The 70,477-nt window shown below is 33.7% G+C and overlaps 8 protein-coding genes across 16 annotated transcripts; 2 read left to right on the top strand and 6 right to left on the bottom strand.

The window, feature by feature from the left end:
* The first annotated feature begins 13,877 nt into the window (after positions 1 to 13,877).
* On the top strand, positions 13,878 to 19,558 carry LOC145032572 (spectrin beta chain, brain). 2 transcript variants are annotated; one of them, XM_078981423.1, is made up of 16 exons: positions 13,878 to 14,052; positions 14,370 to 14,881; positions 14,970 to 15,201; positions 15,300 to 15,574; positions 15,639 to 15,821; positions 15,901 to 16,686; positions 16,781 to 16,869; positions 16,942 to 17,004; positions 17,091 to 17,179; positions 17,273 to 17,338; positions 17,434 to 17,970; positions 18,054 to 18,128; positions 18,201 to 18,265; positions 18,358 to 18,415; positions 18,512 to 18,767; positions 18,837 to 19,558. In XM_078981423.1, exons 2-16 carry the CDS (start codon positions 14,427 to 14,429, stop codon positions 19,262 to 19,264), a joined length of 3,657 nt encoding a protein of 1,218 aa, XP_078837549.1. In that variant the 5' UTR covers positions 13,878 to 14,052; positions 14,370 to 14,426; the 3' UTR covers positions 19,265 to 19,558. The 2 variants fall into 2 exon arrangements, with proteins under 2 accessions (XP_078837549.1, XP_078837548.1); XM_078981422.1 differs by having other exon boundaries at positions 13,879 to 14,052; positions 16,936 to 17,004.
* Positions 19,559 to 21,130: 1,572 nt separating this feature from the next.
* Positions 21,131 to 26,411, bottom strand: LOC145032573 (uncharacterized). Of its 8 annotated transcripts, none has more exons than XM_078981432.1 (12): positions 26,191 to 26,411; positions 24,310 to 25,789; positions 23,723 to 23,786; positions 23,296 to 23,624; positions 23,139 to 23,217; positions 22,929 to 23,044; positions 22,751 to 22,838; positions 22,580 to 22,633; positions 22,305 to 22,358; positions 21,958 to 22,045; positions 21,606 to 21,680; positions 21,131 to 21,529 (listed from the first exon to the last, which is right to left on the bottom strand). In XM_078981432.1, the coding sequence occupies exons 2-3, from the start codon at positions 25,666 to 25,668 to the stop codon at positions 23,775 to 23,777; spliced, it is 1,371 nt and encodes a 456-aa protein (XP_078837558.1). In that variant the 5' UTR covers positions 25,669 to 25,789; positions 26,191 to 26,411; the 3' UTR covers positions 21,131 to 21,529; positions 21,606 to 21,680; positions 21,958 to 22,045; positions 22,305 to 22,358; positions 22,580 to 22,633; positions 22,751 to 22,838; positions 22,929 to 23,044; positions 23,139 to 23,217; positions 23,296 to 23,624; positions 23,723 to 23,774. The 8 variants fall into 8 exon arrangements, with proteins under 8 accessions (XP_078837558.1, XP_078837556.1, XP_078837557.1 ...); XM_078981430.1 differs by having other exon boundaries at positions 23,296 to 23,635; XM_078981431.1 differs by lacking the exon at positions 22,305 to 22,358 and having other exon boundaries at positions 23,296 to 23,635.
* A 5,847-nt stretch (positions 26,412 to 32,258) lies between these two features.
* LOC145032574 (uncharacterized) lies at positions 32,259 to 33,857 on the bottom strand. Its single transcript, XM_078981433.1, has 5 exons — positions 33,725 to 33,857; positions 33,500 to 33,632; positions 33,141 to 33,385; positions 32,806 to 32,977; positions 32,259 to 32,593 (listed from the first exon to the last, which is right to left on the bottom strand). The coding sequence occupies exons 1-5, from the start codon at positions 33,850 to 33,852 to the stop codon at positions 32,408 to 32,410; spliced, it is 864 nt and encodes a 287-aa protein (XP_078837559.1). The 5' UTR covers positions 33,853 to 33,857; the 3' UTR covers positions 32,259 to 32,407.
* Positions 33,858 to 33,962: 105 nt separating this feature from the next.
* On the top strand, positions 33,963 to 35,526 carry LOC145032575 (uncharacterized). Its single transcript, XM_078981434.1, has 5 exons — positions 33,963 to 34,080; positions 34,462 to 34,688; positions 34,778 to 34,850; positions 34,930 to 35,098; positions 35,165 to 35,526. Exons 2-5 carry the CDS (start codon positions 34,523 to 34,525, stop codon positions 35,270 to 35,272), a joined length of 516 nt encoding a protein of 171 aa, XP_078837560.1. The 5' UTR covers positions 33,963 to 34,080; positions 34,462 to 34,522; the 3' UTR covers positions 35,273 to 35,526.
* A 1,331-nt stretch (positions 35,527 to 36,857) lies between these two features.
* Positions 36,858 to 39,164, bottom strand: LOC145032576 (gamma-tocopherol methyltransferase, chloroplastic-like). Its single transcript, XM_078981436.1, has 6 exons — positions 38,720 to 39,164; positions 37,873 to 38,042; positions 37,637 to 37,741; positions 37,359 to 37,562; positions 37,174 to 37,276; positions 36,858 to 37,074 (listed from the first exon to the last, which is right to left on the bottom strand). The coding sequence occupies exons 1-6, from the start codon at positions 39,057 to 39,059 to the stop codon at positions 36,971 to 36,973; spliced, it is 1,026 nt and encodes a 341-aa protein (XP_078837562.1). The 5' UTR covers positions 39,060 to 39,164; the 3' UTR covers positions 36,858 to 36,970.
* A 5,745-nt stretch (positions 39,165 to 44,909) lies between these two features.
* LOC145032577 (small ribosomal subunit protein eS25) lies at positions 44,910 to 46,179 on the bottom strand. Its single transcript, XM_078981437.1, has 4 exons — positions 46,042 to 46,179; positions 45,875 to 45,949; positions 45,343 to 45,477; positions 44,910 to 45,155 (listed from the first exon to the last, which is right to left on the bottom strand). Exons 1-4 carry the CDS (start codon positions 46,042 to 46,044, stop codon positions 45,042 to 45,044), a joined length of 327 nt encoding a protein of 108 aa, XP_078837563.1. The 5' UTR covers positions 46,045 to 46,179; the 3' UTR covers positions 44,910 to 45,041.
* Positions 46,180 to 48,068: 1,889 nt separating this feature from the next.
* Positions 48,069 to 50,292, bottom strand: LOC145032578 (Polynucleotidyl transferase, ribonuclease H-like superfamily protein). The gene is made up of 8 exons (XM_078981438.1): positions 50,072 to 50,292; positions 49,907 to 49,978; positions 49,335 to 49,458; positions 49,164 to 49,251; positions 48,951 to 49,088; positions 48,775 to 48,862; positions 48,564 to 48,684; positions 48,069 to 48,417 (listed from the first exon to the last, which is right to left on the bottom strand). The coding sequence occupies exons 1-8, from the start codon at positions 50,154 to 50,156 to the stop codon at positions 48,240 to 48,242; spliced, it is 894 nt and encodes a 297-aa protein (XP_078837564.1). The 5' UTR covers positions 50,157 to 50,292; the 3' UTR covers positions 48,069 to 48,239.
* Positions 50,293 to 60,342: 10,050 nt separating this feature from the next.
* On the bottom strand, positions 60,343 to 62,855 carry LOC145032579 (hemerythrin HHE cation-binding domain protein). The gene is made up of 4 exons (XM_078981439.1): positions 61,790 to 62,855; positions 61,091 to 61,245; positions 60,767 to 61,017; positions 60,343 to 60,665 (listed from the first exon to the last, which is right to left on the bottom strand). The coding sequence occupies exons 1-4, from the start codon at positions 62,484 to 62,486 to the stop codon at positions 60,599 to 60,601; spliced, it is 1,170 nt and encodes a 389-aa protein (XP_078837565.1). The 5' UTR covers positions 62,487 to 62,855; the 3' UTR covers positions 60,343 to 60,598.
* Between the last annotated feature and the right edge of the window lie 7,622 nt (positions 62,856 to 70,477).

Consider the following 70,477-nt stretch of genomic DNA (forward strand, 5'->3'; position numbering starts at 1 on the left):
GAAAACGTCAACTTTGTGATTTTGCGAATTGTTTTGTATGTTAAGCATTTGAAGCTCAATAATTAGAGAAGGTTTTTAGTTGTTCATGTATCATTCTCTTTGTTTTTCTTGAAGTTTTAATATACATACATACATACATACATACATACATACATACATATATATATATATATATATATATATATATATATATATATATATATAGGGAAAGGATCAAATGAGAACAACTAAAAGGTTGAGAACGCGAGAACAGGTATATTCAATTGTGATTTCATGTATTCATTTGTGGAGAAATGATAATTTTTTACGCACAATCAACATGAATATACTTTTTCTCTTCAATTGAAATTAAAGTCGTAAAAATTTATCATTTCTCCACAAATGAATAAATGGAATTACAAATGAATATACTTTGTTCTCGCGTTCTCAACCTTTTTGGTGTTCTCATTTGATCCTACTCCTCTATATATATATATATATATATATATATATATATATATATATATATATATATATATATATATATATATATATATATATATAATGTGGATTTCTACAATAAAAATCTCAATATTTTGGGAAAATTAAAAAAAAAAAACTTTTTTTTAATTAAAAAGCCCAATAAATCGAATAAACCCTAACAATTTACTCATTCATTTGGTAACCCTCATTTAACCGGTTACAAATACTTATGTGGCATCTTAATCGTGATTGTAAGTTAACTTCATATGTTTAGGGTTCTCCTTTAAAGAAAATCCATTTATTCTCATTTCCTTTACTCTCGACAATATGTGGATTCATCCAAAGCAAAGCCTCTGTTCCTCCAAATATTTTTTTGATGGATGAAGTATTTAATTCGGACACCATCGACGTTTAACTTGGTGATTTTTTCAGAAGAAATCCAGTTTCAAGATGCATAAATGAGTTTCTTAACGTTTTATATGAAGAGAGTGATGATGAACCACTGGGAGGTGAATGAGAGCATGCATGAGTGGAGTCCGACGATTATGGAGTAGATAATAAGAAAGACACTGAAGAATATAGTGATGAAAATCAAATCGAATATTCTATCCATGATCCGAAGGTCAAATGGAATGTTATGAAACTAATTCTCGAAGAAAGGTGTGAGTCCATAAATCAACTCAAATTATGTTTTAACAAATTATTTCGTCCATAAGGTTATAAAGATTCGTTTCAAAAGTGTGATAGTGTTAGACTAGTGGTTGTATGTTCAAGTGATCCAAAAACATGTCATATTATGGTTCGTGCTTCATGGATGACTACTAAGAAATCATTTCATGTGAAAAAGATTAATGACATGCATACATGTGTAAGGAGTTTTAATAGATCAATACTTATAAATCCAACTTGGTTAGCAATGCAACTTGTGAAAAATTAAAAAAAAAAAAAAAAAAAAAAAACTAGTAAGGAAACCAAAGTTAAAATGCAAGGAAATGCAGACAATAATTCAAAGTAAATTTGATTGTAAGGTCTCATGGTCAAAGTGTTATAGATCAAGGTGTAGGGCACTATCCTTAATTCATGGCAAATTGAGTGACCATTATGCAAGAGTGTAGGATTATAAACATTAATTAATGAGGTTCAATCCAGGTAGCCCAGTTAGAATTTATGTTAAATTAAACCCTGATCAAACTTCAACTTTTCATAGAATGTAAGTGTGTTTTAAATCAATCAAATAGGGGTGTAAGATAGGATGTCATAAGGTTATAGAGTTGGATGGTTGTTTTTTTAAAGGGACAATGAAAGGGTGAGCTACTAACTGCAATTGGCAAAGATGCAAATAATCAAATTTACGTTATAGCATGGGTCGTTGTTGAGGTTGAAATTAGTTAGTGAATATCTTTCAATGGATAATAACATGGAATTATGTGTCATTAGTGATCAACACAAGGTAATGACAGGTTCCTTTATTTACATAGCATCTATTATACTTACTATTAATAGTTACTAATATACTTATTCATGTACTAGGTTCTTATTGAATGAACAAAGGAAATTACACCCCACGTAGAGCACAAATAATGTGTTATGCATATTTATGCTAATTTTAGGGAAGTGTATAGTGGGAAGGAATTCATAAACATGTTTTGGGTATCTACAAAATCCACAACATAAGGGGATTTCAGATAAGCATGGAAAGTATAGAGGCTTTAAGTGAAGGTGCTTATGATCATCTTATGGCTAGAGACCATCATTCATGGTGCATGGTATATTTTGGTAGTGGTTTTGCATGTGAGGTTGTAGATAATGGGTTTGTAAATTGTTTAAATATAGTCATTGTGGATGTTAGAAAGAAGCCTCTCTTGGCTATGCTTGAAGAAATAAGACTCTACATGAGGGAATTTTTCTACAACTTAAAAGAGAAAGCACATAAATGGGATGGTGATGTGCGTGAAGCATCACTGCTGAAGATGGAGACATTTGATGAAGATATAAGGTATAAATTGCATTTCATATATAAATACAGGTTTTTAATTGAGTATTTATACTAATCCAACATTAATCAAGCAAACACTAATCAATCAAGTAAGAATGTAGTAGAAGAAACATAATCAATCCAAGCATGCAGACGTTTTATAACTCGAATAAACGTCTGATACACCTTGGGAACTGTGAACTATAGAGAATCATTGATTCTCCAACAACCTGACACAATTTTGACACGCCCTATATATAGGGGTAGGTTGGTCGTAAACAGGTTTACGGCCGTATACATAATATAGACTGTAAACATGACAAAATTAGCTAAAAACGACCAAGAACCTAACAAGACTTATACAAATGATTACCTAGCCCAAACCACAAAATAATGACCTTTCATAATAAAACTTCTTGAAAAAATCCAAAGGTTGTCTCTGAACCAAAACCCCCCAAAAAATAGGCATACCCAAGTTGAATATTGATTTGACTAACTGGACAGTATCTATAAGAGGTGATATAGGATGAAACAAATGGGGGTTTGTGGATCTGGTGGAAGAGGCAATAGAGGTGGTGGCAGGGGATCCGACTGTAACGTTCGTGTTTCTCGTGTAACGGTCAGAATGCAAGTATTTGCCTTTTTACCCTTGGAATAAAATTATTTTTCATGGAGTTTCCCTAGGTACGTTGGGCTTATATGTGCGTACTCTTAGTGTATTAGGGAGGAATGGACGCGGTCATGCACCACGTACGCGGGGCGTACCAAAGAGTACACAAGGCGTACATGGATTACGACCAAAAACCTAATTTTAGGGCAAGGACCCTATTTAAAACACTCTTATGCTATTTAGACCTTGCCCTAAACAGCATCTATTGCTCTTATCGTCCAAAAACCTTAATTTTGCAAAAGAGTGTGATCCTTGAGCTTAAAAGTGTTTTTGGTGGCCATTTTAATGGGTTTGCGAAAAGGAGAAGGTGGTGGCCAAGTCTTAAACATTGATGAGATTTTAGATCCGGCAACTATTTCATCTTGGGGAGCTGTTGGAGGTAAAAAATTTAGACCTTGAGTATTCCTTTCTCTATAATGAGTTAGGGTAGTTATGAGTTCATTTATGGTCCATGGATCCTCTTTTGTGAGTTTGAGTAACTACAGGGGTTAAGGATGATAGATCTAGGTCCATTTGTCTGGTTAAAAGCATAAAAATGCTAACTTGATGGTTGTTATGGCACCATACACGAGTTTAATGTATTAAAGAGAGTCTTAATGGATAAAATAAATTGTTGGGTTCCCATATGGTATACAAAGGCATAAAGCTGCCAACTTTATACCCTGGGACCTCTAATATGACCTAGATCTGAAGTTGGACGAAATGGCTACATGAATTAAGCACTTAATGGTCGTTGTGCAAAAACTAGCTTGTACGTTGGGTGTACTGATTTATATGTCGTGCGTACATCCAAAGGAACCAGTACGCTAAGCATATTTATGAGGTACGTTGGGCGTACGCTCCACAGTGGAGTTTGGGCTTTGTTAGGCTTTTGACCTATTTGAGCCCTATTCATCCTTGGGCCTTGACCCATTACGAGTTATTGGGCCTTTGTACTTGTTTTGGACCATAGGTGGAATAGTTGGTCCTATTGGGCCTTGTGGCCCATTATTGTTTTGGACCTTGTATGTTAGGCCTATTTAGGAAGAAAAACTTTTGGGCCATATTGGAGGAGTTTGGACATAGGATAATGGGTCCTTAACTAGGTTGATGGGTTATGAGCATAACAACAACCTATGTATTCATGCAACCCTAATTGCTTTGGATATAATTTTTTCACTAATTGAACATGCAAAAGAAATTCCAAAACAATAACCCTAGATCTAGCATATATAATTCAAACTTCATATATAAAAGGGTTAAGAAGATAACATTGCTTGTTATATAGTAATAACAAGAATTCCTTGATTGATATTAACTCTCGAAAGTTTAGTGCCCCAGATGTTGCACCTTTAATGGCTCACAAAAACTTGTAGCAAAAGGATGAGAGGAGAGAGGAGGGAATATGCAAAAAATCAGCAAGGGTTTCTATGCTCTAAGCATCGGCAAAAAACCCTTGGTGATGGGGTCTTTAAATAGCTAAGGTTGCTTGGGTTTTCCGGTGGATACCCTAATTTCCTGCTTTGGCCTTAAGCAGTCTATGGACCTCCTATTCTATAATTCTTGGACGAATTCTATAGGGACTCCCTATAGATTTCATCCACTCCATCCAAAAGGAGTCTAGCAACCCAATTTTGCTACTATCAATGATTTATAAAACAGTCCATGTTATTTTAATCAGTTCCTTTTAATCCCAAAATTAATTCCAAATTAATTTATGATTAAATACTAATTAAATAATATGATTTCTAATTGATATATTATTCTCATAATATATTAATGAATTAGTTATTAACCTCTCTCTCCATAAGTCATCATATCAAGTTACTAAAGTGAAGGCAACCAAAAAGGACCATGTTACTATAAAATCAAGTTCATACCAATTATAGTTATGGGCTTAGACACCTAATCTAGATATCTCCCACCTGGATAAGTCTAATAACTATAATTGCAAGTACTTTCAGAAAGTGATGATAAGTCCTCTATAGTGGTCACGAGTCATGTGATATCGAACAAAATATATCTTAGTTCTATATGCATCATATCCTGACTGTTCTAGTGTTATATTAAGCGATTTACAATGAAATTCTACCAATATAAGCCAACAATCGCAATTTAAATTTATGAAATTTATAGTAACACTTCAAATGAATTTGTACAAGGTGACTCATGCATAGCCCCTATAATCACATAGTGTATACAAATTATATATAACCAAGACTAAATAAACCTTTGAATAAGTGATCCTACTCCAAGTCCACAACCAAACAATGAACATGAAGTAAAGCAAAATCACAAATTCTAAGTCTATTAAATCTTAATTATACATATAACACTAACATATACACTTAGCAAGTATAGATCTACCAGTAAGGGGTCCTTTATTTTCACATGATTGATTATGTTAAGAAGGCATTTATCAACTATTGGTTAATATAACCATCGAGGCACTAAATGTTATTGTTATAGTGTTACAGTGTTATAAAATACTCCTATAGTATTTTATATTTCATGTTTGGTTATAGAGTTCCTCTTGTATGTGGTAGTTGGTAAGTTTTAGACTTGCTGCAACACCACGATCATTCCCAAACACATGTTAGTCGTATGTGACATCCCCATTTTCACGGCCAGAAAAGACCGATTTGTTTATGCTTTGTTTTTAAAACCAGAGTAATCGTTTAAAGAAAACGGTTGCGGAATTTGTTCCCAAAACAAGATACGATAAAAACTCATCAAAACATTTCTCAAAGAGAATGTATTTTCATTAAATAATAAAACCACGGAATGTCATGTTTCGATACAGACACATAAGCATAAACATAACATACATTCATTTACTCTAATGATTTACATATCCTTTAATCTCTCAGTGCAAAGCAGCTTCGTATCAATACCTGTGATACAATTAAACTGAGTGGGTCAGGCTTGGGAGTCTGGTGAGCATATAGGGTTTTCAACCCATAATAATATAATTATTATATTCAATTATCAAACAATCAACCCAATTACCCATCCCCGTTATCTCCATTTATTTCTTAAGTACCTTCCCTAAGGAATTATCCTAAGGGTCATCTCCTACATCGTATTTACCTCTCATCTCCTTACATCACATTTCCTTGTATGTTTGTTCCTAAGGACTTTTTCCTAAGGATCATCGCATGAATACGTAGTCACAACATCGCCTGAACTAGTAAATCATAATAAGCGTTAGACTATCATCGCATGAATACGTAGTCACAACATCGCCTGGACTCGTAATTCATCACCTACAGGTTATGAGCCCGCTGGTGTTTCCACTGGGTCATCTAGAATAGTCCGTGGTCGCCATCTATACTCTGGTAGATGACTACATCACCAAATTGCAACATCGTCGGTCAAGGTTATGGTATCTCCTCTCATCTCACATCACCTATTTATCATCACCTATCTATCATCACCTTTCTATCATCACCTATTTCTCATCACCTAATTATCATCACCTATTTCATCTAATTCATCTACTGATGTTCTACCCAACATATTTGTAGATATAAAATACATATACATATTAACTCATTTAACACCTATATAAAACATCCATTCCACACTCATCTCAAATAAACAAAATATATAAACACATAGCACGTATTTACTTTATATATATATATATATATATATATATATATATATATATGTTAGAAGAAAGTGATCACATACTCACCCATAACATATACTTAATACATTCAAACAATACTTGTATTAAAATCGTGTTATGAAAGGGACTATACACTCACTTGATCAGAAGATGATCGGACAACAGTATGGCTCTTCAAGTAGATATTCTTTGGTAAAACCGGGATCACTTCACACACCGGGTTTCTCACGGGCAGAGCTTCGGCTCGGAAACTCTTTTCTTCTCGGGATCTTCGGGCTTCGGGACTTGCTTCGGGTCTCGAGGTTGATACCGGGGCTTCGGGGGTACTTCTTTGCACGTAAATCAATGTAATATGGGAGAGGTATGAGCAACCAAACTCGGCTGGCCCTTCAAATCTTGCCACGTCGTGGAACCTTTTGCCACGTCGTGGGCTCGATCATCACTGCATGCGTCATCCCAAGTTGCATCTGGGGGACTCCCGGAGGTGTCAGGAGACGTGCCACGTCGTGGCACTGCTTGCCACGTCGTGGTCTCTGACAGTTTTGGGGTTTCGCGCCCCGAACTTCAGAAATTCATAACTTTCGCATACGAACTCCGTTTTCGACGTTCTTTATATTGACGCGAAGGTGAGATTATGCTCTACAACTCTCGTTTACACTCCATTGGATATTTTTGACTTTATACTTAATATATTATAATTATATTACTTAGATATTATTTTTAGTAGGCCGGGATAGAAAAACTCCGTTATAAACTCGTAACTCCTCCATATGAACTCCGTTTTCGTCTGTCTTTTTATCGTTGGACTACTATCGATGAGATATTCAATTCTCATTTAGATTGGTTTGGATAAATATCGCTCTAACGTAAATTCACTATTTAAGTCACGTTGTGTCGTGCCGGTTCTGTCGCGAAACTTCGACAGGTCATAACTTCTTCGTTATAACTCAGATTTTGGTGTTCTTTATATGCACGGAAACCTTGTGAAATATACTACAACTTGGTTAATATTAATCCTTCTAAATAATCTTCCATCAAAAATTCATTTTTGATGTTTATTGTCTCTAAATTGACTAGCCCGGATCTACGGGCATTACATCGTATCTCAAAGAAATATAGTTGATCAGGCTATATGTATCCCATATATGATCACATCACTATCCAGACTTAACCGTAGTATACAACTTATCTAAATACTTTTATATAGTTCTTACTATGATAATTTTTCTAGTATGTATGCATGCTCGTATACTTTTACTAAAATACTTGTATTTTAAAAGCATACTTTTAGTCAGAGCGTATCAGCCCCCTTGTATTTATAGTTGTATATCTTATATGGTTTGATATACTTAGTTCACTATAAACAATGCTCTGATATCAATCTGTCACACCCCCAAACCGGAACGACGGAAACGTTCGGGGGTGGATGACGTCATGTACAATACCACAACAATTGAATAATATCAATCAAAGTAACAACAATCGTTTTATTGATAATATAGAGTTTACATTGTGTTCGTACCATTGTTTGTCGGACATCAAAAGTATATAGCAAAAACTATAGGACATGTCGCTATGATGCTCCGTCTTCTCAAAAACTTGTATGAATACCTGTCTACTGGTTCCCTAAGAATACACGTGATTTTGAAAGTGTATCAACATTTGAATTTGTGAGTTCATAAGCATTTTTGTTTTAGAAGTGTGTCTTTGTTCTTTGAAAATATTAGTGTATTTCCTCCAGAAAATCCAATATTTTCTTTTGTATCTGAAATGTGGTCTTAGGCCTTAAGACCAAAATGTATGTGTGTTATTGTACTCTGAACTGGTATATTGTAGTCTTATTATTAAATAAAATCATATAAATGAATGTTTCCCAGAAAAATGTATGTTATATTGTATTAAGTAAATAGTGTATTGTATTGTATTTGTATGAATATCCTTTGTATGTATGTGCCTGGAATCCACCAACTGTACTGTAAAGTAGTGTAATGTAGTTCTATTATTAAAATAAAACTATTGAAGTTATGTTTGTCCCGTAAACCAAAATGTTTAGTTAATATTTATTGTGAGTGATATTATAACCATGCTAAAATGACTAGTGGCCTGCACGATATTCTTCAGGCGTCAGAATGTTATGACATTTGTCACCGCATACCTTTCGGTCTAACTGTAGCTAACAATTTAGGTGCGGGATTGTCAGTCCCGTATAGATCTATACATAAATGCACACTCTCCTTCCATGAGACTCTGATTATAATTCAGGACTTTAATGTGTACTCTAGAAGGTACGATGAATTAGTGGCTCACAATCTTGTATTAACCTGTTTACGTATAGTGTGTAAATATTCTCTTTTTCTTGTAAATGTATGTGTTCCCCTTTTTGTAATGTACTCCTAGCGTAAAATAATTATACTTAAATAATTATTTTTGTATTCCATCTTTGAACTTAGTAAAATAGTGTAAGTGTTCCATAAACTATATATATTATAGTTTATCATGTATGTTATTGTATAGTTTCTTGAACTTGTAGAGTAGTATGTGTTAGATTAGTGTCTAAGTCCATAACCATATTTTGTAAGTACTTGGCCCGGTTGTGCATGGTCATTTTGGGTTGCCTTCACCAAAGCAACTTGACTGGATAAATAATAGAGAAAAAGGTTATTATGATTTATTAATATATTATAGGAATAATATATTAATAAGAGAAATCATTTTTGTTTAATTAATATTGGTCAATAATTAATTAAGAATTAATTTTGTGATTAAATGTAATTAATTAAACTGTAGGGACTGAATTGTAATTATGTGATAGTTGCAAATTAGGGCAATGGATGCCCTATGGGAGAGGTGGACGAATTTAAGGGGGATATGGCCCTTGAAATTGTCCAAGGATAAGGGTTATTAAGGCTTGTCTTTTGGTTACTCGGTGGCCAAGCAACTAGATAAGGATAAGGACTGAAACCCTAATCTCTACCCTATACAAAGACCCCTAAGCCTAAAGAAATCAGCCACTGATTCCTAGAGCCAATTTCTAACCTCTCTCTTCTCTCTCTTGCCTCTCAAATTGCTTGTGGTGTTTGTGAGTCATTAGAGGTACTACACTTGTGGTACTTGCTTTCAAGACTAAAAGATTGAAAATTAGTGTTGTTATTGCATTATAACAACAAAAGGTATGTGATCTACTCTTCTATACAAATTTCGAAATATATACCTGCTAGCTAGGGTTCTTATTGTGTTAATAAAGTTCTATATCTAATAGAGAAAACATAGATCCAATTCCAGGGTTGCATGCACACATATGATTGTTTGTACAAAACCCATCATTGGTATCAACGCCTTTGGTTGAATTGTTTTCAATTATTATTATACAATTGTATGAATTTGATACTTCTGGTAAAGATAACATTTTTAACCCATTTTTATCAAATATATCATTTTTGGGTTGATTTTTGTGAAAATACACATTTTTCTGGTTTTTGACTTTTCTGACCCGATTATTGGAAATTTGTAGAAAAATCATCGTAAGTCAAAATTTGGATCCGTAAACTCTAGAAGTTTGGAAATTTTGTTTACTTTGTTCATAATTTTTAATGACCTCAAACAAGTGTGAAATTGCTCACCTTTACAGGCTAGTCTTAAATTATTTCAAATATGATAAACAGTTTTGTAAAATTCGCCAAAAATTATAGAAAATTCGTATGAAAACGTGAGGGTAGTCATTTTAAAGGTAATAACCTGAACTTTTTGCATGTAAAGCAGTTTTGAAAAATATTACCATTAAGGGGTTCAAAACAGTCCAAGATTAGACTAAAACTTTTCTACTAAAGGCTGATTTTTGAGTTTAAGTCATCTATGTTTGTTCACAACACTTGTTTTTGCTATTTTAAGTGTATAAATCCCAAATCTACAAGTTTACATGTTTTATATGTGATAACACATACTTTTATCAAGGTTTTTATGAAGAGCCAAGTAATAAACTTCATGTTCAAGTAAAGATCTAAAAGTTAAACACACAAACATGCACATATACATAGATCTAACACAAAAACACTTGTATCCTCCCCAAAAAACATTATAAAACCGAAAACAAGGGGGTATGAACTCACATTTGGGGTTTTTGAGAGGTAGATGAAGAAAAAGAAGAATCTTTAAACCTAGCTTGAGTTCTTTGAGAGAATCTTGAAATGGTGGTGGATCTAAGAGTTTTAACACAAAACAAAGGATGTAAACAAGAGTTTTAGCTTGAATGATGTGATAATCTTTGAGATTAACAAGAGTATTTACCAAGTTTATGAGCTTTTGGAGAAGATTCTTGGAGAACACACTAGCAAACTCACGAATTTTGGAGGGAAGGAATGAGAGATTCTTGAGAGTAAAGTGAGTTTGAGAGGAAAAATGAAATGGAGAAGTGTGTATGTGTGTGTGGAGGCAATCCGAGAATATATTGGGCTCAATAAGGATTTTCGACCCAAGAAGATTGGATAGTTTTCAATGGTCCAATAAGGCCCAATAAAAGTCTTATGGACCAATACGGTATTAGATAAAGATTTTTGGCCCATTTGTGGCCCAGAAGTGGTTTCCAGTCGAGAATTTATGTTTAAGGCCCAAAAATGATTGGCCTTGGCTTTATGGGTCGAGTTTCGGGCTTATATGAGGTTGTTTCGAGTTAAATATCAACGTATGGAAGTAGAATCCGAATAGCATTGAAGTTTGAATTTGATTAAATGAAAAGTTACAAGATTGCACAAGGTAATTTTTTTCGTACAAGGATCAACATCTTAACCCAAATTTGCTACCTGTGACAGATACATCACACATAAATACATTAAAATTATAAGATTGTTCATTATATAAAATATACTAGATAATCAACATCATCTTAAAATTAAAAAAAAAAAAAATACAAACATATTAAAACAAACTATAATACTGAAAATCTAAAAAACCATCAACTTAAAATTATTTTTTTTATTTAAATCTTTTGAAAATCTATAACTTTTAAGAAAACTATAACACAAATAAATATTATCATTTCAAAATTAATATGTTTATTGGTCAATTTTTGAAAAAAAAAATAATGATTTTGGATATATTTATCTTCCTAAAAGTTAAATTTATTAGGAATGTTTTACCCTTACACATTGTTTCCAAATCCTACTTAAGGAGGGATATGGAGGGAAGGTGAAGGGTGTTGAAGGAAAATCATGTTCGTGGGTTTAATTGATAGAAGGAAAGTGAGAGGAATGAAATGGTTTTGGAGCCATATTTCCCTTCTAAGTTTTCCTCCCAAACTGGACGGATTCTGAAAGAAAACACATAAATTAAATTTTTTTCTTTCATTTGTTTCGAACTCGGGAACAAGGAATAATTTTTTTTCTCCCCCCCCCCCCCCCCCCCCCCCCCATTTCTTTCTGTTAATACTTTTTTCCGTTTCCTTTATGGAACTTAAAAAACTTAGGAATAAACTCACCATAGGATGTATTGGGAAAGAAAATGGAGGCTAAAATCATGAGAAACCCTAATAAATAAACGGGAAAGAGGAGAGGAAATAAAGAACACGGTGAGCATATGGCTATAACTATGGATCAAAGCAAAACCTTAAAATTGATTGTCAAAAAGACCACTACCACTCCTAACCATTTTAATATAATATCTTATAAAAATATAAACTAACATATGTATATCTTAAATAATATATTTTATAAACTTCTTTATATAAAAAAGATGTAAAATTTAATAAATCGAAAGGGTATTTCACAAAAAATACTATGAAATATAGACTTTGTATGAAAAATGATATAGTTTGAAAATAACCATCATTTTACCTTATAAAAATGTGTAAGTTTGGAGATGAATGCATTTTTTTAGTTTTAGCACTCGATACCATTTGAACTAGGAGATATGCTCGTGCTTCATTACGGGACAAAAGTTTATTTATTTATTTATTTATTTTCTATTATTATATGTATTATCACACTGACAAATAAATTCAGTTTTACATTTGTGAGTATATGGGAAATATGGAAACTATGTTGCTATTTTTTTGCATACAAACCCTCATTAAAAGAGGTATGAGATGTGTGGTCAAGGTTGTAAATGGCGGAGGACGCGACGTCGGTTCCGATTTCTATACACCCCGAGTGATGACAATGAAATAACATTTGATTTTAGAAATAGCGTAGGTAGAGAAGTAGTAAAGCTTGTGTGGTTCATTAGGTGTAGTTGCCAATAATGAATATATTACTCTGCAAAGGTAAGGTTTTACAAATGAATTGGAAGCAAGCACCATTCTTTCGGTAACATCTACATCTCTAGCCACGTCTCTACATAAAGTTAACATTAATATCCTAAAAAACAAAAACAAAAAAACAACAGAATTGAATGTATGAATTGTACATAAAGTTAACATTAATACCCTAAAAAACAAAAACAAAAAACAATGAAATTGAATGTGTGAATACAAAAGGTGGCAGTAAACAAACTTTGTTCATCTTTTATTACATTCCACTTTACAATTAAGGGTTTTTTCAAGGGTAACCAATACCATGGCAGGTTAGTAAATAATCTGATAAGGACATATGTAATAATGTAATCTTCAAATCTAAAGCTATAGTTGAATGTTTTGTGAGATACATATGATACATCACACAAAAATACATTAAAATTATAAGATTCTTCATTATATAAAATATATAAGATAATCAACACTGTATTAAAATTAACAAAAAATTTCACATATGTTGTTTAGACATCAACGGATTAAAACAAACTATAATACTGAAAATTTAAAAAACATCAACTTAATTTTTTTTACTAAAGTAGTAAAATCTTTTAAAAATCCATAACTTTGAGCAAGCTATAGTACAAATAAGTATTATCATTTCAAAATTAATAAGTTTATTGGTCAATTTTTGAAAAAAGATTAATAATTTTGGATGTATTTATCTTTTTTTTTTTCCTCAAAGTTAAATTTATTAGAAATGTTTTACCCTTAAAAAAGTCGTTTTCATTAAGAAAATTTCCCAATAGAACTGTTTTTCATGTAGTATGACGTAATGGCGACTTGGCGTGGCCGTAAAATCGTGAAATTTGAGCCCAATTTAATCGTGTCCGAAGCCCGTTACGCGGCAATGTAAAACCAGAAAAACCGAAGCCCAGCCCTCTACGATCAGCCGACTTCTGAACGCAAAAAGAACGCGGAGAGAAACCAACACTGGGAAAAGCGACACTGCGAGACATACGGAGACGACGACGACGACGACAACGACCACGACCACCAGCAGCCACCGGATTTTCACAAATTCTCCTTCAATGGAATTTTACTAATCAAAGGTATCATTTCCCCTATCCAATTATTCATTTATTTTCTCAATTTGGCTCAAACTTTTCCGAGTAAGAACTAGGGTACAGAACCACCCAATTTCTCGAATTACCAAATGTAGCTCATTTTTGTGGGGTTTTACACCTGTAGCTGTAGGTAGTATATTCTTGGATTATGTACGGAGAATTTGAACTTTTTATCAAGGTGCTCCGAGTAGAGCGCTGACTTTTTTGGTTGGAATTCGTGATGATTACCTTATGCTTGTTAATTTAGCTCGCCTTGCACTTAATCAAGATTCTCATTCGAATGTCATTGGTAATTCATTCAGAATAAATTATTTCAAGGTATCCTACATATGAGTGGGGTACCTGGAGTGTTTTGAGTCATGGCTGGAAACGCAAGATTTGAATCGCCCTCAGCTAGTTCTTCCGAGCCAGGGTTTTCTGGAACTTATTCAAATGGGAAGAGGACTACTCATTCGGTGTCAGGTGGGCCCAATTTGGATAGGTCCGGAAGCTTCAGAGAGGGTGCTGAAAGTCGGCTGTTTAATTCAGGGATTTCTGTCTCACGAGGTGGAAATAATGCAATGATAGCATCAGGACATTTCCCCCCTTTGTCTCAGTGTTTGTCTCTTGACCCAATCCCAATGGGTGATAGGAAGATTGATAGGTCAGTTGAATTAAGAAGAGTCATGGGACTTTTCATTGGAAGCACAAATGAAGATAATAGTTCTTCTGGAGCTTCTGGTCCTTGTAACTTAAAGCCTTCACCTCCAGTGGCTGTTGCAGATGATCTGAAGCGTTTCAGATCGAGTGTTGCAGACACGTGTATCACAGCTAGGTACTACTTTTTGTTATTTTCATGGATTTTCATTTTTCTGCAAGTATATTGTTGGTTAATAATATTGTACGATGCAACTTTTTAACAGGGGAAGGGCTAGCAAATTGGACGAACACTTGCATAAGTTGGATAAATATTGTGATGTTGTAATCTCTAAGAAACCACAAAGGAATGAGTTAGTGAATAATGATCAAGCAGGTGGTTTAAACACAAAGATTGGAACTCAAATTTACAGAAACCCAACAGAACTTGTAAATCAAGATCGCCCCAAGAATGTTCTTTTGAACAAGCGTGTCCGCACTTCAGTTGCAGAAACTAGGGTTTGCTTTCAATATTATTTATTTATTTTTTCAACTTGTTGATTTCTTTATTTGTTGTTATACGTAGACTCAAAAGCTAATTTTCAAATGCATTCCAGGAATTCCGAAGTAATGGTCTTAGAAGACAGCCTGTAGCAATGGCTAAAGAAAGAGATTTACTCAAGGACAACAATGGAGAATCTGATGTTTTAGAAGAGAAGATTCAGAGGTTGCCTGCAGGAAGTGAAGGGTGGGATAAAAAGATGAAAAGAAAACGTTCAGTTGGGGCTGCTTTTACAAGACCTATGGATAGCAATGGAGAGCCTAAAAGAAGTCTTCAAAACAAGGTTGCCAGTGACCCTGGGTTGCAATCAAATGATGTGCACCCTTACAGGTACTTCATCAAAAAACAACAAATTGGGTTTCAATTTGCATAATTAATACTTGTTAAAAAGCAGATTAGGAGCTTCTAATGGTAGTGGAAACACCCACAAGGTGGATAACAAGTTAGAAGGATCATCTAATAGTTCTCGTGCTCGCCTTTCCCCTAGAAATGAACAGGAGGGGCCCACTGTTCCCAGAGATCTTACTCTTACTGGTGGTCCAAATAAGGAAAGAATTCTCACAAAAGGAAGCAATAAGTATGTGTCCACTTGTATAACTTAATGAAATAATCATGCATTTTATTTGTTTTTTTTACTTATGTATTGTGTTTTGCAGGTTAAATACACGTGATGACAGTTATACTCCGTGTGCTAGTCCAATGACAAAAGGGAAAGCTTCAAGGACTCCACGTAATGGTGCCAGCTCATCACCAAGTACTCCACGTGTATCAGGAACATCAGAAACCTGGGATAACGTGACAGGTGGAAGTAAAATCCCTTCAAGTGGTGGAGGACCCGGGCCCACCAGGAAACGTGCTATGCCAGCTGGATCATCTCCCTCAATGACTCAGTGGGGTAGTCAGAGGCCACAGAAAATGTCAAGAACAAGGAGAGCGAATCTGGTGTCTCCTGTTTCAAATCAAGAAGAAAAACAGCAGTTATCATCTGACAGCTGTTCGCATTCTGATATTAGTGTTAGATTGGCATCTGATGGGACAAATGGTACTCTTGTTTCAAAACAGTTTAAACCTAAACCAGAGATTGTTCAATCTCCACAACGTATGTCTGAAAGTGAAGAATCTGTTGGTGGTGAAAGCAGATTGAAGGAGAAAGAAAAGGGAAACGGTGATACAGATGCAAATGCAAATGCAAATCCAATTGTAAATGTAAATGTAAATGTGAATGAAGGTCAGAATGTTGTGCCTTCATTACCAGTTGGAGTGAAGGTCAAATCTGTAATTAATGAAGAAAGTAGTGAGGGGGGTGTGAGGAGACAAGGGAGAAGTGGAAGAGGTCCTTTGATTGCTAGGGCTAGCTCTTCAGTGAATGGGGAGAAAATGGATAATTCACCCATGATTAAGCCAGTTCAAAGAAATAGGCCTGGTTATGAGAAGAATGGAAGGTATTCAGATTTTAAATTTTATTTATAGTTTTTTTATATAATTGTTATTTTTCTGGTTTACTCATGGAATGAAGAATGATGCATTTTTTGCCAGTAATAAAGGACGCCCTTTGAAAAAGCTCTCAGATCGTAAGGGCTTTTCACGTCTTGGCCATTTGCAAAACAGTGGTAAAGATTTCACAGGTATAGATACTGCTAATTGCTATCTTTTGTATTTTTTTTTTTAAATATTAAATTTTTTATATAAAGTTTCAGGAAAATCTGATGATGATCGTGAAGAACTGTTGGCAGCTGCAAATCATGCTCGCAATGCTAGCTGTAAGATGTTATATTTGTTATCTATTTTTGTTAGATTTAGAAATATTTTTATATATATAACTTTTTTTTTATTATTGATTGTGTAGATTTAGCGTGTTCAAACCCTTTCTGGAAAAAAATGGAACCAATATTTGCTCCTGTTAGCTCAAAAGACAGATTCTATTTATCCATGCAGGTGAGAACTGCTTTTTTTTTTTTTAAACAATTTGTCGAAAAAATTTATGGATTTTTAACTTTTAAATCACTTGTTGTGATGCTTTTGAATCAGCTAAAATCTGAGCAGGATGTTCAGGGAAACTTTCCTCAGTTTCATGGCCGTGAAAATAATATTGTGGTAAGTTTTTAATCCTGGAATCTTGATTCATTTACTTCCTTTTTCTCAAAATAAATATGTTAATAAATGCAACATGTTGTTTTTTGGTGTCCTAGGTGAACTTTCCAAATGAGGAAAGAAACGGGCATGTGAAACACCAGGGGAGCGAATCTTTTTCTGGGAGACTAGATTCAGAAAAAACATCTAAAGAATTCATTCCATTGTTTCAAAGAGTATTATCAGCACTCATTATAGAAGAGAACATTGATGAACTTGAAGAAGAAGAAAATATAACAACAGTTCAAGATAGTTTTTGTGATTCAGCATATGAAATGGATGATTATGAACCTAGAAAGAGGGCAAGAAGGGAATTTGAATGTGACACAGTGTTTGGTGTCCATGCTCAAAGCCCTCATTCTGTGAAGGTGTCTTTTTCTATAAGTGGTTGCTCCAACTCCTTTAGAAGCCCTAGCATCAATGATTCCCCATGTGAAGACGTGCATTCAGAAGTTGAGCTTTTAGCTGGGATTTCAAAGGACTTACAGATGGAAAGTTTTAACATTTCTTCATTTGATAATAAGTATGAACAAATGCGTGTAGATGACAGACTTCTTTTAGAGCTTCAGAGCATTGGTCTATACCCTGAGTTAGTGGTAGGCTCACTGTCCCTTGATTCACATTTTGTAAAAAAAAATGTCCTTTTTGAAAAAAAAAAATAATTCTTTTTTCTTGACAGCCTAACTTGGATGACAAAGAAGATGAAGCAATCAAACATGAAATTGACCAGCTGAAGATAAGACTTAGACAACAGGTTAATTTCGCGTTACATTTGACCTAATATGATTTCAAGTGTTTGATGTGGTTTTATTTATTTATTATATAGAATGGTAAAAAGAAGGCATGCTTGGAGAAAGTATGTAAAGGCGTTGGAGGCAGCTTTGTAGGGAGGTAAGAAGTTTATTTATTTTAATATCTTAAAGTCAAATTAGGTCAGAATTCAAAAATTTTAAAACATCATCTTGTTGTTAATTGTTATGCAGAGATCTTGAGCAGGTTGCAATTGATAGATTGGTGGAGCTTGCTCACAGGAAACTTCTGGTAACTTGTTACTATTTCAAAAAAAAAAAAAATAGTTTCTTAATCCTACTTTTTATAAATATTTAACCAAGTTTTGTTGCATATATAAAAAAACAGGCTACTAGAGGAGCTTCAAGAGGTGGGATTCCGAAAGTCCCAAAGCAAGTTGCATTGGCATTTGGAAGGAGGACACTTGCCAGATGTCGTAAATTTGCGAAATCAGGTATAAGCTGCTTCAACGTGCCTACATTGCGAGATGTCCTTTTTGCCCCTCAGGACCATGAGTTGGAGCCTACAGTTTCTGTAGCCAATAACACCACCACCAATTATATCGGATTCCAAAACCCTCATCAAGATTCAAGGCTGTCATCTGGTACAAAATCCCTACTAATCCTTTCATAGTATTACCCATTAAATGTTAATTAATTATGATTATGATCAGATGAGGCATTTGCTATAAACGGGCCGATATCAAACAGAGGGAAGAAGAAGGAACTTTTACTGGATGATGTTGGCACGGTTATGGGAGGGAAGAGATGCGATCAACGGAAGACAAAACCTAAGCCGAAACAAAAGGCGGCTGGAGTCCCAATGTCTGGGAATGGATTTGGAAGGACATTACATCCGGTACAGCCGTCGTCGGTGGTAAATGTTGAGAGAAGAGACATTCGGATGGTGTCACAAGAAAGCAAGGAGATGATGCCACTTCATGAGTTGGATCCGTTGGATGAGTTAGGTGTGGGGCCGGAGCTTGGTGGGGCCCAGGATTTGAGTTCTTTGTTGAACTTTGATGAAGAGGAATTACAAGATCAGTATACAGCAGGGCTTGATATACCAATGGATGATCTTGCAGAATTGAATATGTTTTGATACATCTTTCATGAAGGGGAGGAGTTTGATGATATATGTATATTGTTGTGGATTATTTCAGGAGTCTTGTCTTATATTATACAGGAAAGGTAAGAGTAAGAAGAAGAAGAAGATGTCATGTATCAACCACCCATCATTTGTAATTATGGTCTCTTTTTTTTTTTAATTATTAATTTATGTTTGGGTTTAATGCTTGTTTTAGGAAAAGAACGGAATATGTTGTAGTTGTTGTGGTTGCCTTGTAAAGACAAGGGTATTTATATTCTGAACTGGAAGAGTTGCTGGTTATATGTAGTGGAATGAATGAATGTGTTGATTAGTTGATAAATGATAAATGCTTTGTTTTTCTTTCAAACACCCAAAACAAACACATTCATCACAAATATTAACTTTACATAAACTTTACTCCTTTTTACCAATATAGGCAATGTACATTAGTTTTTACACATAGCAAATAGCAACGTACTTACATTTCATTACCAACATGTTGGGTATTATCAACAAGCAACCAAATGGGTTACTATTATTGTCAATGAAATAAAAGTAGATTGCTAATAAACGTAAGATAAGAATATACATTGCAATAACCAGTAAAAATTAAAATACATACATATCAAGACTATTGAAGTTGTACCTTAATTTGTCAAAGTTAATAGATATTGAGACTACAATATTGTACTTTGGATATGCCATGTTATGTATCGGTAAGGTATACTAATGCTATCATCCAATAACCATGTACACTTCTATAACTACCTACAAGCCAACCAAGCTGCTCTTGTTCCATATCTTTCCAAACTACATACAAATTAATAACACCATTCAACCAATGTTAAGATTGGAAGATTTGATATTTTCAACAACATTTTAAATTGAAAAGAAACAAGATCATTATGGACTATCTATGGCTTAAAGGGACAAGATCATATAGCGAGTAACATGTGTATTAGGATGCTCTCCCTAATTCGAAATATATTAGACTACTCGGAGTGGGCAACGCACCACTCCCGTTATTACGCCTCATAACACGTGATAACACCAGTGAACACCGCCCCACCCTCCCGTTATTACATGTTAAGGGCTTTCGCGTTATTTCCCGTTACCACCATCACATATGATAACAGCGTTTTTTTGTTTTTTTGCCTTGTAACTCGTGTGGGCGTTGCCCACACCCACCCCTCTTAATGAAGTTGTTGTGACGCTGCGATTTGCAATGCTAGATTTTAAATTGTTGAATTTTAGAGGTCTGATTTCAAGCTTGATTGTAGAATAAAAACTAAAGAGGTGAGATCGGATAAGTGTAAAATCCTACAATATTAGTCGGGATCCTAAGATCCCATATCTTGCTCGAGAATCAGATATTGTGTGATTAGGTTCGATTTTTGCTTATAGGATCTTCAGAGATGTTAGGATTAAGTTTGAGAAGTATGATTCAGATTTCGAACACATAGTCATCAAAAATATGTTAACAATAATGAGTTTAGTTCGAACTATAACATGTTAACAAAGAAACTATTTACAAAATATATTTCTATAAACATTTGCGTTACTCTGTCGAACCATAGATGACAATTTTTGAGCAATAATTAATTGTTTCATCAAACATACTATACCTTCTTTTGTGAAAGTGAGACTATATGCAATTATGCATTAATGATTAATCATTGATTTTGTTCCATTAAAATAAACAGTATTTACGATGTATTTTTTTACCGTGTAATAATGAAATTAGATGTATTTAACAATGATTTATCATTTTATGTAACATGTAACAATGATGGGGAGAGTGGCGTTACAAAGGAATTATGAAGCTTTTTGGAACTCCAGCCCACAGCCAACATAAGCAATAAGAAATACTAAACACAATGTCTAAAAAACAAAATTTAATGTGTGTGTGTGTATATATATATATTTCCATTTTTATATTTTTCCTAATATTCCATGAACAATGAGCTCATAATATTCCACTACTCATAATTAATTCTCCCACATTTTTTTTTTTGTAAATTGACCGGTAGTTTTAACATTTCAAAATTATACTACCAACAATTAAATATAATTCCAAGATTTATTTTTCAAGGGCTAATGTTGTTGAGTTGAGGCTCCTCCTTTTGAACAAGTAGGTGAATCGTCACAGTTTTACAACTCAAAATTGAAGGCTCAAGCACACCTATCAGGGCTTTCAGGCAATGATGTCATTGTACCACTCCCAAAGCTCATGGTACAACCCTTGCTCACAACCACCATACATTTAAGATCCTTCTCCTGCAAAAACCCATCTTATCATTAAATTCATCATCTTTTTTGCAAAATCTAACTCAATGTACAAACAATGTACAACCTTCTCTGCATGCTCAAAGATTGCAGAAAACCACCGCTGTTATATCAGATGTTTGAAATTCCACGAAGTCAATCCCTACATTGTGAAATTACCAATTTACCCTCTTTACATTATGCAACTCAGTCTTGGAGCCCAACTAATGAAAGAAAATGGAGTTACTAATTCCATCCTCCATTTCAATGAATTACACAACCAATTCCATTCTTTGGACTGTTTTTGGTTCAAAAACAAATATTGGAATTTCAATATATTGCTTTAATTTTGGGTTGACCTATGTTGAAAAAAGTAGAAATATCTCTTGATTTCAAGAGGAAAACAAACTCAATTAATTCACAAAAACTAAAAAACTGACCTGAAAATCCAAAATCTGGGGTGTTTCAGTCTGTTCCATTTGATAAACATCTAACAGCAAGCAAGTGCATTGTTCAAGGATTGTGCTTCTGTTTTATTAAACAAGATTATATAAAAATTAAATTGGGATATTAAATATTTATTAAGAAATATAACTTACAGGTAATTAATTCATAGACAACAAGAAAGCTGTCCAAGCAGTTTACAAAAAAAGATACACACATAATGGTCCGAAATTAATTCTGAAAAAGTGGTACTTCTTTTGTGGAAAAAATAAATAAATCTAAGCAAGAAGAATTTAAACCTAAATTAACCAAAAAAAACTCTTGAAACAAAGGTCAAACAAACCTTTGAAATTCAATCAACAGCCTCTTGTCTTGCAACCAAATACAGGTTTTGATTCTTCAGTTTATTCAAATAATCAAACAATACCCACAACATTGTTCAGTTTCTTCCACAATCAACAATGCCAAACACTCGGCATTTTGCAAAGGAAAATCAAGAGCAAAGTGCTCTATTTCATGTTTCTTAATCAAACTTTGATTCTGTTCTTCATTTGGATTAAAGTTCTGACCAAAACAAGAGTAGATAAATTGTTTGTTAGAATAAAGTTTAAAACTTACAATCCGTCATTGCACGCCACAAAACATAATCACATAGCAAGCTCCCTCTGTTTCCTATAAGAATTGATAACAATAAAAGAAAAAAAAAAATCAGATCTAATCAGAGTTTCATTTTGTTGCATAAAGTGGGAAATAGCAAAACTTAATTTGCATTTAACCCCAAATACTGACCTTATCGCAATTGAGTCTCTAGTAAAGAAGCTAATATGCAGATGCAGATGCACAAAACTCCATTAGTGGATTCATAATGACTTGGCCTCTGGCTCAACCAAAACAAAAAAGGAACAGTTTAGATAAATACAAAATCAAACTTATTTGACCATGTAAACTATAGATGGGTTATACTCACAATATTCCTAGAAACATCACTTCAAATTCACCAACTCTCATGTGTCTACTCTGTATTATATTATCCAGCATTTCCCCTTTTAAGCATCCACCAATTTCAGTCATATCCATAAATATCTGCAACAAAGCAGTCTTTAACTTTAGATTTAAACTACAAATTCATCATAAACAACGTGATATACAAAAGGATCAAAACAACTGAAAGTTTCACCTCTGATGTTCTCTAGAATGTTCAATTAACTCTTGGCTATATCAAGCCCATGAAATAAAGCTAGTGAATATCAACAAGCCTGTAACAATGGTAAAGCAAAAGATTAATATCATACACAATGCTATTAAAAATTCAGAAACAAAAACTAAGCAATTACCTGGTAAAAGACGATGGGATAAGAATCAGGTTTTTGTGAGATAATATCAAAACAAGGGCTACCAGAATTCTTGCTATCTCTGTAACTCATAAACCCAATACATTCCAAAAACCAAGAATTTATTCAAAACAATTTGCCAGTTGAAAGAATCTTGTGTTGTTGCTCTACCAACATTGCCAGTTGTCACCAACAAAGGTGTAGAATTCTTTCCATATTTGTATATCTTAAGAGACTAGATTCTGATAAACTGTGTCATTGGCATCAACAGCATGTTATGTTACACAACAAAGCTTCAGATTTCAGAGAACTCAACACCATCTTCATAACATCTGTAAACAAACTGAAACCACAAACTTAGTATTAAACTCTTCACACATGTAGAAAAACTGTGTGCACTAATAATAATAATACCAACACCAAAACTCACCTTCCTATGATGCACTTTCAAAGACCAAACTTTGTTGCTGCTGAAGGAAATATTAAACAACAAACTGCCAAAAAAAAAAAAAAAAACTATAAAAGAATACTTGTATGAGCTTTTCTAGATGCAAAATCACTAATAAAATTATCAAGATCCATATTGTCTAACGTATCTCTCTCCAGATATAACATGGCCAAACCATCCAACTTTTCTTCAGAGATTGATGAACTCCAATAGTTTTTTAATAATTTCAATTTTAATTTTTTTTCCCTACAGTGATGGGTAAAGTCAGCATGATTTGGTATGCAATGGCAACATTTGGATAGCAATCTATAGCATTCACATGTTCCAATATTTCAACTGCTGACATCATTTTATTTGGCAAAGTCATCTGCAACACTTGTAATTCAGTAAGGAGTTCATCTATAGCCACATCACACGCTTTCTTATGGGAAAAAGTAGTTGCAAAACTAACACAACACTTTTTAAGTTGAGTATAGAAATCCAAAGATACTTTTGAATGTTTTTAATTGATCGAATCTATCATTCAACAAAGCAATTGCAATATCCACAAGATACATAAAGTACTCAACTTTAAAAGACTCTTCAGTTGTTGATTGTGTTTCATCTTCATTATCAAACGTAGCTTCTACATCCATATCACATGCAATTGCTTTAGCCATATTCATACTAGAGACAAATCCTGTATTTTTATATTTCTCAAAGTATATCATCACACTTTTTATTAGATTAATGATAGCATCTATGCACATAGTTTCGGATTGCAACTTTTTACTCACCATATTAATAGCAAATAATATATCATACCAAATAATCAAACTAAGTAAAAATTCAAAACTCTCTATATCACTAACCAAACTTTCTGCTTCACTCTTTGATTTTGCATCATCACATGATTTGCTTAATTCTATCAAAGCCAACCTTACTTGAGGAGCATAAAACCTAATAGCTTTGACACTCTTTCTTCTACTCTCACAACGAGTTTTGGATAACGATTTCATAGTTAAACTTGGAAGATTATCAAGTAATGTTTTACATCTTTTAGGAGAACTTGAAAATAATTCAAACATACGTTGCAAAACTCCAAAAAATGAAACGGCTTTATCACAAGAATGAGCTAAATCACTAATAGTAAGGTTAAGACTACGAGAAGCACAAGCCATAGAAAATGCTCTAGGATTAACTTCATGAAATTGTTTTTGAACTCCTTGATGTTTTTCTTTAATATTCGAGTCTATATCATAACCCCTTAAATCATCAACATTAAGATCAAGCAATTTAAACACATCTAACAATTCATTAAAAAGTCCAACACCAGATGTATCTCCCACCTTTAAAAATTCTATAAAGTATTCAACAATATTTACTTTTTCAGTAGACATGTTCACACATCGAACAACTAGAGCCATTTGTTCTGGATGAATTACATTTGCAGTACAATCAAGTATAATAGAAAAATATTTTGCTTTCTTGATAATCTTAGTTATAGAAGTTTTCACCATGTGGGCTAAAAGAGAAATTACTTCATCCTGAATTTTATGACCAATATAGTGATGATGAGTTTCATCATTTCCTATACGCCCAACATGATATTTCATTACAACATCAAAATCTGTCATCATTTCAATTAGCCCCAAAAAATTACCATTACTATCTTCATAAAGATTCTCGTTAGATCCTGTTAAAGATAAATTGTATTTACACAAATATTTCACTGCAGAAATTATTCTTATTATAACCTGTCTCCAACGCTCTTTTTCGTGTATAATTTTTTGTTGTAAATCTTTATCATTCTCATTTAAAACGCTAGAATAACCAGCTATTTTCATAGATTTATCCACAGATTCTTCTTGAGATTGTTTTTGTTGCTCAGTTTTTTGTCTTTTTTTGCCTTTTTGGCTATCACATATGTCTTTATTAGGAAACATCATAAGAACAGTGATAATACAACAAACTAGATAAGGAACAAAAGCACCTGTCAGAGATCTTATTCCTTTTTCTGTTTTTCCCTTGAACTTTGCAAGAATAACAGTCGTTTCTTTTCAGTATTTCCTACACAGAAAAATAGAAATCATATATTACACATACCTCTAACCTCCTACAGACATACTATATAGATTGGAATACATAAACACCAAACCATAATAGAAAGTAGAAAATACAATGGCTAGATGTCTGGAGCCCTGGACATAAAATCAAAGGCAAAGGCGAATGTGACTATCTGACTATCTAGATACCAAGTGACAAACATTGAACCATTCGAGAAAGTACACTAAAAGAAACTAAACTCGTCTGAAAGCTACTGATAAATTGATACTAACAATAAAACAATAATATACAACGTTAATGTGGCCTAAGTCCTAATTCATAACAAAAGAAGATAAAAATTTCGGATAAACCAATGTATTAATGATTAATGAAGTTTATTGCCTAATTTAATCATTTAATGGTACCTTCAATAGTTCAATGGGATAAACTCGAAGAAGCAACGTAAGCAGTAAAGCAGATTGCGATGAGAGAGAGAGAGAAAGAGAGAGGGCCTGCCGCCTGCGATTGGTAATTTGCGCTGGTATCTCTCAACTGAGAAAGGGGAGCGATTGATGAACAAAACGTACAACACTCAACAGCAGTGGAAGTGGAATCGTGTTCTTGCGATTTGCGAATCTTTTGTAACTTGGCGATAACGGTCGAAATTGGGAGAGACTATAACATAACGTGGGTTATTGAGAAATTGGGCCTGGCCGTTGAATACTTGAATCGTCTCAGCGTATCTTCGTTATGGGCTTTGACGTTTTTTCATGTTTGAAGCTTAGACTTTAGAGCAAGTAGATATGCGATATTTGGAATTAGTTTTTTCTATTATCAATTTAGCATGACGAGTTTATATCCTATTATTATAAAATTAATTAAAATTTTATAATTATTAAACAATTATTTTAAAGAAATAAGTTTAAAAAATTATTAATTAAGAGATATACAAAAATTTTAAAATTAGTTATAACTTCAAGTTTAACATATAATTACAAAAAATAAATATTTCTATAAAAATTTTAAAATCTATTCGATTCCATCCAATCAAATAAGGGGCTTTGGCTTACATGTTGTTTTTGGAATGGATAGAATTTGTCGAAAATTTTGAAATCTAAAGGAATTTGAATGGCATGATTTTGGTTGGCACTCCATTCTTTGTTGTTTCTATTTGGTTTCTAAAATTGTCAAAGGAATTACAAACCTGCACAAGAACCAACCCATTTATTGTCGTTATTGTAATTTCTTTCTTGTTTTGAAGAAATTGCAAAACCGTCGCCTATATAAGTTGCCAAAAATCTCTTTGTATAGTAACAAAAATGGTAATACATAGCCCCAAGTAAAGAATTCTAAATGTTGTAAAATACAAAAAAAAAAGGAAGGGACTATCGTATCTAGAAATGATGGTGTTGCGTTTTTTATACTTTTGAATTCGTGTTTTGATCAATGTTTTAAAACTAGTTTTTCAATTGAACCGATATAATGATCGGTTTCGGTTCAACCAGTTCGACCGCCGATTCAACCAACAAGTTTTCTATATATGGTTATGGCATGTGTCAGCCTTCTAGTTGTTTACACTATGAATATGTCCAATTTTGATTTGGAAATAGGTTGCTTTTTAATGGGCTAAATGAAATCCAATTATATAAGTCCAAGAGATTGGTGCATATGGTTTTTTATCTGTTCTGTCACACCAGTTCAACCTATTTACACTCATATTATCTTTTTCATCTTCCTATAAGCATATAAATCTTATTTGAATGTGTGGGAAAGGAACCCTAAAGTATGCAGATGTTAATGATAAACTCTTATCTGAGGAGAAAAGTCTAAAAGGTAGAAATTATATTATGTCAGAATGTAAAAAATTTATATTCAAAATGAGAAGAATAAGAAATACCAAACAAATTCAACATGATGGGACAGTTTGAACATGTCAACAGAAATTGTCCATGTGTAGCAGAGTCGACAAAAGACTTTAATACAACTAACAATGCGTCAATCATTATTAACAATTGACAGTGATAAATTTCTTTGAGATTTGACATTTCCATGTAGTATGCCCATACTACCATGGAAAGGGGTGTATTATTTTTGTTAACGCATTCATGAATTTACATATTGGTATTAGATTGGTGTAAATGCACGATGCATGTTGAAAGTTGATGTCCATATATAATGAACTTTCATGTAAGCCAAAAAGGGAAGTTATACCAAAAAAAAAAATTGAGTAAGGTTTCATATTTGTCGTGATGAAGTTCTTAGGATGGTTTATACTAAGTGTTGATATTCCTTTATGGTGGAGTACGATAATTTTGCATCTTTATAATTATGATTGGCAGTCGAAAACAATATTTCTTTTTGGTGTAGCAACAATATATTTCATTTATCAAATGTGAGATTGTTGAATTTTTGGCTAAAATGAAGAAGGATTTTTCATCCTATATTTGTAGAAGGTAGTTGGATGGAGTGGTCGTAAAGCCTATAAAGGAAATACAAGGCTTTGCTTTCAAATTGTCTCAATCAAAAACAATTTTAATTATTTGATTTTTTTTCTTTTCTTATTTTAAAGTGTAACAAAGTGTTAGTCAAAACTTTGGAGAATGTGAGGATAATTTAGAGGTAGACTTGAATGATTAATCTATATGATTGTGATAATTTATCACATAGCAAATTTTTCTCTCTAAAAACTTGTGGTTTTTTATACTATACTTATATATGTCACAAAGAACCCTATACTAACCAAAAGCATTATGTCCCTCGTGCTCAACCACTTCCTCCACCTTTGTTGGGCGGTTGTGTGCATCCAACCTTGTTGGAGGCGATAATATTTTGTATGGTTACATACTTGTGCTAAAGAAATTGTCATGCATGCATTTAGTATAATGGGCATTAAATCATTGAATATGTACTTCTCAAGCCCCACCAAGAATCTTCTATAAAATATTAAGATGTCATTTGGTTCGAATAATGTTTTAAAAGGAATTAGAATCTAGCAAATAAATACAGACTCAAAGTAATTTGAATTTGAAGGAATATAAACTCATAACATGTTTTGAGTGATAAAAATAAAATAGAAACAAAGCACTGGAAACGACCCCATGCAAACCAAATGATAAGAGAAACAAGGCACTCGAAACTACCCCATGCAAGCCAAATGATAAGAGAAACAAGGCACTGGAAATGACCCCATGCAAGCCATAAGTTGGCCCATGACCAAACCATGAAAGCCAAAAGGATCAAGGGAACAAGCCTAACACTGACATGTGTAGTCCATCTCGTTGGTGCAAGACAAAGGATTATTTTCAAAATCTATAAGGCACAAGGACCTGGTTATTGAGAAGCTAAGTCCCTCATATTTGCAAACCAAAGGATTAAGAGGACAATGCCCCATCCGGCATATCGATGACCTCAAGCAAGATAAACGATCAAGGAAACAAGACCCCAGGTCATGAACGATCCACACAAACTAAACGTATTGATTTCTTTGATATTTGGTATCATTTTTAAAATGATAGTCTTTTGAAATTTTATTAGTTTCTTTGATATTTGGTATCATTTTTAAATTAACAAATTAATTAAACATATTGGGTTGAAAATTTAAAATTACTATCATAATTAAACTAATAAATAATCTAAATTCTTTTACGAATAAAGCAACTTGCAATGGTTCATAATAAAAATTTATCTTGAACCACATGAGAAAAAGATTACAAACATAAGATATACACAAATAACTTGAGTTTAACAGAAGTGGTGATAAATGGTTGTGGATATGTGACTCTATATGGGTTTTTTTGGTTAGCTCCATGAGGCAAATTATTTATGATGCAAGTTCAATCTCAGGTTCGGTGTGCCGATGGGTTAATTGGATTCCATTGAAAATTAACAGCTTTGTTTGGAGATTATTTCAAGATAGGATTCCTACATCTCAAAATCTGATTAAAAGAGACATTAATATTTCTTCGAATCTTTGTCGTTTCTACTGTTCTTTGGAGGAGAGCACATACCATATAATCTTTTCATGCAATTTTGTTGTGAAGATTTGGAGTTGGTTGATTAGATGGTCTTCTATTATAGAGGTGCAACCTGCTTCCTCTTCACATTTGAGAGATTGGATTATCTCGATGGCTGGTGACAAAAACAGAAAAATATGGGAATGCATCTCATTTACACCACTCTCTGAATAATTTGGAAGACATGTAATGCCTTGATGCTTAGAAACGAAAGGCGAGCGGTCATGGTGGTTGTGGATGATATTAGTATTAGCGCTTTCAATTGGATTAAATCTAGATCCAAGTTTTGTAATTTAGATTGGTTTGCTTGGTGTATGTCTCCAACTTTGAACTCCTTTGTTTCCTGACTTGAGCTTATCGCTTAAGTTCTTTTTTGTGCTACTATATGCTGCTTTGGCGTTCAAAAAAAATAAAATTAACAAAATATCATCAAAGGTTAGTAGATTTTTTTTAAACATTAATTAACCAATAAAATCATTATTATAACGAACTTTAAAATTTATATAAGTTTCAAATCAATATGGTAAAAAAATTATGATTATTTTATTATAGATATGGCACCCATGGAATACCAAATGTCAATAGTGAAATAATATAAACCCTTTATTATTTTTTGTAAATTATTATTATTTTTTGTTAAATTTATATCCAAAAATATATTTTAAATCTATAAAAAGCAAATAAACTATTCATATTTACATATAACAAAATAATAAAAAGTTTCGTTAACAATAACATGTAACATATTCTTTATAATCACATAAATCATAAGCTTTTAACATCCATCAATTGCCTAATCACCCAATTACGTCAAAATTTTGATATAACAAATTCAACAAAAAAAAAAAATGATAGGGTGAAGTTGGAAGATATGACTTTATTAAGAGTTGATTGTCAATTTAAATATCTTCAATTTCAAATTTCTTTTCAACTAGGACTTCAAAAATACCTCAATTTTATCATATCATATGAATTAATGAAAAAAATAATAAATAAATAAACTAACTTTGATTCCAATTGCATGCAAAATCAAATCATGTAACTTAACTTTGATTCCAACTGCATGCAAATTCAAATCATGTAACTTCATACACTCCAGAACATTATTAGTATATATTTTGTATTCATCAAATAGAATTCATATCGACTTGAGAAAAAAAAAGGCAATATGTTCTTTATTTCCATCTACATTTTTAAAACTGATTGGTAAGGTTCATGAAGATAAAAAAAATAGTGATGAAATACAAAATTTCATCTAAAATCTTAGAATTTCGGTTGTAGTCACATATTTTAAAGAAATGTGGAGGTGGAGGCTTCTTTCTTGTTAAATCGAAGATTAGTGGTGGTTGAACTAGCTCCGACTCCATTGTTCGAATTTTCAAAAAACATTTAATTCATATTGAAACCGAGTGTTAAGGTCCCCCCTCATGTTAAGGTATGTTACGTTGATGTAGAGACAGTAGAGTTATAGTTTGTGAATGTAAGTAGCGATGTATAACACTTTTTTACGATAAGTGGTTGGAAAATGATGCTATATAATTATGAGTGACAAAACTTTTTATGTTATAATATTATGCATACACTCATATACCCTATATAAAAGAATAGTTTTAATTTCTTTTTGTCATGTATCATTCTAATACAACACCTTATTAATATTATGTCATGTGTAAGGGATATACATTAGGGAAATTACAATCACAATTAATGGCTTTAAGGTTTTAAATAAAATGGACAAAAATAAGAAATTAAATCCAAGAACTTAAAAATCCTTCAAACCCGCCAAGTGGGTTGGGTTTAAAAAATTCACCCTCAGTTTTGTCTTATTAGAAATTAGGGTATAGTAAGGCTTGGAATTCTGAGAATTGTGTAAAACACTTTCAGATTAAAGCATTTGGGTGATATTCTTAATATTCTTTAATCAGATAAGATTCAGAGAGACAAGAATTTAGAATGTTTTGATGATAGTTTCGTATATACCAGAAAATGAGACCAAAACCGACTTTATGATCTTTGTCTGAAAACTGTCATATGACAGTTTCATACTGTCATAAAACTATAAAAACTGACATAAAAATGGAAGTTTGGATAAGGATCAAACAATGGTCAATTCTTTGAAAATCTGATTTTCTGATGCATTTTTAATATAGCAAGATACCTTTGGACCCCGCTCCCAGGGGCGCTACCCCGGATCCCCGTTCGTTTAAGGGTTTCGCCCCTAAATGACAGTGTACTTTGAAAACTTGATCAAACTTAACAAGTGTATACTCCACATCTTCCTTACTGGTTTAATATTTATCAAGATCACTTTTGGTTAACAAAATAATCCATTACACTTAAATAATATTGATGATAACAAATCACTAACATGTCTCTTACGAGTTACAATCAAGGTTTAATGCAAAATGATACAAAAAGGTCATGCCTTACATAAGGACATTATAACAAACTATATGCAAGTTCAGAAGCGAAAAAGCAAGTGATGAAAAATTACAGATTGATACAACTAATATAATGCACAACACTATCTTGATTTTCTAGACGTGTTACATAAAATGGAATCAATTCAATTACAATGCATTTTGTCTTCCATTAGAATATGTGAAGTATTAATACAATTAACGAATTGTCAAATTAAAGTTTTGTATGAACATAAAGGGAAAAGGGCACAAAGTTCTTCAACTGTTCTTGAAAGAAACCTCGGATTTGGTAAATGGAAACCTAGTTTGTAAAGATCACTGTCAAAATGAGTCCGTTTGAGAGTTTTCTTGTAACTTTCAGCGGCCATTCTTGGGTGACCCCTAGCAACGGCAACCTACATGAATCCTCAAAAAAGAGTCAAATAGACAATACTTTCCATTTATATATAGTTCAATGTATAACTAAATTACAATTATTTAAAATGAAACACTACCCATATATAGCTTAATAGATCAAGTGAATTGTGTCGTCCCCAATAAGCCCATTAAGTCAAAAAGAACCAAACACCTTAAACGATTTAAGGAAGATAAGTTAAAGGGCACTAACCCGATGTTTCCCTTGAAGTTCAAAAAGCCAGAAATTCCAGTCCTTCAATGTATCTCCATCTACTTTGACATATATATCAGCCCAATCTTTGTGTTGAAACTCTACATAATCTAATTTATACCCAACTCCTGTTCCCAAGGCCTTTACGAATGCTTCCTTCAAACACCAATTCCTGTTCCATTTTCAAACCATACATTAATCATACCATTTACAATCATCAAGTACATTTAATATGAACCTTGAAAATCTTAGATTTTCCTTATTTTGACTTAGGGAGGATACAAAAAAAGAATGCCTTTTAATCAAGAAAACAAGCAAGCGAATTGTAGCTTCACCTGAAAAAAACGTCCAGGACATGATCATCAGAACCAGCATTGACAATCTTTTCCCACTCTGAACTTGAAAAGTATGATGAGAAATTGCGAATGAACTCTGAAACCGTTTCTTTTCCAGGATTGACGCAACATACAATGTCTAAACCCACAAGGCAAATGGGTTCAGAGGCTATCGCCACATAGTCACCATGATGAGATACATTAAAGTTGAAATTTGGAAATTTCATACTGTTCTTATGGCTTTCCTAGAAGAGAGAAGCAAGGACATGAATACATGATCATACATGACATAGTGATCAGAGTCAGAGGCACAAAAGCATAATAAGAACGTGAAATTTCAGTCCAATTCGAAGAAATACCAGATAAGGCTTGCCTTCAGGAGTTCGATTGATGATAATCTCTTCAAATGGAATCTCTAGAACCTCATGCACAAGTGCATACTGCAACAGCCGGCTCACAAGTGCCCTCTTTTGGTCTTCAGTTTTCGTAAACCTAATTAATTTCACCCCACCAACAAAGATTCAACTACAAAAGGTTTCAATTTGCGAAGTCGAATTCAACTATAACAGTAATATCGGTCTTACCTGGTGATAGAGGAGTGTTGTTCTTGAGGTAAAACAGACATGGCGATGGAGAATTCATTGGGTGTGGGATTCCACTGTGATATGTTGACCAACCATCTCTTCACACCCTTTTCCATCTCCATTTCCATGGCAATTCACGGAAGCAGAAGACGGGGGCATGATTGTAATTAACAGGATCTGGGGGCTGAGGGTGAGATTACAACTATGAGTAAAGTTGGCGTGGGTTAACTGTAACTTTTGCATAAATCAAATTAGGAAAAAAGCAAACACAAAAAGCCAAATTCGTCAGGCACAGACACAGCAAGGGCGCAACTCCCCCACCACCGCTCCCGGCCGGTTGCTCCTCCGCTCACCAAGTACGTATTCGCTCAACTTTCTCCATGTATTCATCACAAATTTCCTGTCAACTAATCAATTATCACACAGACACATGCGCTCAGGGGTTATTCGCAAGTTCTAATTTTGTTGAATGCCATATGTATTTCTTGATTTGATTGTGATGAAAAAAAGCTCATCTCAGATTAATCACATTGTGTGTTTTGCTTTACTGTCTATATTAATAAACAAGTTTGATTATGTCAGTTTTTGTATGTCAAAGGTACTACTTGGAAGCTCTTTTTTCTTTATATCGGTCAATTGTTTGAACTGCTAGTGTTTGTATATGAAGAAGGATAAACAAGAGCTGTAGTGCTTGTTTGTTAATTAATGTCTATATTGATTGTTTTTTGTGGTTGCAGAATGCAGATGGATTTTGCTTGATGGTGATCTTGATTCTTGATTTGTGTTTTAATTAGAAAAATGGTAACTCCAAGTTTTGTGTGGAATGTGTGCAAATCGTCGTTGACATTTGGGTTAATAGGTCTCACCATATCAGACCGTGTTGCTAGTATTGTCCCTGTAAGGGGATACTCTATGTCACCCACATTCAATCCTGACAAGACCAATTATTTGGGATTGTTTACTGGTAGGTTTCTAATTAATTTAGAGAAAACCTACACAGTTTGGTTGTGCTAGTTTGATTGACTGAGTTAATTAATGGTTTTTTCTCTGCAGATGATCATGTCTTGGTGGAGAAACGTTGCCTCACGGATTACAAGTTCTCACATGGTGATGTTGTAGTTTTCTGGTATAGTAACAACTTATTTTTTACTTCCATTACTGTCTTATATATAAAGTTCTGATGGAGAGATGAGATGTTTTTGCAGCTCACCAAGTAGTTACAAGGAGAAACACATGATAAAACGTATAACTGGCATGCCAGGTGACTGGATCGGTCTTCCATATTCATATGATGCTGTCAAGGTTCCAGAAGGCCATTGTTGGGTTGAAGGAGACAATCCCACCAACAGCCTGGACTCCAGATCATTTGGCCCTGTATGTACTTGTTATGCCCTAAACATGAAAACTAAAATGTTACTAAATATTGAATTTTGTTTACAGATTCCACTGGGGTTAATTCGTGGAAGGGTTACACACATTCTCTGGCCACCTCAAAGAGTCGGGAAAATTGATCACACAAGCTTTCCTCAAGGTGGATTTGCCTTCTAAGCTCAGTATTCATCGTACTTAATGAGTGACTATGTGTAGCATAGTGAGATTCGTGTTTTTTTTTCAAGCACAAACTTCTAACCACAGTTTTCATTTCCGGAGGTGATTTTTCCAATTATGAAATTGATTCGCAACACCCTTGCAACTATTATACAAGTCAGTGAAACTTATATTTTATGTGTGAAAGAATCGCCTCCCTTTTATAAACATTTGAATATATTTTCAGTGATAAGTATTGATTCATTTTATTTTTATGCATAGCCTTCCTTACAACTTACAAATGTCAATACTCATATCAAGATGTTCTTTGTTAATGTGACTGTAACTTAATGATATATTAGTAAGTGAATATTACTATTAATAATACTTATTTTGCCATTAAACCATGTCTTGTGTCGTTTCTCCAATACGATGGATGCAATGTACACGTTTGTATCAAATTATAATTTCCTTAAATTAATTAAGATTGAACAAAATGATAGAATGGACATGATTACTAAAGTATAGCTATATTATTGATAAAGTAATTTAACTTCTGGTATGACTTGAATATAATGTTTGGTATATGGAAAGAACGTCAGCTAATCTTCCAGTAATTAACATTTTTTCTCTAGAGGACAATAAAAACTTATATTTGACAATTCTTCCTGGATAACCTTCCAGTAATTACCATTTTTCCCGGAAAAACCTAATTTTTTTTAAAAAAGACTTATATTTGACAAAAAAAAAAATAAAAAAAAAAATTAACCAACTTTTTCTTTCTGCCTTATAATTTGTTTGTTCTTATTTATGATATTGTTTAAAGTGTTCCTAGTGGTTTTAAGAACATTAAAATCTGAAGGAGACATTAGATTGTTTTCGGGACAAAAAGAAAAATGATGTTTATAATTTTTGTTGACAAAATACATATAAAAATTAAGAAATTAAATATTCTTCTACTTATATTCTTACCCCATGGCCACTATGTCCCAGTAGCCCAACAAATGGAAGGTGTACGTTTGGAGAAAACACAAGAATAGCCTCGTGTAAGGTGAGAGGGAATGAATAATATTTAGTTTGAAAGATAGCATGGAGGATCATTCTGTTTTTCATCTTCATTTTTATTATTTTGAATTGCGAATTTCGTCTTAGAACATGAGCACCAATTGTTTTATCATTTGGAAATTCTTGTTTGATGTTTGAGATTGCCTCTTATAAACTGTACTAAACTCCTCATTTGTCGGGTGACATTTAATTGTTACTTCAGATATTCAAATCCAATGTTTTCCACATAATAATAATAAAAAAAATAAAATAAAAAACTTATACTATAATTTTCTTACCTTCTACTTCCACAAGTAGTTAATGGTATTTTATAGTTTCCATAGACATAGCTATCATTTCCAAAAATATTCGTTTTAAAGGACCCCGAAAACCATCAACTTCAAACTTTAGTTTGGTGAATACCACTGGTTTTAAATTGCGTGTACTACTACTGTCTAGCTCATATGCCCAAAACAGAATCAACAAAACTTGTCAATAAGTTTCACCTTTTTCGAACAGAAAAAAAAGGAAGTGAAGAACGTACACGTCTCACCCATCTCTGTAAAGATATAATTCTACTTTGTTTCATTCAAGATTCTCTTTTGTATTTCATGTGTTATCTTATTCTCAGTTACCAATGTGGCACAAACAGTAGGAGTCTAGGAATACATATACTTATTCAGGCTTTCTACATGTAATAATCGAGAATTTAATCACACCCTTGTTGAATCCTTCAATCATCAACGGCATCACTAATGCCCCTCTTATAGTCTTCCATCCTACTCAAATCAGTTCCAATATTCATTTCTCTCATCACCAAATACCAACAGTATAAAGGGTAAAAAAAAAAAAAAAAAAAGTAAAAGCCAATTAATTACCACTTTGTAGCAATGAAGTTAGACCTTCCCATGTCAATGCAGACTTTATCACAGCTGGCCAAAATGGGGCAACATTCTCCGACCAGTCAGCTGATTTTATATCCTGCCAATACTCAAAAATATTATATGAATTTTCAATTTTGATCCAAAAACCATGTATTGGAAAACTGTATATATATTTTTACCTGAAGTGAAAGGGATTCCAATAAGTTTACATAATCACAAGTAGAACACCAAGCAGGAAGATAAAATGCATCACAAATCTTGTCCAGAAGCCTTTTTTCCTCTGGTCGTAGGGATTCTTCACTAGGGGAAAGATCCCTGTGGCACCATGTCACTATAATTATGGTGCCACCTGGCGCAGCTACACGAGCCAGCTCACTAACAAACTGTCAGCATAAAGAGATTCAGAACACAACAAAACGCATGGGACTCCAAATATATGGGGTGAAGTCAACAGAACCTTTAGTTTGTCAGGCATATGCTCTCCACTCTCCATTGACCAAACCAGGTCAAACTTTCCATCAGGAAACGGCTGGTTTAAAGCATCTGCAACTTCAAATGAGACCTGTTTATTGTTCATAGATTGTCAACTGTCAACTTGAGTTCATATGATAGAATATGTATATATGTAGGAATAAGATGTGGGGTAGTTTGTTTGTTGAACTTTTTTTTTTTTTAAAGTGTAAAAATTGATACCTTGTTGGCCAATCCTTGGGAAGCAGCAAGATCATTGGCTCTCTTGGCTTGTACAGGGCTGAGGGTGATGCCATAACATTCTGCCTCGTATTTTCTTGATATGTACCTTGAGCTACCTCCAATGCCACATCCAACATCAACTATGCTCCTAGGTTTCTTTTGGGAGTCCTCTATAAGAAAAATTGTTCATCATGTTTGGTGAAAATTGAAAACATATAGATATATAGCTTCGAGGGAAATACCAATTGATCATATTGATATATGACATTAGCATGATCCTTTACTTGAAATCTTTCAATTGGATTCTTTGAAAAGATGTTGATGAACTAATTACCAAGGGCATGAACACATTCGATGTAAACAAACTTCATATAAGAAAGAAGCTTTGATATAAGAAAAGAAGGGGGAGTCTGAGGTAGAATAACAAGGCCGGTAACAATGAGAAAGAAACTGATAATCTCAAAAAATAAGTTGGACATTCATTTCATTCATGGATGGTCTGAGTGCCATTAAATTGAATTAAAAGAGTACGTATTGGAAATTAACATTGATAAGCTGCATCAAAAAGTCTAAATATGCGTGTATTTTGAATTGAATCGAATTAAAGAGTACAAACTAAGAACGGATTCGAATTTCGAGGATGCTAGGATTGAAATGAAAGATGCAGTGGGAAATCAAAACTAATTCAAAACGAGAGCTTAGTCGACATGCTGCACTCAATCACGCATGGCTTATACTAGGAACTGTGCTATTGAGCCTGGCGTTTTACATGCAACTCGTCGACTAACTGGTGAAAGTGCGAGATACCATGATTTAATAAAGAAAAAAAAAAAGGTATGATAAATACCAGGAACAGAGGCGAATTGGAGTGCTTGTTCAATCATACGGATCTGAGCAGATCGGTGGTCGGAGATCTGTACGACGGCGTCGGGGTCGTAGAAGCCGTGATGCATGTGTTCTCCCCATATATTCTCCCAAACTCCTGATGATTCGTCGTAGAACTCCGCTATTCCTTTCTTCAACCGCTGGTCATCCGCCGTCGCAACTGCCATTCCACCCTTGGCACTAATAGCTCCTCCTCTAAGCCGCTGACACGACTGCTGTTTACTCGCGCTGAAGAGACTCGATTGGCGCGTGACGGCGTTGGTAAGGAGAGCCGATGTGCACGCGCCGTACAACGCTCTCATTCTGTAGATTCTATCTGAAACCCGTCGTCCGTACAACCACGTAGCAGAAGGCGGGGTTGTAGTTGGGCATGGCTTGGGCTTTTACTCGTGGGAAAATACTCTCCGCTTCATGTGAGATACGTGGCCATCAATTTGTACACCAAAAAACAACATTTACATGTGAAAAGTATTATTATTTATTTATTTTGTTTGAAATAACTTGATTGATGAAAACGGGAGTTCCAGTAGTAAATTGTGTTTATTTAAATAAGTTTTATATAAATAGATAAATCTCTAAAAAAATCTCTAAACTTTGGTATGAAGTGATACATTGTTGCATAATTTAATAACAAAATAAAACATTGTTCCAATATTTCACAAATTTTAATAAAAATGCAATGTACTTCTTTCAAAAATAACTTGTATTTTGTATTATCGGCAAATGTGTTAATATTCATTCGTTTAAAAAACATATTGAACATGAATAGATGTATCAAAATAATCTAATTGGTAAACACCAATACCTATCTGTTGGCGTTGCTTACTTAAAACTTACAATACTATTTTTCATGTAGCTTTGCGAACGAAATAATACCATTAAAAATAAAACTCAAAAAGTATAAAGCATAAATACATTCGACAAAATCCACGTACATTATTTATTAATAATTATTAGTAGACAATAATAAATAATTTGTAAATACAGTTAGGAATAAAAAATATATAACGTCTCACTCGGATTTCCCCTTTAGGCCTTTATGAGCAAAAGTAGAGAGGCAGGATTACGTAGCATTTTTTTGGTTGCTAGTATATAGTCTTTTCAAATTAGGTAAGTGATCTACACTTTGGGTGTGTTTAGTAAAATTAGATGCTAGTAGTTGGGTAATAGCTAAAAATTGTAGTTTTTATGTTTTATATGAATGTCTGTCATGAGCGTCTTTGAGAGTGTGTGGGGTAGACGACCACATAGACCCATGCTATGGAAGGGGTCCGATTTTTACAAACAATTCATCATAGTAGAAAATTATCCAAGGGTATCGTCATCATGACAAAGTCAGTTTACCTTTGATTCTTGTCTATCTAAATCGGAAGTCGCTACGATGCTATGTCTTCACTTGAACCTGCTAAGTTGTTGAGGGTGTGTGTGTTTAATTGTTGATTTATTGATTGTTTCAAAATCAATGCACCATCTCAATTCTAAAATCAAAATCGTAAGTTTCAAAATCCAATAAGATCACTCAATTTCATAATCTCTTTTGGCCTTCAATTTCATATTATTTATTGATTAATTGATTTTTTCAATTTCAAAAATCAGAAACGATTTTCTAAAAAATCCAATGATCATTTGTTGTGTTTTTACTTTAGAATCGATCGACTTCTACCATAGCTTGTGTGTTTGATTGTTTCAGTTTCAAGCAACAGCTACCAAAAAAAAAAGTATGAAAAGAAGTATGATTTTTTGCTTCCAAAACATTAAATGAATTTGATGACAAAGATATTAAGTTTTGTTGTATTTGTCATGGAGCTGCACTTAAGTATAGTGAACGATCAAATATTGACGTTAATGAACTTTATCTAGAGTTAAATCTGGTTGGCGAGTTCTTACCGAGTAAAACCACTAACCTCACTTATGTTTCAAAATATTTGAAAAAGTCAATTGTTTTCTTGATGCAATTGATGCATATAGAGTTTTGTTGATTATTTTAGTGATTGTTGCATCTGTAGAAAGAAGTTTCTTGAAATTGAAGTTGTTAAAGTCTTATTACGGTCCATGATTCCACAAGAAAGACTTAATGATTTGGAAATGATATATATTGAGAATAATATATTTGATAGATATTGAGAATAATATATTAGAGAGTATTATTTTGAAGAGTTGGTGAACAGCTTTGTTTCTAAGAATGTTATGATAGTATTGCGATTAATATAACTATATAAGATTATATTATATATTATCGTACTTTATTTTTCTGACAATTATCAACTTATCATAGTATTAATGAATTTTGTTTATACTAAAAAAATATGTTTAAGAGCCCAATTTTATTTTTCACACATAGCCCCAAAATCAACGAGACGTCTCTGATGTTAGTAAAGTAGCTAAAAGGTTTTAAAACGTGTAAAATTACATAAAATGACAATTATTTAAAAAATGTAAATATGTAAATACATTTTTATAGGCAATTATGTTAAACATTACATTAAATAGTTTTTAAATTTGAAATGTTTTGCTTAAATTAAAAGCTAAAAGTATTACATACCAATAAGCTTAATTTGATGCATTTATAAGATCATCTTGAAGGTGCTAGCCGAAAGGTTGAAGTTAGTTATCGATTTTGTCATTAACCCAACCCAAACAACCTTTATAAAAATTCGAAATATACTAGACAGACCATTGATTGTTAATGAAGTCATATCATGGGCTAAAAAAACTAAAATCAAGGTCTTCCTTTTGAAAGCCGACTTTGAAATGATATTTGATTGTGTGAATTGGAAGTACCTGGATGCTATTATGTCACATATGAATTTTGGGTTAAAGTGGCGAAACCGAATCTCTCATCAACCAAAGCCTGAATAATGGTTAACGGATTTGCAACTAAAGAATTTGCTTTAGAAAGGGGAATTAGACAAGGGGACTCACTCTCACTATTTTTATTCATCCTAGGTGTTGAATGACTCAATATAGCAATGGAAGAAGCCTTGAGCCAAAACATTTTTAAAGACATTCCTCTCCCAAATAACGATCCAATCCTAACACACATCCAATATGCAAACGACATGGTCTTTCTCAGTGAGCGGTCGACGCAAAATGCTAAGAATCTTATCAGAATCCTACGGTGTTATGAGCTCGTTTCGGGCCTGTTAGCTAGGAACATTCATTGTTCTATTGGCAACCTGCCATTTGTCTACTTAGGTCTTCCCGTAGGCACCATAACATCTCACTAGAGCAGCTTGATATCTAATTTTGAAGCTAAACTATCAAAATGGAAGGCCTCTACACTCTTATTTGGTGGAAGACTAACATTATGCAAATAAGTGCTTAGTAGCCTAGGTACTTTCCTTTTCTCAATCTACAAGGCACCAGCCAAAGTCATTAACTCTTTTGAAAAAATAAGAAGACGCTTCTTTAGGGGTGGATTGACAGGAAAATAAAATATACCATAGTGCTCTCAAGACAAGTAAATGGTGGATTAGATATTGGAAGCCTTAAAGCCTATAACCTCGCATTGCTAAGGAAGTGGTGGTGGTGTTTTAAAGAGAATAAACAAGAACTGTGGAAGAGTGTCATTATAGCAATCTACAAAAGGGACGGGGATTTCAATGCGCCTTCCAGGGTAAAAAGAAAGAGTTGTTGCTGGGGAAACTTTGCAAACCTGCCAATACTTTTCTCATGAAAATATAGACTTCAAAAGCTTGTTTACAGAATCACAAACAGCTGAACATAGCAAATGGTCTTGGAACTTGGAACCATCAGGGATATACTAGTCTCTTCCCTAAGAAATTTCATCGATAACTCCATCTTACCTAGATCAAGGATAGAATGGGACTGGAATAATCTTGTCCCTAAAAAGGTCAATATTTTTTCTCGAAGAGTAGCACATGGTACAATCCCAACAAGAGTAAACCGTTTAAAAAGAGGCATTGGTAATAACCATTTATGTGTACTGTGCAGCCAAGAACTAGAAACGGAAGAACATCTTTTTCTAAGCTGTAAAACCTCTTGTGAGGTCTGGAATAATCTTAAAACATGGTGGCGGCTACTCTCGGACTACATCATATCACTGCCCAGCTTGTTATTCTGGAAGAACGAGCGGTATCTAACATTGCAGCCCAACTTCAATCAGCCATAATGCTAGTATATATTTGGGTAATCTGGAATCACAGAAATCAGAAAGCTCATTCGGATAGCATATCCTCTCATAAAGGTTTGGCAAACGACATCCAATCTATATCCCATCTATTAACTCTAGACTAAGGAATAAGTCAATTGGGTGGATGGATCATGGAATGTTGTTCCGACCCATCAACACGTGTTTTCGGCTATAAGCATCTTGTCTCAATGGAAGTTTCTAAGGTTTGGGGCAATAGGGGGAGGGTGGGAAACTTTAAATAGCTTGGTGTCTTGGTGTGTGCTTGCAGCAGTCTTGCATGTGTTTCGTGTGTGTATCAATTCATAAGGGTAGACATTATTTAGGATTTAGACCGCTTGATGTAGCACTTCTTTCGTGTTTATTTGAATGGTCTCGTGTAGTTTGAGTTGGTTTTTGTAAAACTTTTTGCAGGGCCCTCAAGACATACACATGAAGTTGTATCAATTTACAACGTATTAACCTCTACAAGATGCAGGGATAACCATCCACGTGTCTCTGGTATTTTACCCCATAGTTGGCTATTCTCAGTGAAGCACTCATTGTGATATCAAAAGTCTCAAAGCAATCCGGAGAGTTTAAAAAACAGTTGGATGGTCAACATGGTGAAGTCAAAGTTAATCAAGTTCTGTGGTTGCAGATTGATGCCCTTAGGAAATATGGGTAGTTATTCCCCTATAGCAAAATGGCTGCCCTTAGAAATTTTTTAGAACTCTCAGATGGTACCCGTTGAAAGTTATTCGTGATGGAAGGGATATTAGTCGATCCTGTCTGCCATTAGCAGTTCATTATCTTAGCTAGATGTCAATGTGGAATCAAGACATATCAACAAAGTTGCAGCAAGTTAATAATCCGGTGTGATCTCAATTACTATGTTTCGTGGTTCTAGTGTCGACTCAGTGATTTGGTGCACTGTTCTCGATTGAACTTCATGATCTAAGACTCCGGTGCTACTATTATAAGTTAGATCGTAGAATTTTCTCTATTTTGTATTATGTTTTTTTTGGTTCTATGTTCTACCATAGCATTTTCAAACTCTGCGCTGGTTTTTTATATTACTAATGTTAATTTTACCGTTAAAAAAAATATAGTACTCTATTTTGGTGTGTGCTTGCGCTGGTTTTTTATATTACTAATGTTAATTTTCCAACTCTGCGCTGGTTTTTGTATAAATCAAACGTTTTATTAAAAATAAAAGTTCCAATTACCTCATTGCCATACACAACCTTTGATATTTTGCTATAATTTTAAAACGGTTAATTCGCATCGCATGTATTACTACCTTTAAATTTACACATTTCTATTACATGTCGCCTAAGATGGGAACTAATAACAAGAATAAAAGATAATTATACTACTTTTACAAGTAATCATAAAATTGACCAAAAATAGATGCGTATATCTAAAATTATTGTTTTTTAATATTTGTCACACACGATAATCTATTATGCTTTAAAAAAAAAAATTGCAAAATTGCTTCGTTGTAATTATATTTTGTGATGTTTAGTTTTAAAGGATGAGACCTACACACTTATATGTTTTTGTCTAAAATGTACCTTTTTTTTGGTATTGTAGGAACGTGAACTTCAAATGTTTGGCTTTACAGGGGCATAAGCCTTAAATTTTTTGTGTTTAAGTGGTACTATATGATAATGTGAAGGAGCAAGCCGGTATCATTGCTTAATCAATAGAACATATCCTCTTTATGCTCAAACCCTCTCCATTGAAGTTTTTGCTTCTAATCCGAATATCAACAAAAAATGATATGGAAACATTCAAGTGATTCGTTTAATCTCTACATGGAATTTGTTGATACCGACTTAAAAATAACAGGAATTTTTTTTTTTGGAATGAAGCTATTGAAATCACCCATCCAAAACATTCTGGATTCTGTGGAGTTATCATCAAACAAAATCCACAGTAGTAATTGTTCAATATAAGCTTCTCTCAATCGTGGTCAGCACAAATGCACATTTGGATCTCACAATATGGCATTTGGACATTTTAAAATGAAAAAAGCATGGCATAAAAGGTACTTAATCTTACAAAAAACAAGAATCTAAAGGCAGAAAAATGACAAAAAACATGCCTTGACTTGACATTATCTCAGAAAAACTAGTAGTCCTTTCATCTCTCAAGTATTAGTGGCCCTGGTGTAGATTTGCTGACTAGCATGTGCAGAAACCATCCTAATTGCACCTCTTGCCATCAAATCCTTGATTGCCTTTCTTGCCAATGATCCATTGATCTAAACAGAAAAAAAAATTACAATCAACATCAGATGACTTTCTAGCATGTTTGAACCAGTTCAAGTTTTTTCTCACTTCAAAGTTTTGAGCAAAAGGTTTGTTTATTATGGAACTATGTGAGTATAAATTTAATGAAGAAGATACTACATTGCATAGAAGATTTTAAGGATAGAATGGTAAATGTACCCTTAATCTGTCTGATAAGATGGAAGGAGTGATAAGCTTGAACTTTGGAGCTTCAGAAAGAAGCTTGTCATATGTTGCCTTATCAAAAAGCACCATGTTGTTCACCTTCTCCTTTTGCTTTCCCTTGCTCCACTTCTGAAAACCATTTCACAAACAATCTTAAAAATCTACTTGACATTTAAAAGACAACACAATTTTCCAAGACTTTGTCATGTGTCTAAATACTGCTCAATTAACAACAATCTTAGAAGTTGTAGAACTGAAAACGATCTTCCCATGAACTGTGCATTTGTAAAAAACCAGGGTTAACATCAAAAATCAAAGTATGTTACTTTATGTTGAGGCAGAGTTGATTTCAGACTACAGCGCATGATTAATTTTATACCAGATAATATGTACGATTAAAAATCTAAAACCACGATCTAAAAGTGAAAATACAGTAAAGAATAAGAAAATGCATAACGAAGCTGACTATCATATATCGAAAACATAAACGTCGATGAAAATCAGTGATCTTAAATCAAAAATTGACCTTCTTTTTCTGCTTTCCACCGCCAGACTTGGCCGGTTTAGACGACGGCGGGGGGGCCTTTTCCTTCTTGGGAGCCTAAAATCAGCATTGGATGAAATTGTTAAACTCTTGTGAAAATAGAATGACGACGAATCATAGACAACAGAGTTAGATGAGGGTTAACTTACCATGAAATCTGATGATCTGTAGCTCTCCTAGAGTTTCGATGTTCAGAAAATAAAGAAGCTGCGCTCAAGCATATTGTTTCTATGTTTATTTATAGCTAGGGTTTTGAAGGCCTTGGATAACTTTGCGGGCTGTCATATCGGCTCGGGTTACATTTTATTTTGTATGTTTTGTTATAAAAGAAAAAAGATGTTTTTGGGTCAAAATTTGTTTTCCGAGTAAACTATACTTTTTGTTCTTGGCGTAGTTATATCTTATGTTTTTTAACATGGTCCAAAATAAATCTTCTAATTTTTTTTGTCCCTTTTTTTTATTCCATGACTTCTAAGTTTCTGAATTAGACTTCATTTTAACGTTAATCCCACATAAAATAAATATTTTGTTCTTTATTTTCTTTTCTTTCCTCAAAACTCTAAAAATAAAACCCAAATAATCTTCTTCATGAAACATAAGTTAGGAAGCCAAATAAAAAACTTTTTTTTTGATAGCTAAAATTGGATATATGATCTCAAATAATATATTTGAATGCTTAAAAATAAATCAACATGATTTTCTCAAGATTATTATAATTAGTGTTCAAAAAAAAAAAAAAAAGTTTTGCAGGTTATACTTAATACTTTGAAGGGTTACAAAAAGGGAAGATGTGACCTGTGAGGATTTGTGGGTTAAAATTTATACGTGTCATAATTACGGGTAATGGTAGTTTGGTGCTTTAAAAATAATGTTGAAGTCTTAATTACCAGTTGAAATGTTAGTTGATAAAAAATAACATTTGTTGAAACCATATGATAAGTTAACTAAAATATGAAAATTATATAAAAGAACATGCAAAATATTTAGTTTTTTTAAGTAATAAAGGGTATATTCAATAGGAGAAAAAAAAATTCTCCATAAACTTGTTGAAATGCTACTCTGAGTAACTTTCTAAAATACTAATTTATAAACTATTTTTTTATATGTCAAACATGACAACCTAATAACGTTCAAAAAATAAATAACTTATTATGTAAATGTGGTGTGCAAAACATAGCATTTGAAGCTTAAAATTAACCATGTTGTAATCGCAGGCCTTTTGGGTAAGGGACTACATGTTTGGGGTGCTTTGAGTACAAATCTAAAACTAAAGGATATTCTCACAAAAAACACTTGGAAATACCATTACGTGGGTAATTCAAGTATAATTGTACAATATTGATTGCTAGTTCGGGTTTCAATGTATCTACTAAATCTAATGCTGATGTAGATTAAGAATGTGGCAATACAAGAATGTTGATCATGATTATATTAATATTGTGTGTATTATAAAGTTTATACTCTAATGGGAAAAGGAGCACACTACATGCATTCTCTAGGCAACTAACAATTACCCTATGATCATTAGTTGTAACTTGCTCAATAGTCAATACAATGTAATAAGAAAACATAACAGCTTTCCAATATATCGAGGTGGGTTTCATGCCCTTGATTTATTAAAGAACAATTGCATATGTTGTTTCCTGTTAGACAAGTGTCCAATATTGTTAGAGTAATTTGTTGGAATTCATTAAAAAAACAATTGTGCATGTTGTTTCCTGTTAGACAAGCGTCCGATATTGTCAGATGAATTTCTTTCAAGGAAAACATGTGTTACATGTACCTAAATGTACATGCTCTCAACATATGATTCACATTCGGATCTTATTGTTCGATTGTATTTTTCATGTTTCTGGGTTGCATCATTTGGGTCCAGCTTTACATGAATCAGTTTACACTTCCAACAGTTTATCCTTTTGAGGTTTGACCCCCAAATCATGATAGGGACTTACAATTGCCTCATAAGAAGCATAAAACAAATGAGGTAATTTGGTGGAATTCACACAACATGCTTATGTCACGTGCAACCCCATGTTTAAGCTCGTTTCATTAGCTGTATCTAGAGTACAAGTTCTTCAATGCAAAAGCACTAGCCCTCTAAAACTAACTATTACCTTTATATCCCATTTTTGTCACGCATTTACAGTTTCAGAACACAAATCAAGACATAAACACAGATTAAATGACACCATTTTTGAGAGATGACGTTTGAAATGATAAGATCCATATTACACAGCACGTGACAAATCATCATACAATAATATCCACTGTTCTGAATTTGTTTATGTGGTAAAAGAAATTGATAAAGTGAAGTTAAGGAACAATGCATGAAGTTTGTTGTTAGAATTTAGAAACCAGAGACACGTTCGAGTTTGCGTGATTCAAAAAACTTGCAACGACCTTTTCCACTTGATTCAATATCTTCACTTTTCCTCTTCATTCCAGTGAAACCTAAATTACTCAGCTTCATTTGCCGCTTTCCCGATTTACTAGAGGACTCATCTTCATCTTCTTTATCAGCTTCCCTGTAAACACAAATGATTTTTTTATAAGAAAATCGAATAAAACTTGACCCGTATTTGGTAATACTCATATGCTATACGTTTTTTTTAATACAAGGACTAAACTCAAGAATGTTATAATTGGGTAGATTTTTCAAATGAAAACTCACCATAACACTTCAACTCCATCTTTGAGGTAGGAATTACATGTGCCCCAACTGAAACGAACCAATGATGGGAACCCAAAAACAGGATGTTTGTGATGTTCTAACCAATCTTTAGTTGCAGGATCTGAATAGTGTTCATTGTAATAAGAAACGAACTTGTTATTAATAACACTAAAATAAAGAATTCAAAGTAAAGAAACCCAAATTATTTCACCTCCAGGATACCCAGATCCAAACTCCCTATGCATGTTTTCAGCAGTTTCATCAAAGACCCAATTTCTCAATGCTCGATCCCTTGTCACCTGTACAATCAAATGGGTGGATATTGTAAAAGCAATGAGAATTGCATAAGAAGATATAAGATGATTGGTCAATCGGAAATTCATTCACCTTGGCAACTATACTTGCTCCACTAACAACTGGATACAGACTATCAGCTTTCTTTGCAACCACAAATTTAACAGATGGGAATCTTGCAGAGAGCTTAACTGTATACTTTTCAGGATCTCCTACTGTATCAACATAAACCTGTAATTACATTCATTAGTTTTCATGGAATTTACTGAAACTTAAATTCAGGTGTATAGGTTTATTAGTTTATACCTCGGTTAGAAGATAACCCATGTCCAGCACCCTTTTAACAAGGCCCATGGCAGACTCATGTGATATCTCATTGAGGTTGATCTTATTTCTGTTAAAAGAAGCAATCAGGCTCCATTAGAACAGTTATTTAATGGGTACAAGATTCTTTATTGCAGGAAGTTGCGTACTGACTTTTGCAACATTTTAGCAGAAAGCTCTTTAGGATCTATGACATCAACAGCCCAACCAATTGTTTTATCAGTCTTCAAACTTTCAAACAGCTCCTCTCTTTTCTCTTCTTTCAAAGTTTTTGAATCTGCATAAAACAAAGAAGAGGCTCTTCTGAAGGTGAAAATGAAAAGAAAAGAGAGGGTGTATGACAACATCACACAACTTATTGAAGAAAAGAAGCCCTTAATCGTTTAATGTGCTGTATAATCTTTAAGTAACATAGTAGATGTACAAAGGAAATTAGGAATCAGTGAAATAACTCATCTACCATAATGCATTGAGAGGAGAGAGAACGGTTTAATAACAATCTTATTCTGTGAAAAGGTAGCAAAACCATTCATAAACTTGGATGGTTTTTTAGGTTAAAAGAACGAATCAAAGAGGAAATAGGTCCGACACAGCCCACAGGCATTAGTATACACTTTCGATACACCATTTAACAATCATAAGTTCATAACAGTTCAATCAATACAACAACGATATTAGGGTAAATAATTTAGAGGACACAATGGCGATAAAATACGAGTATGAACCTGCAAATTCCAAAGTGGAAAGTGTTTCCTTGTATGAAACCGGACAATAAAGGCATCCATAAACCATCGGTCCTGGAATAAATAATTTACACAGGAAAACTGAAATTAGCAATGAAAAGTCGGGAGCACAGTGAATGATGTTGTCGGAATGAGAAAAAAAAAAACCTAAAACAGGGCCGCGACCAGCTTCGTCGATGCCCATCATGCAAGGCGTTGATGCCCATTCCGGAATTTGAGCTTCCGATTCCATGTCAATGACTTCTACGCAGGCACAAGAGCTCGTCCCCTTGTCTTTACTCCTGCTTGTTCCCGCCTTAAAAGAAAGGTAGGTTCAGAGTTCAGACTATCAGATGGACCAATGGCACCCGATTCGACCCTAATTCGATGGGCTATTTCTTATGCCACACTGGGCCTCAGCTTATCTTCTATCTACATAACAAATGTCAAATAATATAAATATCTTCTACATAACAAATAATGCACTGATATCATATCCTCACCCTGCATTAAAATTTTCTATAGCTCTTTTTCTCAATGTCACGTCGGCCTAGCAAGAGTGCTTTATGAAAATCTAAGACTCCGGTGCTCGCATCCAAAATTATATATTTACTTTATCTTGCTACAAACAATATATCTTTGGATTCGATGTAAAACAAACCGCACCTACCATTACCAACAACCAAACATCCATGAAGGAGGAACTAGAAAGAAGCAGTAACCGGAAAACGTCTATGACGGAGGAACGAAGAAGAAGCACTAACAAGCAAATGTTTATAAAGAAACAATTGGGATTTGGCAGAGAGACTGCGAGGAATGCACACGCGAAGTGTTACTAAGGCCGGTAAATATGTACCATAGAGAACCAACCAACATAACATGTTATCAACCGAGTCAATTAAATTGGTAGCCAACATGTTTGGTAATCAATATATTTGGCCGGTATTACCATGCAAATTAAGTAAACTTGGTATGGTAACTGTACAAAATTTTGAATACCACGGTTGTACCGTACCAACCTATATATATATATATATATATATATATATATATATATATATATATATATATATATATATATATATATATATATATATATATATATATATATATATATATATATATATATATATATATATATGAAGAAATATTAATTATCACATTTTTATGTTTCAGTTAAGAGTATCAAGTTTTGCATTACATATACATTACTCGATTACTTATATATTTCTCAAAACAATAAAACTAAAAACAATTAAGTAACCACTTCATATGCTACTATATCCTTTTTTTATATAGATAATGTTTACAATCAAGGAGATGAGACAGCCGTGTAGTTATTGTATAACAATATGATAGTCGAATACATTTACTTTGCATTGTACATGATAGTTATTTTATTTTATGTGTATAAACACTACTAAACATTGATGATAATTTTTTTGATTAATTGTTTTTTTATTTTGGAAAATTTTCTAACCACTGGGTGATGATTACAATGTTAATTGTGACATCCTAAGGGTGTAAGTGAGACAAGCCAACTCGCGAGAAACTCGCGACCAACTCGAAAAATACTCGAAATCGACTCGATCTTAATCGAGCCGAGTTCGAGCTCGAGCTACTCGAGTACCTTATCGAGCCGAGCTCGAGTACAAAAATACTCAGCTCGTAAGGCTCGCGAGCTTAGTCGAGCTTAGTGTAATTTACATATATGTCATTTCTTTATAATTGTTCATTTATAAGATATATGTAATTTATATATAATTATTCATTTATGACATATAAGGTTGATCTTATATTGATATTCAGTGATTAATAGTGGTTCTTTTTGGTAGTTTGGATATTTACATGTGGAATGTTTAATATTTCTTACTCAATTTAGTGATTTTGATTTTTTTTTTAAATATTAGTCGAGTCGAGCCGAGCCAAGCTCGAGATTGTCGAGTATTTCACGAGCCCGAGCTCGAGCTTAAAATCAAGGCTCGAGTCGAGATCGAGCCGAGTTTCGAGCTCGAGTATTTTAGTCGAGTCGAGTTTCGAGTTTGGTAGTATTCGGCTCGACTCGGCTCGTTTACACCCCTATGACATCCCCAAAATCACGGTCAGAAAAAAACCGGTTTCATTTATGCTTTTAAAATAATTTTAGAGCAAATCCTTTTGATTTAAAAGGGTTGTGGAATTTGTTCCCAAAAACAAATATATGATAAAATAATATTTACCAAAGCGTTTCATAAAGAAATGCATTTTCATTATATAATCAAAACTCGAAATACCATGTTCCGATACATACCAAAAAGCATAAACGACATATTACCAGCCATACAACAGTTATATACATGTACAAGCTTATAAACAAAATAATTTAATGATTCATCCATCTTATGCTCCCGCACCACTACCTGTGATACAAATAAATTGAGTGGGTCAGACTTGAGAGTCTGATGAGCATATAGGGTTTTCAACCCACAATAAATAATTATATTTAATTTCATCAACCAACAATAACCTGATTACCTATTCTCGTTATCCTCACTTTACGTCCCCAAAACAACATCTATTACGAGGGACCTAATCTAGGATTTTCATCGGGATGAACATTACTGCAAAGGGTTTTCTCAGAAATAGATGTCCTAAAGACAACCATGAGGGGGATAGAGTACATCGGTGAACACATCGTTCACAACACCTACATGTTATGAGCCTACTAGTGTTCCACATGACTGTCTAGAAAGATTTTGTGGTCGTCATCCATACTTCGCTAGATGACTAGATTAACAACATCAACATTGAGGCCTCTTATCAGTTTATCACACGAAAACTATTCTCCCAAGTTCTACCCAACATTTTGTAGATAACAATACACATATGCATACATATGCAACTTAAAAACTGATAAGACATTCATTTAATACTAGTTCCAAATATACAAATTCATTCCAAGTAATAGATAATATATATCTATATACACATAGCACGTATTCACTTGGAGATACTTTATATCTATGTGTTAGAAGAAAAGGAATATACACTCACTTGATCAGAAGATGATTGAACAACACTACGGCTCCAAGAGTAGTACTTCTTCGGTAATTTGAAAGATCTTCACACACCGGGTTTATCGCAGGCAGAGCTTCGACTCGGAAACTCTTTTATTCTCGGGATCTTCGGGCTTCGGGACTCGTTTCGGGTCTCGGGATGATACCGGGGCTTCGGGGGTTAAAATAGGGCTTAGAAAGGGTATCGAAGTATGGCGCCACTCTTAGTGATTCAAACGGTCATTTTGTAATTTTCTACAAACTTGTATTAAAAACTTTCGATAAATGGAAGCCCCCTTATACTAAAATCCTAGCTCCGCCCCTGATAATACTCAAATAATACATCTTTATTATTTCAAGACATGTTACAAAGGTTATCCTAGACTATTACATTGCTATTAATGACAAGCCAAAAAACACGGGTGTTACATTGATATAGTTAATAAAGTGTCAAAATCTCCAAATAATAAAAATTAGTTAAAGTTTTTGGTATATACCATTATCAATATGTACCAACTAATTTTTTGGTAGCCAAATAAACTAGTACCAAATATAGTTGGTACGGTACTGATAGTTAAATTTTCCTTCCAACTATAGTTGGTACGATAAGCGATTTGAAGAATAAAAAATTTGTACCATGCCAAAAAAGTGGGTTTTTGTCAGCCCAAGAGTTGATTTGGCCCACCTAAATAACTATTGAAAAATATTTCATAGAAAGTGTTTTTTGTGATAAAACAGTGAATTGCGGTTCTTTTTTCGCGATTTGATGGTCATTTGGTTATATTTTTAAAAAACGGTCATCAACTTTAAAAAATACTTAGTGAATAATTTTTAATTATGGGTCTTTAAAACTATTATTAACTGGTTTTATAGGAAAAAATATTCACTTTTCTACTCTAATAAATGAATGTTTTTTTTTGTCATATGTCACACTCTCAATCAATTTGTCAACTATCATTTTGTGGTTATTTTGAATTAATTTTTTTCTCCACATGTCATTTTATGGGTTTTCTGTTTTAATAAATTTCATATAATACTTTAATGTAATAATTAGAATAAATGTAGTAATAGATAAATATCAATTTCGTTAATAGACTTACATTCTTATTTCAAAATTTCCAAATTAAAGCTCATTAGTTTATTTTGTTTATTTATTGTAACATCCCAAGACCAAGTATAACTTATAAACCCTTGTTTTATTGTAATTGTCAAGTTTGACCCTTTATTTGAGAAAAGGTGGTAGCTGAGTACGCTCAACGTACTCATGTGCGTGATTTGGACGCGGAAGCCACCTAGTACGCTAGGCATACTAGGCTCAAAGTGAAAACCCTAATTGTGGGGTGTGTCCCTATTCAAGGAACTTGATGGCCTCATTTGTAGCCATCATTTCCAACCCTCAACCCTCTCAAAACCCTAATTTTTGTCCCTTGAGCTTGAGTGACCATTTGTGAGCTTCTAAGTGTTCTTATGGTATCCTTGGAGTGAAGAAGGAGCATTGAAGAGAATAGAGTTGGAGTCCAAGCTTTAGATTTGAGCTTTTATGTGGTTGGAGCATCATTACAGGTATAAAGCTCAAAGCTTTCTCATCATTTTTGTTTTGTGTATAATATGGTCCATTTTAGGGTTTTTGGTCCCAAAGCTTGAAGCTTTATGAGCTGTTAAACTCCAGAGCCTAATACTTGTCCCTTTGAGTGTTTTTAATGGAGTGGATTCATAAAAATGGAGTATTGGACGTCAAAACCACCCCATGCATAAGACACGAGCATTAATGGGAGAAAAGAGTGAGATTTTTTGGGATTAGTACTTTCTCAACCATGCAAAGGCTTAAAGTCACGAACTTTATGGAGTATGTGTCACACCCCCGAACCAAACGACGGAAAGGTCTGAGGGCTCACATGACTTAAATTGAAATATCATCACAATGAATATACATGAAAACACAACACAACATCACCATGCATCAATACATTACAACTGACCGTGTTCACATCAAGTACATTGTCTAAATATTACATATCCATAGTGTAAATTGTTTGAAAGTTTTCAAAACATACATCCTAACACACTGGGTATTGTTCTTCAGCTTATCTGTTACCTGAGAATACAAGTTATTTTGAAAACGTCAACATATATAATGTTGGTGAGTTCATAAACAGGTTTGATATGAAAATGTTTTGTATAGTTTGTAAAACCCAGAAATCCAATATTTCCTGAACGGCAATTGTTTATACAAAACGTGAATGATTTCAAAACGTGTATAAATGAGAAGTTTTGCATTATATTTATTGAGAGTACAAGTGAATAATGTTGGTTTCCCCAGAAAACCCGATGTTTTCCGATAAAATAGTATGATCGTTTTGTATTATTGTATCGTCACCACGAATGAATATGATTTCCCATGATTATTTAGATGGTATTGGATCTCTATGTGAGTCGTTATAGCCATGCATAATAATGAATAGTTCGTCTGTCTTGGCATTCTAGCGAACACCATAATTGATCTTAAGATTTTGTCACTCTAGATTGGCCGAGTCTAACTGTAGCGAACAACTTAGGTATGGGGGAGTCACCCCCGTATAGATCTATACACAAACTCTCGCTCTCCCTCCAAGAGACTTTGATTATAACTACAAACTATGACCGACACTTATTTGTTTCACCCGTTATTACTCACTTAATCCAAATGAATTTGATTAACCTTGATTAACGACCTGATTTTTGGTTACTTGAATAGAAGGTAAGCCTAATAGACGAGGAGAAGTGGACTACAAGGTCCTACTAATCACGTATGTTATTTAAGGTTGTCGAGTACACGAAGGTCGCATTGGCCCACTTCGCATATGATTTATTTGGACCTTACTAGCGATGCTAATGGGCCACTGAGGCCCAATAACATGTATTATTTATGTTAGACCCAAAAGTCATGTTAATGGGTCACAAAGGCCCAAAAACATGATTAGAATTATTCAAGCCCAACAATTAGAATACACATGGATCTACACATTTTACTTGTATTCTCCCCCTCAAATCATTTAAAAATCGAAAACAGAGGGGTATGAACTCACATTTGCTTGTTGTTGTCGGTTTTGAAGAAAGAAATGGAAGAGATTGATGAGATTCTCGACCCTAACAACTTCTTGAAGATACCTTCGAATTTGAAGAGTTATAAGGAGTATGATCAAGAATTTATGGTGGTAAGAAGAGTGATTAATTTGTAGAAAGAAAGTATGTTGTCAAGATCTTACCACAAGTATGTATCTTGGAGTGATTCTTGTATGAAAACCTTCTTGAAATGCCCTTAATATCAAAAATTTTGAAGGAGGAATGAAGGTGTTCTTGAGAGGATTTGGAAGTGAATTAAGTGTGTGTGTGTGTGTTTGGTGATCCTCGGCCGAGAGTAGAAGAAGAGAGGGGAGAGAAAGTGGTGAATGACTAGCTTGGATACATGGAAGATTTTGCATGGATGTATGATGGACAAAATGGAGGTGGCACTCCAAAGTCAACCCTTCCCCTTTAATTATCTTTTTTTTTTGTTTCCTACTTGGGCCGAGAGAGAGAATGAAGAGAATGGCTTGGGCCTTTTGTGCTTGAGTCCATAATATGAGGCCCAATTTGATGATTTTCGGCCCATTGAGCCTTTAGAGTAGCTCACGGACCAAATTAGCATAAAGGAATGGATTTGAGTCCATTAAAGCTATTTGGATTTGTTATGGCCCAATAAGGCCCATTAAAGGTTAATTCTCATGAGAGTGGGTCCAATTAGAGCCCATTTAAGAGTTCTAATCCCAAAATAGTCAAATTCGAAGCTTATTGGTCCATTAGGCCCAATAAGGAAATCCTAGTCCATATTGGACTTAAACCGGGAACTCTAGAGTTTCCAATCTTTTGTTGACTATTTGAGTGTTTGTATAGGTTGTTTGATGGAATTTTGTTATCATTGAATAAGCATCATATATGCTTTCAAGTTTTAGTTACAATGTTATCCTTGTTTAATGTTTACAAAGCATTAGAATTCCTAGTTGTGACAGTATGAGCCTTTAGGGAGTCCAGATCTGAGAGTAGACCTAAGGTCTTAATGGATTAAGACCAATAGAGTGGGAAGAACAAGTTTGGGACGTACACCGAGCGTAATCCCAGTACGCGTAGCGTAGGGTCGAGGATACCCGATGCATGCATGGCGAGGTAGTACGCCCAGCGTACGCGCTGCAGTTGACTTTTTGTTGACTTTTAGGGTTTGGTCAAATTATGGACTATAGAGGCCATGGAAAGGTAAAATGGTCTTTGATCCTTCAGTGAGTTTGTAGAGGTTTTGTGACATCTCCATTTTCACGGCCAGAAAAGACCGATTTTCATTTATGCTTTTAAAATAAATTCAGAGTAAATCCTTTTGATTTGAAAGAGTTGCGGAATTTGTTCCCAAAAACAAAACATGATAAAACAATGTTTACCGAAGCATTTCATAAAAGAAATGTATTTTCATTATATGATCAAAACTCGGGGTGTCATGTTCCGATACAGACCAATAAGCATAAACGATAACATTACAAGTCATCCAACAAATATATACATATACAGACTTGTAAACAAAACAACTTGATGGTTCATCCATCTTACACCCTTGCGCCACTTCCTGTAATACAAATAAAACTGAGTGGGTCAGGCTTGGGAGCCTGGTGAGCATATAGGGTTTTCAACCCACAATAAATAATTAAATTAATTATTATCAACCAACAATAACCCAGTTACCCATTCCCGTTATTCTCACTTTATGTCCCTAAAATAACTAACACAAGGGACCTAATCTAAGAATAATTTTCATCAGGGTGACAACACATGCTGCGGGTGTTCCTCAACAATATAAGTGAAATAAGGCAACCATGAGGGGGATGGAATACAGCGAATGAACACCCAAGTTCATTAACACCTACAGGTTATGAGCCTGCTAGCGTTCCACTGGACTGTCTAGAAAAGTCCGTGGTCATCATCTAAATTCCGCTAGATGACTGGATCAAAACAACAACGAGGCCTCTCATTTGTTTATTACACACCAACTATCTGCCCATGTTCTACCCAACATATTAGTAGATAAAAACATACATTTTTATACATATTTTCAAAACCTGTATAGCATGCTTGATCAATACATTTTCCATATAACAGATGGGGCACATACACATAACACGTATTTCATATAGAAATAATCAGATCTGTAAGATAGAAGAAAGTGAATATACATTCACACACATAACAACAAAGTATACACATAACACGTATCTCGTATAAAATACTTCATAATTATACGTTAGGAGAAGGTAACAACACACTCACACATATAAACAACAATATACTTAATACACTCAAACCATACTTGATACGGAACTGGAGGGTTCCGCTGAGACACACCGACCGGAGGGTCATATTGTATCCTTGAGTGGCGTATGTGTTGTATGTGGTATTTTGGGGAATTCACTAAGCTTCGTGCTTACCGTGTTATGTGTTATGTGTTTCAGGTACTTATCGGGATCACGGGAAGGTGTCGGCTTGATTGTACAGAGACGGAGTTCTGTTTTTGAGAATCCTGGATTTTGTTTAAACAATTATGAATATGTGTTTTTGATACATTGTCATTTTGGGGATTTGTGGATTGTGTTGATGAGATTTATGGGATTTTAAAATGAAAATTTTGTTTGACAATCTACGGTGTTACATTTATTTAAATTTAAAAGATAAAAAAACAATTTTAATAATTTATTGTTTTTCTTATTTTCTTATGAATCCAAAGTTTTTAAACATTTAAACATTTATTTTATTTTTTTTAATTAACTCATGTAGTATATGGGTCTTACACTTAGCTTGAAGAATTATTTAAAGAATAGAGAGACATATTAATATCAGAACTCTCATAAATTACTCTTAAATTTCAAATATGTCTCAAAAACTAGAGGCCCGTCGAAAAGAATTCGTCTCACAATACTAGGTCAAAGTCTTGTTGGTGAGAGAGTGAGTGTTCAACAAAGGTGGCTCTTTATGGTATACTAATATTAGATCGAGCTTTTTTTTGTTCCACTTCGATTGAGGTGTCATATCTGGTGATGATGGTTTAGATCTAGCATTTTGTTAGACTTTTCGGTTGCTAAAAGATGTAGAGTTCTCCAGTGTTAAATTACCAATATTTCATTTTCTGTTTTGTGCTAGCGTTGAAATTGGTATTTATTATTTAATTTCATTACCAGTTTTCAATTATTGGTCGTGTTTGGCACGGAGCTTTTAGAAGCGTTTGGGAGCTTCTAACTTTTAGCTTTTGACAAAACGCTCTAGTTTAAACAAAAAGTTTCGTTTGGAAGTACGAGCGTTTAGCTTTTAGTTTTAACAAAACGCTCCGATTCTAAGAACTACTTCATGTAGCTTTTAACAAAACGCTCCGGAGTTTTTGAAATCAATTTCCATAATTACCCTTAAAAATATATTTATATATATTTTTTATTTTTAATCAATTGTCCTTTTATGTAATTTTATATATTTCAAAAGCTTCCAGCTATTTTTGCCAAACATTCATATAACAAATAAAAGCTACATCTTCCCGTTACCAGCTACCAACTACACGCTACCAGTTACCCGCTACCAACTAACCGCTACCCACTTCCAGCTAACAACTATTTTTGTCAAACACGCCCACTATCATTTTTTATTGTTGAGTGTGGGTGGGTTGGTATGTATCAACTCAATAGATGTACTTTCAGTCATTCGGTTATACCATCTATCATTGAACACTTTTTCTTTAGTTTAATCAACTTGGAATGTCAAAAAAGCAAATTTTGGACTCTTTCAACTTTTGATCCATCATTTTATGCATGATTATATATTAAAACATTCAAAATGTGATGGGTAAAAAGGTTAATTTTTTAGTTTGTGATGAAGAAATCCTAAAAGCAAGAGACAAGTCAAAAAAAGAAAGAAAGCCAGATGCAAAAAGAGTTGCTTGATTGGCTCCATGCCCATCCTGAATTGGTCCTACAAACAGCATAAGAACTTAGATATCATAGCATGATGATCTCAAAAAAATCTCTTCATATCTTGATTCACAATTGTAGAAAAACCGAAAACAATACAATCCATTATGCATGACCTCAATACCTCTTCATATCTAATTCAAATCAACTACTTTATCACATTAATATATTTATTTTGCCAAAAGTAAAAGTGGTTGTGTAAAAGGACACAGATAGACATATTGTTTATATAAATTACACAACCTTTAGACATACCAACTAACAAAAATGTGCCTATATTTTTTTAATAAAAGGTTGTAACAAAATCCACTAAACCAACCAGTTATGTTTTAGTTTTACCAAATTTGTTAATCTCTATAACTCATCAATCCACAATACTAATAAACAATGCACGAAAAAAACTACTAGGATGTACCAAATCCAACTGAATATACAATTTTTTTTTATGTGTAGCTACAAATCCACATATGAAAGGATTTTTTTTCCCTCTTGGTTTTTGCTGTTAATATGGAATTTGGTAACAAAAGCATACATATAATTACAATATAACCAAGCAAATCAACCAACACAACACTACTTCCTAACCACCCAAATTCTTTTTTTCTTTCTTCTTCTTTTTTCTTTTTTTTTTAATTTTCCAATCATCAATCCTATGACTTGGCCTTTAACAACAATCCCATGGTTGGTCGACCCTCATTGCGTTTTCCACTATGCTCTCTGAATCAAAAACAAAAACCCAAAATTTACATTTTGCAATTTTCTTCAAAACTTGAAAAAAAGAAACCCAAAACGGATAAATTCACAAGAAATGGACTTACTCGACTAGAAACCCGTAAATCGATCCGGCCCGATCTTTATCCGTACATCTGGTGATCAAATCAAGATAAAGCATAGCCTCATGAGGGAGAAGACCTTCCATGAAAAACCTTAGTAGGTTAGAGTGTGTGCCAGGCATCACATCTAATGATTGCTCCAACACTCTCTCTTGCTGCCCTTGAGTCAACTCAGTTGCCTCCATTAATGGTAGAACCCCACGCTCTTCCTCTTCAAAGTGCTTTTTGCAATTTTCCTGTTTTACCCACACAAACAAAAAATGTTAACCTTTTAATGACAACAGCTTTGAAATTGAAGAAAGAACAAACCTGTAATGATTTAAGGCGAGTGGTTAGGCTAAAGAGGGCGTCTTGACATGATGAGCTCCCTGAATCAAGAACTATAATGGTTTTGATGTCTTCTTTGATGCCATTCATGAGGGGTAGGTCTCTTGCGTGTTCCTCATTTACAGATTTAGATAAACCTGATTGAAGGGTATTTTAGATATTTAACTAATAGTTATACAATGTACTCAATTTGCAATCATGAGTGGATTCTAGCTTTTGCATTTTTTTTAATGCTTCATCATGAAACATCGTCACTAAAATTGCTAAAAAGCAAGTGCATTCATGTTTCAACTTAAAGCAACAATTATAGCAAGTTGATATTGCATTTAAGATTTAACAATCAAAAGAACGTATCATAGACGATTATGTATTATTATGACTAAAAGGGTCCACTTTCAGCTTTTGAGTGTAAAATGGATTTCTTGTGCAGCTTTGGAAGGCAAATCTGTTGCTTTCCGATTTACAAATTCATATGGATTTCTTGTGCGATTTCAAGATTAATAAACCTAAGAATGCTAAGTTCTGAATGGAGATATAAAAAAAATTGTCACATTTTCATGAAATAATAGAGATTCGCACTGTTAGCTGAAAGAAATATGTGCAATTTGACTTGAGAAAGTCAAAATCAATCAGATCTGTTACTCCTACTACAAACTACCAAGAACTGAAATTAAAACTTACCTCGATCTTCCCTTTCCAAAATTGGAAAGACGATCTTCTCCTCCATCTGAGCATGTTCAAGCATCACCTCCAACAGCTGAGAATAACTCTTCGCATATTTTTTCACCTCCATTCGTGCACTCCCCATCACCGGATCCCCCTTCGACCGACCGCCACGAGCCGCCAAGTCCTCCCCCCACCTCACCATTCTATCCAAATGCCACACCAAACTTTTATGCTGAAGCGCCGTCGCCGTCACCACCACCGGCGTCGTCTCATTGTACGTGTTCCAGTTGCTCAGAAGCAGCGGCTTAGGAAACTTGGCGTCCAGATAACGGAGAATGGTAACAGAAGACCCCGATATGACGTCGGATCCTAACTGAATCACCGGCGTTTCAAATCCGAAGTCGGGTTTTTCGGATGGGATGAAAAGTAGAGTCACAGGTTTGTAAAGGAGAGCGAAACGAATGTAGGAAGTGGCTGGAGAAGTCGGTGACCCGTACAGTCTAACAACCGGCAACGATGTCGTCGATGGAGACGGCAATGCTGACGGTAACGGAAGAAGGTTAGTGGCACCGGATTGATCTGTTTTCCGATAAACTTTGTCGGAGTTATCTATTTTCTGGTATGCTTTATCAGAGTTGTCTATTTTTGGGTAAAATTTGTCAGAGTTATGATCTGGGTTTGTTTTCTTTAGAGTTTTTGAACAATTTCCCATTTAAAATAGCGGTTATTGATCTGGGTAAGAGCAAAATGGGGAAAAAAAGGGCGAGGGTTTATGGTGGTTGAAGCATGTTCAAGAAACACCGGAGGATAATATGCGAAACGTAGATCGGAAGATAGAATTACAGAGTTGGAAGAGTTCCTTTACGAAAGAAAAGTTGAAAATTAGAGTGGATAATGATTTCGACTATATTCTCTCTAGGTTTCTTGCCAACGAACGCACATGGAAAGAATGGGAGTGCGTAGGGAAGGATAGAAAGGGAAGAAAGGGGTTTTGAGAGCTGCGTAAAGCTCCATGGCGCCTTTTATGGAGGGAGGCATATGGGGATGATGGAAAGGTCACTCTGACATGTCAGTGTTTACGCATCTCGCTATACAGTTCTCTCCCAAAGAGAAACTATTTTATATTGTAGGGATATATATTATTTTTTTATTTCAAAGTGTTTTTTTTTCCGCAGAATTATAAAAGTGTTTGATTTAGATCTTATAAAATATAGAATAAAACTAAAATCCAGACAAATCATCCCCAGCTTTTTTTATTTTATACTTGGTGTATTTTTTTTTAAACAACCATTTCGTGATTTCGTGACTCTTTTAGACTTTTACCATAAGCATTAAGTAATGTTTCTTTGTAATTATATAAAAACACGGCTCAAACTTGAGGATAATTGTAGGAGAAATTAAATATTCTCTTGTATTTTTTTTTCTAATCCTTTTATCCATATTAAATGGTGGTATATAAATTAAAATATTATCAATTAAGTAACGTTCCTTTATAATTATATAAAAACATGTAAACTTAGGATACTTGTAAGAGAAATTAAATATATATATATATATATATATATATATATATATATATTACTATCCATCTAACCACATAAAAATGATAACATGTGAATTAAAATATTATCAATTTTATTAAATGTGTTAAATATGATAAATATCAACATTTTATATGATAACAAAAATAAATAGCAATAAAATATAAGAAAATATTTAATTTCTCTAATTGTAAATAGTGTGAGTGTGTGATAGGTCTAAAAATAATTTAAATATTCAACTATTGAATTATAGTATGCAATATAGCTATTTAAAAAATGAAAATAAAAAATATATTAAAAATAATTAACACTACTAATAAAAAAAATTAAGAGTATTGTCCTTTAACCTTTAGATAACAAACTAATTTAAAATCAAGACAATGGTTTTGTCCAACATATATAACTAAGTTTTGAAATTAATGTCGAGTATGATCAAAGTTCAACCGAGAGTGTTTACAAAACTTATGTAAAATGTAATTTATTTATATAAAAGAATTCACAAACTAGCCGAAACAATTACAAAAAAAACTAAAAACTAAAAGTTCTTACGACACAAAAAATAATTCAAAAAAAAAAAAAAAAAAACTAAAAACTAAAAATTCTTACGACTCATAAGCAATTTGAAATAACTTTTGAATTATGATTTTTAGTTTAAAATAAAAAAGTAATATTTTTTCCCCTAAAGGCCTAAACAATGATTTTTCTTTAAGTTTTTCTTAAAACCTACTAAAGGATCTCAAAAGCTTGATAGGAGACACTTCCACAATGAACAGACTTTATAAACAAATTGTCTTTCATACGGCATAAATTCAAATAAGCAACAAAAATTATTGAATCAACATTCAACTTTAAGATACAACATTTTTATTGATTGAAATATAACTTGACTTAATATGGTGTTCTTTAACGGTCAACAACTTTATAAGGTATTGAATTATCATTTTTATATATATTTAGTTATTTTTATACACGATTCATTGATATATATATATATATATATATATATATATATATATATATATATATATATATATATATATATATATACACACTAAAATCTCAATATTTTCAACGAATTTACAAGAAAATCCTAAATTTTATTTTTTTAACAGTAAAATCTTAACTACCGGTAGTTTTTGACACGCTTATCCTATTTTGCCAGTTAGCCAATAATTAGAATTTTATTGTAAAAAAATTTGATGACTTTATTGTTAAATCGTGAATTATGACTTTATGGTTAAAAAAAATAAAGTTTAAGACTTGCGTGATCATATCGCTGAAAATATTTAGGATTTTAGTGTATATATACTTTTTTGTTAGAAATTTAATGGTATGATAGTCTTTAAGCATAAGAGTTATTGGAATTTGCTCTAGTCAACTAGATCTTATTGAAATTCTTAATTTTTGTTTATTATTAAATAGTTTTTTTAATCTCAACAAACCGACATTGAAAAAAAATAAAGATAATTAAGAAAGAAAGGAAGAACTAGGGTTGTATTAGCTTTTTACGATCCTAAAAATGAACAAAGAAATCGGAATAGTCGAAATTGTCATTCTTACTCTTTCTCCACATTAATACCATTTTGACTAGGCATGTATGTTTGTGTTTGTATAATATGTCCCCTCTTTTCAATTCAATATTTTGCAGTGAATTAAGAAAAAAACTTTACAAGTCTTCTCACGATCTCTCGCTCTCTCTTTTGCATTTGTTTCCCCATAATCATGATTGTAACAAAGTAAAGATGATGATAGTAAGAAAAACAATGGTGTTACAATGATAATCACAATTAAAAGTTCTTGGGTTACGAATTGTTTATAAGGAAACCAAAACTATACACTAAAACTTAGTTTAACGGTCTCACGAAGCTGATAAAATTATTTGTTTCTAAGGAAGCCAATATTATACACTAAAATCACAATATTTTCAACGATTTAACATGAAAGTTATAATTTTTTTTTACAGTAAGTCCTAATTACTGGCTAATCTGTAACATCCGGAATTTCAGGTATTATATTTATTCATTTTATTTTGAGTTTTGTGGAAGAACTCGGCGAGTTGGTGCGTAGACTCGCCGAGTAGAGATGCGATTTCTCATCCGGATTAATGACCGGACTCGACGAGTCGCATTGGTGGACTCGGCGAGTCCGTGCTGTTTAATGAAACCCTAATTTCTCGGGTTTGGGGCCTATTTAAAGGGCCTTATGGCCGTCATTTGTGCTCACTAGCCCCCAGAGCGAAACCCTAGTGCACATGAGCGTTTGGAGTGAGAGAAGGAGCCATTATCAACCTTGGAGGTGTTGTCTAGCAAGGGAAAGGAAGCTTTAGCCAAGAGGAAGCAAGGGGGTTAACTTCCTAAAGATCTGAGGTCCAGAACATCACATTTGAGGTACTGTTTTCGAACCCTTTTCTGTTGAGGTGATGTTCATGTTGATTTAGGGTTTATTGACCCCTTTTGTGGCTAGATCTAGTGCTCCTTTGGTCCCTTAAGCGAGTTAGATTCTGGATCTGGACCCTTAGAGGTCCAGAGTGTCCCTTTGTCCAAGCTTTTTATGAATCCATGGAGGTTTTGGTTTGGGATCTTTGTGCTTGAGGTCAAAACACCATTTATGAGTCATTAGGTGTGATATGAGCGTCAAGACATGAACTTTGCGTGATAAATAAGCGTGGAAGGACTGGATCTATGAGTTAGTGGAAAAGATCTGACCTCAGAAGGTCGTTTAGGGTTGTGCATGGGATGCACTCGCCGATTCCATTGGCAGATTCGACGAGTGGGTGCGGGTTGATCAGGTATTTCGAACCAGGGGTTGAGTAATCGAGTTAGGTGAGTGAATCGATGAGTCGGAAGGGACTTAGAGGAATCAGGTCCCCATAGAGACTCGGCGAGTCCACGCCAGACTCGGCGAGTTGGGTTGATCGTTGACCATTGACCAGAGTTGACCGGTGTTGACTTGATAGGGTTAGTCAACCTTAGTTTGGAAAGTGTTAATTAGAGATGTATTGTGTTATATGAGGACTATAGCTCGGGAGATCGAGCACTAGTGATTTCAGGGATTTACGAATTACCGAGATACGCGAGGTGAGTCTTCTCACTATACTTTACCTTGAGTATGTAAAAAGAGTTATCTGATACAGTGTGTTATTGTTGTTGTACTGCATTCTTCTATGTGATTTATGTTGTGCATGCTTGCAGAGTTAGAACATGAGGGTTCATAGAGTTTGGGTGCACGGACCCACAGAGTTATAGCCTCGAGTGGCTAATATGTGTTATATGTGGTATTTTGGGGAACTCACTAAGCTTCGTGCTTACAATGTTTTGTGTTATGTGTTTCAGGTTTCTCTCAGGATAACGGGACGGCACTGGCTTGATTGTACACACCAGCGAAAGAGTCATATTTTGAGGATCGTGGTTTATTATGCAAGTGAAAATGGAGTTGTGTTTTGTAATTTGATTATGAATGAGATTTTAAGAAAAGTGTTTTTAGGAATTAAATCATTATATTTAAATGAAAAATTGTTTTGAAATTTACAGTGTTACATAATCGGCAAAAAATTGTAAATATGTCAAAAACTACCGATGGTTAGGATTTTACTATATATATATATATATATATATATATATATATATATATATATATATATATATATATATATATATATATATATATATATATATAATCTTATCAAGTTGTTGAAAATATTGAAATTTTAGTATATATATTCCTATAGTTTATCATTAAACTTATATTTATTCATCAATAAATAATCTTAAAAAATCTTCTCAACTTACGATTTTGTTTAAGATTTACCATTGAACTAAGTTTTATAAATATTTATTCACTTTCAATCTTTTCCAATCCTTATGAATTTTTTATCATTTTCTATGGACACACAATTCCAAAGAACAAAGAAAACACTTTATTTGGTTAATTTTAAAACATTGCAAAACGTATAATCTTGTATTTCTCATTTCCGTGGAAAAAAAAACCCCACACCCTTTCCTACTAGGGACATCCCTCTTGTGGCCACTCACATATTTCCATGATTATCTCCTTCTCATGCTACTTTGTGAAAACCACCTTAACCCCACATTCTCACTCACTCGTTCTTCTTTTTTGAATTATATGATACCGGTAACCGATAACCACGTCCATTCAAATATGTAATTTTATTGTCAGAATCTAAGTTTGAATTGATTGGAGGTTTGAATCGATTTTTAGGTTTAAATGTGAGTTTAAACCTCGATTTGGTTACAAGGTTTAATATTTTTACAAATAATAAAATTGTTTTTTATTGCCCGACGGTAAAATCAAGTTATCGTTTTCAAAAGTTAGCAAGAAATTAGGTATGCCTTCGAAAAAGGCCATCCATGATGGATTTATGGATTCACAGCAGTCCAGTTATGAACCAATATCCTACCTTATCCAAGTTATGAAGCAAACCATGGGAAAAGTAAGTAAAGGAAAATGCAACCACAATAAAATATCAAAGAAAATAATTATAATATTTATTTTTTCTAAAAACAATTACGATAAAATAGTCATAAAACTAAAAAAAGATCCAAATAGCTATAATTTTCACATAGTACAGACATGTTTTTTTTTCTTTTGCAAAACGACTCCGTTTTGTCACTACAGATTGTGAAAAAAATTTGTTGACTGTGAAAATATCTAAATTATCGCAGGTTAGCTTACAAAAATCTAGAAAAAAATTTGTTGACTGTGAAAATATCTAAATTTTCACAAGTTAGCTTACAAAAATCTAGTTCTTTTCCTGTAACTTTGAACATTCATAATTTTTTTTTCATATAAAGCCCAATTTAGCTTATTTTTTTCGTTATATCCTATATAACAAGGGTTATCCTTGGACGTATCACACTCCAAAATTGGATGACGGAAAGTAGGTGTGCCAATTTTCAACATGATATGAACCAAACACGAAAACAAACGGGTTTGAATTGAGATTTCTAACATACCCAATAAACGATTTGTGTTCGGGTAGGTATTTAGGTTTATGGATCAACCCGCCTATAACGCCCCAAATTCCAGAATAAAATTTTTCATTTTTAAAATAGAATAAACACCAATTTTTACAAAGTTACATTAATGTTAAAATTCATAAACCATAATTCAAAATCATAGTTATAAGGAAAACAATACGTAATCTTGAATAATAAAATCGTTGATGTGCATATGTACAGTCCCACATTCGCAATTCGATAAGTATCTAAAAAAATTGAATCTACAATTGTAATCCAAAACTTAGTGAATTTCCCAAAATATCACATACAACAATATACATACAATACATGCGCACCAGGCCTACAACACAAGGCTAGATTGCCCCTGAAGCTTACATGTAAACACCTCTATATAAGGTGGGTTCATACCACTTGTAGAGGTGTGCTTGAGAGATGTAGTTATAGTGATTAGTGAGTGAGATATTTATGAAGTTCTAGACTAGATCCTTTTTTGTACTCATTTACTATGATCAAATATATCTTTTAGCACCCAAATCACCATGTTCAATTGTGCAAACTTTAATTCCGCATGTCAAATCATGTTCTTATGTCACTACAACATTATTCGTCATGATTTACTAAAAGTATAGTAAAAGTAGTTATACTTACAAAATTAAGTATAAGTCTGAATCATTGAAAAGGTTCAATGCATGGCCAAACGAATAAATAGAATCAATGAAGGCAAAAAGATAAAAAGTTTTTCCGATCTAAGAAGAAGGGAGAGTACTTTTGTATCATGTTATGATCGTCTTGGTAATCGTAGGAACCATATAACAATTCATCCTCTAAGGACACCTTAGTGCACCATTTTGGCTAAGAAGAGGAATTGGGAATTGTTGTAGTGGTTAAGCCAATAAGATGTATCATACTTCGTTCTAAAATCAAGTCTTAGAGTCATACTCCAAGATTGTGACTTGAGTGACATAATCTTAAGTAGGAATGTTCTTACACTTGCACATTTTGGTAAATTATGATGTCTTGAATAAGACAAAGACCAACTAGTACCGAATTGCGTGTAGGTTTTATCTTGATATAGACACACACTAACTCTTGGATATTTGTTTTGTCAAGAAATGTTTCTTGATAAAAGAATCTGATATGTCAAGAGGTTCGTGGGAGTCTAAAGATCTTGAAAAGTTTCAAGAACTAATCAGGAGTAAACCTATTATTAATCACTAGCACACAACTTGAGTTTTGCACCCTATCGTGTTGACATATTCTTGTGTCTTTGCCATTCCAGTTTGGTCAACTATGCATGTGAGTTCTATGAGTTCTCAATGGGTTGCATAGGGGCAAGGTGTAACGTCCGAAAAATACAACCCAAAAAATATTGTTTTAATATTACTAAAAACCATAACATCAAATGTTATATAATAAAACCATGAATCGTATGTCTCAAAATGCCATAGTAAATGTATCAGTTCAAAACTGAAGTCAATATCATATCAAAATATCTGAATAAAACTCCCAAGATAAATCTGCAATTGTGGTGTATGTCATGCCATCAACCCGAGCTCTTCCCCTTGCTAGCGGAAGTACCTAAAACCAAAACTGAAACTGTAAGCACAAAGCTTAGTGAGCTCCCCCAAACTACCACATACCATACAATAACACATAAAGCACATATTGGGCCTTGCCCATTGCATCAGACCAAAATCCGGAAACTGCATCGGATCGAAGTCCGGAAACTACATCGGACGAAAGTCCGGAACTAACCAGGGCCTTGCCCTTTGCATCGGACTGAAGTCCGGAAACTGCATCGGACCGAAGTCTGGAACTAACCAGGGTCTTGCCCTCTGCATCAGACCGAAGTCCGAAAACTGACTGAACATAGCATAGCATAATCATAACTAATAGCATCAACACATATACTGCATACTGCATAGGACCGAAGTCTAGAACACATAACACAAAGGCGTGTTTGAATCACAAAGACATCAAGCACACTGAACTACTGCATCAGACCGAAGTCCGGAACTACTGCTAACTAGACGGACCGGCATTGTGGTCGTAGACCCATTCTTACTGGAAGGAAACTTACATCGTAACGCTAGCTGCTGAGATGCTAACTTTGAAACTGGATGACAGCTGCTCCGGAACACCCCGGCTACAATCCCATAAACACTAAACCAGATACTGATAAC

This window comes from Lactuca saligna, chromosome 2, assembly GCF_052625555.1.
Source record: "Lactuca saligna cultivar CGN05327 chromosome 2, ASM5262555v1, whole genome shotgun sequence".
Lineage (NCBI taxonomy): Eukaryota > Viridiplantae > Streptophyta > Magnoliopsida > Asterales > Asteraceae > Lactuca > Lactuca saligna.

Coding starts and splice junctions, on each gene's coding strand:
- LOC145032572 (XM_078981422.1), top strand. CDS start 14,427: ATGGCTGGAAACGCAAGATTTGAATCGCCCTCAGCTAGTTCTTCCGAG. Junction 15,575..15,638: donor AATGATGTGCACCCTTACAG/GTACTTCATCAA, acceptor GTTAAAAAGCAG/ATTAGGAGCTTCTAATGGTA. Junction 16,687..16,780: donor GGTTATGAGAAGAATGGAAG/GTATTCAGATTT, acceptor ATTTTTTGCCAG/TAATAAAGGACGCCCTTTGA.
- LOC145032573 (XM_078981428.1), bottom strand. CDS start 25,668: ATGATGTTTCCTAATAAAGACATATGTGATAGCCAAAAAGGCAAAAAA.
- LOC145032574 (XM_078981433.1), bottom strand. CDS start 33,852: ATGGAAATGGAGATGGAAAAGGGTGTGAAGAGATGGTTGGTCAACATA. Junction 33,386..33,499: donor CTGAAGGCAAGCCTTATCTG/GTATTTCTTCGA, acceptor TCTCTCTTCTAG/GAAAGCCATAAGAACAGTAT. Junction 32,594..32,805: donor AACTTCAAGGGAAACATCGG/GTTAGTGCCCTT, acceptor GGATTCATGTAG/GTTGCCGTTGCTAGGGGTCA.
- LOC145032575 (XM_078981434.1), top strand. CDS start 34,523: ATGGTAACTCCAAGTTTTGTGTGGAATGTGTGCAAATCGTCGTTGACA. Junction 34,851..34,929: donor GGTGATGTTGTAGTTTTCTG/GTATAGTAACAA, acceptor ATGTTTTTGCAG/CTCACCAAGTAGTTACAAGG. Junction 35,099..35,164: donor ACTCCAGATCATTTGGCCCT/GTATGTACTTGT, acceptor TTTTGTTTACAG/ATTCCACTGGGGTTAATTCG.
- LOC145032576 (XM_078981436.1), bottom strand. CDS start 39,059: ATGAGAGCGTTGTACGGCGCGTGCACATCGGCTCTCCTTACCAACGCC. Junction 38,043..38,719: donor CCAATTCGCCTCTGTTCCTG/GTATTTATCATA, acceptor TTTTTCTTATAG/AGGACTCCCAAAAGAAACCT. Junction 37,277..37,358: donor TGGAATCCCTTTCACTTCAG/GTAAAAATATAT, acceptor GAGTATTGGCAG/GATATAAAATCAGCTGACTG.
- LOC145032579 (XM_078981439.1), bottom strand. CDS start 62,486: ATGGGAAATTGTTCAAAAACTCTAAAGAAAACAAACCCAGATCATAAC. Junction 61,246..61,789: donor TTTGGAAAGGGAAGATCGAG/GTAAGTTTTAAT, acceptor CCCTTCAATCAG/GTTTATCTAAATCTGTAAAT. Junction 60,666..60,766: donor ATTTACGGGTTTCTAGTCGA/GTAAGTCCATTT, acceptor TTTTTGATTCAG/AGAGCATAGTGGAAAACGCA.
- LOC145032578 (XM_078981438.1), bottom strand. CDS start 50,156: ATGGAATCGGAAGCTCAAATTCCGGAATGGGCATCAACGCCTTGCATG. Junction 49,979..50,071: donor TGGTCGCGGCCCTGTTTTAG/GTTTTTTTTTTT, acceptor TATTTATTCCAG/GACCGATGGTTTATGGATGC. Junction 48,418..48,563: donor GATGGAGTTGAAGTGTTATG/GTGAGTTTTCAT, acceptor TTGTGTTTACAG/GGAAGCTGATAAAGAAGATG.
- LOC145032577 (XM_078981437.1), bottom strand. Junction 45,478..45,874: donor GTGGAAAGCAGAAAAAGAAG/GTCAATTTTTGA, acceptor AATGGTTTTCAG/AAGTGGAGCAAGGGAAAGCA. Junction 45,156..45,342: donor TCTTATCAGACAGATTAAGG/GTACATTTACCA, acceptor TTTTCTGTTTAG/ATCAATGGATCATTGGCAAG.